The 72,089-nt window shown below is 33.5% G+C and overlaps 1 protein-coding gene and 1 long non-coding RNA gene across 3 annotated transcripts; both read left to right on the forward strand.

The window, feature by feature from the left end:
• Positions 1 to 8,384: 8,384 nt before the first annotated feature.
• Positions 8,385 to 25,362, forward strand: LOC145278116 (uncharacterized). The gene is made up of 2 exons (XM_080130402.1): positions 8,385 to 11,528; positions 16,840 to 25,362. Exon 2 carries the CDS (start codon positions 17,037 to 17,039, stop codon positions 18,255 to 18,257), a length of 1,221 nt encoding a protein of 406 aa, XP_079986528.1. The 5' UTR covers positions 8,385 to 11,528; positions 16,840 to 17,036; the 3' UTR covers positions 18,258 to 25,362.
• A 2,000-nt stretch (positions 25,363 to 27,362) lies between these two features.
• Positions 27,363 to 58,783, forward strand: LOC145278117 (uncharacterized). Of its 2 annotated transcripts, XR_013868343.1 has the most exons (4): positions 27,377 to 28,176; positions 35,442 to 35,543; positions 56,064 to 56,168; positions 58,602 to 58,783. It is a non-coding gene; the product is annotated as an uncharacterized LOC145278117 (long non-coding RNA). The 2 variants fall into 2 exon arrangements; XR_013868344.1 differs by lacking the exon at positions 35,442 to 35,543 and having other exon boundaries at positions 27,363 to 28,176.
• Positions 58,784 to 72,089: the final 13,306 nt, after the last annotated feature.

Below are 72,089 nucleotides of genomic sequence, written 5' to 3' on the forward strand. Positions count from 1 at the left end.
AGGATTCGAACCTGCAAAGCTAGGATTGGAATTGAGAATTCCGATCATAAGTTAAAATAAATAATACAGAATGTTATTGAAAATTGAATGTAGAATTACCATTGTTTAGTTCACATAAAATAGTTAGATTTATGTTTATTGAAAAAGGAATGTGATAATACAATTTTGTTTCTGTTAATGAAATGAAATTAAAATAAGGAATCTAGATCCGAACAATAAAAAATATTAAACATATTTGTAAAGTGGGTTAGAAAAATTAGGTTAGAGAAATCGGTTTGTAAAAACACGTGAGGAACAATGCATGCTTAAACACAGAGGCATGTCAGGCGACGAATCAGGTATGCACGTGTTTGGTCACGCAATGACGTCATGAGTTCTCAATATAGAGAACTTTAGGAGTAAGTAAGAGTCAGTCAGGAGACAGAGCTGACATCGAACCTTGGAAGCGAAGGTTAGAAGAAGAAAATCATGTAAAGACTTGAATTCCTTGATGCAAAGCCATTGACCGGTCGTATGGAATAAAGGAACATCACCATCTTTTTGTATCTGCGCCTTCGTGTTATGTTATTCAACAGAAAGGTATTGTCAATGTATATTATAAGAACTTTGTGAAAATCATCATCTCAAAAATAGGTAAAGAACTATATGTGTCAATGTTTATAGAAACACTCCCATTCACAGAACTGTGAACACTATAAATGTCAATCTCTCGGTCTATCTATCTGTATATCATAAATCTCCTCTCATTGAGTATTACATGTTCCCGTCAGCTCCTTTAAAATGTACACTATCTTTCCACAATATGAACACTCTAATACGCACAGTCAACAACAATGTATAATACATCGTCATTTCTTCTAAAATAACACCCAGTATGCAACAGGTTGTATTGAACTTTTTCTTTATTTGGTTGGGATTACTATACAAATATTAATATTTATATTTACTCCAAGTTTACAGAATCTTTTGGCTTCTAAGCTTAATCTTTACTGATTGCTTATATATATATATATATATATATATATATATATATATATATATATATATAATGAGAAGGAAAGTATTTCTTTCGAAATTCTGCAGATTAAGAACAATCCACTTAATTTGTGTTTCCTTTTTGAAAATTAAATGTTTTTGACTCTTCTTAAAGTGTTTTTAACATATTTTATTAATTATTTGTTCTTATATATATATATATATATATATATATATATATATATATATATATATATATATATATATATATATATATAAGCAATCAGTAAAGGTTAAGTTTAGAATCCAAAATATATATTTTATTTAGCATTTCTGAATCTTTGAGACAAGGATTGGTTATTCGTTATTCGTATTATTTGGATTCTTCAGACTACTGTTCTCATCTTAAGTGTCATCTTCACAACCTGTCGGTCGATGTAACTTCTGACCTTCTTCAGGTGTATCTTGTTGAACTTGAAAATATTTCTGTCAAACTCGGGAATTTGGATGGAATTTTGAACGGACCTCTTTATTTACTTCAAGAGGATAGAAGAGGATAGCTTGCTCTCATTCCATCAGCCATGACTAACTGGATAGAGGTCCTAAGTAGTTCGTAATTGTATTTTTCGATTGCCCACACTGAAAAAAACCTTCAAAATTCAGGAGAATATCATTTTTATGACTGACTTTTCCAAGTACTCTAGCCACTGCACCACGGACCCTCTAGCCCTCTGGTCAACAGCTTTAGTCCTGTCTCTTTCTGAGATATTACTAAATCTTTGACATGACTGTGAAAGCTTCTCATTGACTTTAGTTGTTAGACTATGGTTCATGTCCATGATGGAGATGACGTTTATTATTGATAGCTTTTGTGATCTCTTTTTTAGTTGGCAACATCCTGTCTCTCATCTGAAGTATTAATGCGATTTTCAGTTTGTATTCTAGACTACATGATATTTAGGGGTTGGTTGGTCTCTTGGTTTCTGTTATGAAATTAGCAAACTTGAGTTTTTCCAAAATTTGTGTGCAGGTCGTCGCTTGATAAGAGTCCAACTCTACGGCATACTAATTTTGAGCTACTAAAGGTTTATCTTTAGACCCTTTGAACTTGCAGATCAGACAAAGATCTTTCCAGCTGAAGAAAGGTGTCTTTTCTCTTCCCCCAGTCAACCTGATCTAAAGCAAATTTTAAAAAAATTGTCAGCATCCAATGCTTTCTTACTTTATTATTGCTTCTTTTGCCATTACACGCTTTCAGCTTTTGGTAACCTACACCCAATGACGTAGGTTACTTAAATAAAGACATACATTGTTTTGTTTTTTATAGAAGGGGCTAGTTTTAGTTGAGATTAAAACACGTTGAAGTCTGATTGGTCCTCGTGTGACCAAATCAGCTTACAGATACTGCTCTTTGCATTAACTCGAAAACTAAGATGACACTCACTGTTCAGTATCCTGTTTGTTATTCACTAAAACTCATGGGAACTAAGCTTCTGATCAGCTATTTAAGACTTGATGGACTGAGTGTATGACTCTCGCATTTTCTATAACCCTTTGGTAGTGATTGCTGACAGTCATACAGACAACTTTACTTTCAAAACATCTATTTTATTGAAAGCAATAAAAATAGCGATTTCTGTGCTTAATGGTGGTGGCACATTCTGGGATAAACATGGCTGACTGTTTGGTTTCTGTTAAAATTTCTCAGATGGAACTGTCTATACCGACGTGTAACTAGTCAGTTAAGTGTGATGCAATAGAGGACACATTCTTTTTAAACATGTAACGCGGATATGAATGTTTGAAAATTGTCCCAGTTAGCCGTAGAGTATTGATACACTGTACGATGAAGAGGTATATATGTTATATTATGAAGCTTTTTTCTAAAGTTCAAATACACAACAACACATTTGGTATAAGCAACAGTCCGTTTTTATTCCTCATTGTTTCTCTGTTACAGTGGATAGAGAGAGGAGTGGGAGAGCAACAGAGAGAAGTATATTGTTGCGTCCGCTTGGTTGACAATCAAATCCCAATCTTCCAATCTTTTTTGTGTCACTTTTTCCTGTCAACTTTTAAAAACATCAACATAACCAGATTCCTTTAACTGCTACATTCTTTCTCAAACAATAACACATTTTGTTTACATTCGTGAGAAATATTGAAACAATTCTGATTTAGCTGTCATGTTCCCCACATTCCATCTGCAGATGAGTGCCACATTTTTATCCATATAAATACATATGTATATACACCTATGCACATATATATACAAGCATATCAACCCAGCTTAGACCGGGCCCTTTGTGTAACATATATATATATATATATATATATATATATATATATATATAACCGATCAAAATTAGTGCTCTCTGAAGACTTTGCTTATCTTGTAACCACATGACCTCAATGTTTTAGACAGTGGTAAAGCAACTATTTCTGCCACCAGGTGAGAGGGGGTCATAAGATTTGCATCCCCTCCTTTTCATGGAATTACAATCAAGGATCTAAAATTCGTTTAAAAACAGTGTTACACACACACACACACACACACACACACACACACACACACACACAAAGACCCCCAAAAAACATATTTCAACCTTAAAAAATCATTTTGATATAAAATTTCAGATTTTTTGTTAGCTTTTTATTATTTTAATTTTTTCTGTTTTTATCCTCTCAAAATGCTGCACCCTAGCATGTGCCACCCGGAGAAGACCGTATCCTCTTTGCTACGCCACTGTTTTAAGACTGCTGCTGATATGCTCATGTCTGAGCGAACCCCAGTGCTAGTTAAAATCGTATACACATAATCATGTTGGCATACCATTTAAACAACACAAAATTAAATCATTTTGAGCCTGGTCAGTACCAGATGAGTGACCATTTGGGAATAGCAGGGGTTGTATGTAAGAGAATATCAACACATTTCTGTAAGAATTGCAATAACCTAATGTCGTCATATCTCACAACTTGTATATTCCTTAGAAACTTCCTCTATTTGAAGAAACAGGTTGAACCCACCTAACACATTTTTGGAGGGAAGGGTTATACTAAGATTTAACATAAAAAGAAAGATCAGGAGGTCATTTCTATGAAATTTCCAATTGAAAAATTAATGTTCTACAAATAAAAGGATTTGATGTAAACCACCTGAACAATTTGGGAGTAAAAAAGAAATTTAAATACCATCCATCATTTTTCACTTCCATCAATTTTAACATTAACCATAAGTCCAGGTAATAATCGACAAACTCCCAAAATGATCTTGTTACGTTTCTTGCATCTGCCTTTTCCTGTCTATCTGACATTACATTTTTCAACGCAATTCATTTCCACTGCTTTCTTTACCCTTGGTGACAATAAGAGGACTTCCTTTCATTTCTACTGCCACTTTAGAAGTGATTTAGCTAAAGTGTTGGGTTTTGGCGTGAGCCATGCTCCATCCATAAAACAAAAAGGGTTAATTTGATTGGCCAGATTTGATTGCCTGATTAAAGGTTTCCACAGACTCCATCTGCTTACATGACAAAGCAAAATAAGACAATAGTGACATCTGATCACAAGGTGATCTGGTGGCGCCCAGCATTAGAAACATCACACTTACTCCCTGGTTTACTTTGACCAAGAGGAGTGGTAGGACGTATCACATTCTAATGTATGGATTAAATAAAATCTATTCTGGCGATGATACTAAACTGTTTTGGGTATCCTTAGGCAAAATGTTCACTTTCTGCTACACCTGACTCCCCCGTAATTCACATTTCTCAATGTTATTTATGTTTTATCTGTATACCCTATTTCCAAACTCTGGAATGAAATTTGCTACCGGAACAGTAGCAGAAATTCATTATGAAGCCAATAGACAACAGAAGATATTGTGTTGTAAAAGAAACAGCTTATCTTTTAAACTTGTATATAACTATGTTTATCAGCTGTTTTCAAACTATTTGATTTCAGTTTCCAGTAATTGCTGGTTATCAGGAGGCACTATAGACTGTTTCAGGGTCATCCTCTTCTTAGTTATTTCACTGGTAGACTTGTATGTAATCGTGTTTATTGGGTGTTTCTACTTGTGGGATATTTGATTTGATGTCGGCTTCCAGATAATGTCAAGTAAGCAGGAGAGAATACACACCATTTGTATTAACTATTCAAGCACAGATTACAAAATAGATTGGCAATCTAATAAGAGATGGTCTCCACTATTTTGACATGGATACAGTCAGAAGAGGCCAGCAACATCTCTATCATATTATTTGGATTATTCCGAGTACTGTTCTCATCTTGTGTGTGATTTTTCCAAATATCTCGGAATTATTTTTTTTTTTACTCATATTGCCACTTGGACGTAAGAGGCTACTATTTGAAACCATGCTTAGGAAAGATTAACAAGATGTTGGCTCACGTGACTTTTAAACTTCTGCATATCAGTACGGTCAGGGAAGTAGGTAGTAGGAAGGGAATTTCAAAGTCTAGCTGTTCTAGGGAAAAAAATTATTAGAGTAGAAAGCTTTCTGGCATTTAGGGACTTCAACAGTGTACGGGTGTGATTTTGCTGCTAAGCGGGTTTGTCAGGGATATGTACATCGAGGGGACACAAGTGCAATGAGTTCATCAGAGCATATTCCATTAAAGTACTATTATAAAAGGCACAGCAATGCAACATTGTGACAGTGGGACAGGGGTTTGAGCCTAGTTGACAAAGTGGGACCGATTAGATTGGAGACCCAATTTTGGACCCTATCCAAGAGGGAGAGACTAGTGGTAGATGCAGCAACCCAGATGCATCTATCAGATGCATGCACGAATGATATAACTCCTGACCTTCTTTAGGTGTATCATGTTAGATCCGGGAATCTTTTAGTTAAACTTGACAATCTGCATGGAATTTAGAACTGAACTCTTTATTTAATCCACACTGGAGGTATTATTTGTTAAGTATAGCTACCCTAAGGATTGAACCTTTAATCTCCAGAGGAGTATCACTTACAACTGAATTTTACCAAGTTCTTTATCTATTACACCATGGATCTGCAAGGTAGAAGGTAACATTGACCGCAACATGTGTAAATATATCAAGATAAGAACTATAGTTTGAATAATCTAAATAATACGAATTATCAATCCCCATTAAAAAAATTTGGAAACATAATCTCTTTATTGTATTGTAATGTTTATGGTAGGTATTTGATAGAGCTCTAATTCCTCCGCCCCCTTAAAAGCATTCACATCCAGAAATTACCTAACTACAACCACAGGAATAAACTTATCTTTATCCCTTTCTGTACCAAAACCCATATGGAACTTCCATATACAAAGTTTCTTTCCTAGAACATCTTCTATGTTGAACAAAATACCACAAGTTATTCAAGTCTAATGTAAATAAATGAGCATTAAGCTACCATTTTAGATTATCAGTTTCTCTTATCTTATTCAACCGATTTGATTCCAATCCAAGTTGAAAAAAGTAGGGACTAATCCTTGCAATCTCGTAACTCTCGTTTTTTTTTTTTTTTTGTCCTTTAATCCTTACATTCTGTGAGGTGTGTTTCTGACAAAGAGGAAAAAAATTGCTGCTTTCTTGGTCAGAATCTATCCATCTAACAGTTAATAAACGATTTTTTGACCTTGAATCAATATGTTGTATTTCTTTTTAGTCTTATATCAAATGGCTCCATACTTTGTCTGGAGTGATATCCATTAAAAAAATCCTTTCATGGTGATGGTCTCGATCTAACAGTAAATCTCTTTAACTCTTATCCTCAAGTGATTTCAGGGCCTTGAAAAATAGTGACAAATTAGTAAAAAAAAAAAAAATTAGAACCTTAAGTATGACCCCAAACTGATGAGGCCCCAAAGTGGCATAGTCACCTCTTACTTATGACTGCCACATCGAATTGCTATAACCCTTAATAGGGAAATAGTCAAAGAGGTTGATGACTTCACATAGCTTAGTGCCACCTTCACAACTACAGGGCAGGAAAAAGATGAAATCTCAATTACAGTCAACAAGACTCACCCTGCTTTCTGTTGGCTTTATAACTGCCTTTGGTTATGAAAATGAAATCCAGCTAATGACCAAATGCTGCATCTATCAGGTCCTTGTTCGCAAAATCCTTCTTTATGAGTGAGAATCCTGGCCTCTGCAAGCACCTGACATTCCAAGGCAAGAAATCTTTGATCGATCGTGTCTTTGATGCATCACATCCCAAACGCCATAATCCATACACAATGTAAGCTTCCTAACTTTGAGGAAGTATTTCTTATTAGTAGATTCTGATGGTTTGAACATGCCGTTTGTTATCCACCAACTGACCTGATCTACAAGGCAATAGCATCAACATCACCACTGGGAAAAGTAGTACAAGAAAAGTAGTAGTCAATTGAGAACACAACTCGCAACAGTCAAAGCTGACTTGGAAGCAATGAGTGGCCTTGCGTCTTAATTGTGCAATGCCAAAATCAAAAATGGCTGAAGTATGCTGAGGAGTCAGCAGTGGGCAAACCTGGTTGGACTCCTTTGACTCATGATGTGGTGAATTCACTTGGGCCTGACTCAACCTACCGTGGGTGAGTATTGTCATAAATACAAGTAGAAGTAAAAATACTGATCACCACTCCCAGGTCCACTCTAAACGTGGAAGTACCTGTCAGAGTTCAAAAGTAAGTATCATTTGTTTAGAAAATATAAATTTCCAAAGGAAATTGATCAGTGATTTGTAGATTTTTATCTTTAGCTACTCCACCCACAAGAATAAAATTCTCCTCTTTTAAGTGATTGTCTGTGAGCATCCTTAAAATTTTGCAGACAGAAGAAACACATTCTACAAGCAATTAAGCTAGAATTTAGTAAAAGATCAGTTTATTACATAAATTACAGGTAAAACAATCTCCCATTTCTAGCCCATTATATATATTTTTAGAGCAGTTAACTAACTTTTTAACATAATTATAAAGCCACACATAATCGTCCAAAAAAAGAACATCTCTTCCTAACAAAAAAAAAAGCACAGAATTTATCTTCCATAGCATAAACCATTTTTTTTTTTTTTTTTGGCGAGAGGGGGGGGGGGGCGTTAGAATGGCTTGGAAATGAGGGATCACTTTATGTTAAATTTATATTTCAGTTTGTGTTCACATCATCGCCTAAAAAGTGGAATCGCCTTTTTGTGAGGAAGGAGGGGGTGATTTTACTAAGTATGTAACTCTATAAATTCACTGAAATGGACCGCCAAATAATATACAAAATATGAAATAATCCAAAGAGGGAGGATATGTTTTAAAAACTGCCAGTGTGTAGTATATTTATATATAAAGCCATACTTTTTGCCCAAGCATGAAGTAGTGTTGACACAACTGGACTAGTGCACAACTCTCCCTCTTAGACATGATCTAAAAACCTCTAATCTAATAGATCCAACACTGTCTATGCAGCTTAAACTCATGTTCCATTGCCTCAGTTTTGCATCCTTGTGTTGTTTTACAAGTAACTAGCAGAGAGATACGACGTTGCCCAGCATTGAATGGGGATCAACGAATGTTTCACACTCCCATATTTTAATTGTCATCAAAATCGGTGAAATCGACCATTTTTCAATCAAATTTGTGGTAAGTCTAGAGGTTCATACAAAACTACCTACCAGCATAAATAAATACTAAATGTAACACAAGTACAGTAGACAAATATTTATTTACAAACACAAACAAATGACAACACTGTAATACCGAACAACACAATAAAACATTACTCACTTCAATAGTGGGTTTACCGGCTGAGTGGGAGGAATCAACCTGTCTAGAGTTCTACTCTGTCTCTCCCGTGGGCGTAATGCCCACGGGGGTAAACATGTGTCCCCTTGTTGATGCTCAAACTCGTTCTTTTTTTGTCTCTGTCTCAAGGGAAATCACTCCTTACCCTACACCGTAACCCGCTGTTGTTCCTTTTATTCTCTTACAAATTGATTGATTGGCTAGTCTAGTTAGGGACCCATCATGGTGCACCGAAAGGAAACTTTACATGCCCCCCCCCCACAGTGACTTAGTCCACAATATATTGTATACATTGCACTGTAGAGAACCTAATGTTAATTTTATAAATTTTTTTATATATAATGACTTGAATTAACGTTTAAAATGCAAAAGTCAAATATCAAAATTCAATTGTGCTCTAAACAGAAACATTCATTTTGAATGCACCTGTCATATCAAAGAATTTACTGTTAATTTTAAAAGTTGGGTGTTTCTGCTTGTGTGGTAATAAAGCTTCTCAAATGCACTAGTGATGTTAAGCTGTATAAGGTGTTTATTTTAATCAAAACTGCCTGGTTCTTCTCTCATCAGATTTTTCAATATTTATCCAAAACGTGGTGAAACGACAACAACTACAGATGGCAGTGATTGCTGAGAATACAGTTAGGAGATTCAAAGTTCCTATCCATTGCGGTTACCACCTGATGAAGGCCAGAGGAATAGTTGGCTGAAATGTCGTGAAACAACAACTAATAAAGATGAGAATAATAGGCTGCAATAAATAAATTAATATAATACTCATCTCAATAATGAATTCCAATTAAAATCATATATAGACCATTATGTACGGACCCGACCATGGAAGATCAGATAATAAATAAATGTGAATTTATAAGATAAAAAAATCTAACGTTAATCGCCCTTTGGGGCTCGTGGTGCAGTTGATAGAGACGTTGAATCTCTACGGTTCCAGATGATGATTATCTGAAGATAGCGGTTTCAATCCTACCCAAAGCTGGCCAGAGGCTTACTTGGCCCAAAACATGATGAGACAACAACTATGGATGGCAGTGATTGCTGAGAATGCAGTTAGGAGATTCGAAGTTCCTATCCGTCGCAGTTACCACCTGACGAAGGCCAGAGTAATAGTTGGGTAAAACGTCATGAAACAACATCTAATAAAGATGAGAATAATAGTCCGCAATAAATGAATTAATATTTATCCAAAATATTTTGATACAAAACCTATCTAAGAATATTGCCAGATACATAAATTACCTTCGTGTGAAATTTCACAAATATCGGCCAGCTGTTTCGGAATACATAGGGAACGAACTCACACACAGGCACAGAGATACAAAGTTTCTTTTATATAATAGTAGATTCAATGAAATATTCTCCCCCGAATATGCTGCTCTTGTGTCACTTCATTTTAAATTGCCTTGACCAACCGAACAAGCGTAAACATCCCTTCACTGTCCACATCCACAGATTCCAGAAAGGTTTCTTCTCTTAATAGCGTTTTTCCTCAAACTGATAGACTTTGCAATCCCTTTCCTCCTTAACATGTAGAAAGTTAAATGTAATGTGAACAAACATAAGACTAGACAACTTCCCATTTAGGATGCTCCTAATTCACATCAGTCCTTTACGTTTCATTGGCAATGTGCCTGCTTTGTTTACCGTGAACATTAGTAAAAAAAAAAAAAAAAAAAGTGAAAAAGAGAGGGGAGAAAACAACCTAAAAACAAACCAGTGTAAGTCCGAAGGTCAAACTAATTAAAAAAAAAAAACAAATTAAAAAAAAAAAGGTAAATGTTTCGTTTAGGTCCACCTCCACTATTTTCTTTAAAATGACGACATTTATTGGTTTTCGACTATGCTGAATACGAAAATCGCATTGAAATGTTGCAGAGATAAGTAGTTATCAAGATAGAAAAAAATGCATTATGCACGTGCACGGTAATTTTGGCGGCCATTGTGCCTGCTTTGTTTACCGTGAACATTTGTTAAAAAAAAAAAAAAGTGAAAAAGAGGGGGGGGGGGAGAAAACAACCTAAAAACAAACCAGTGTAAGTCCGAAGGTCAAACTAATTAAAAAAAAAAAAAAATTAAAAAAAAAAAACTACCGCAAAAATCTTTACGTATTCGTCACTGAGCGAAAATGTCATATTCCAAAAGTCACATAAGTATTTTTTTAACTAAGAAAATAAAATTTTACGAGGAAGCGAGTCATTGTGTTTTGATCCGCCTTGTTGAAATAAATAAAGGTAGACAAGTCGATTTAAACTGCCGCGTTCAAAAGCAGTCTTGTAATGACTACGATTTACTATTAAAATCATTAAAAAATGATTTTCAACATTAAAAAAAACTACTTGATCAATTTATATGACTTTTGGAACAAAACAAATTTGTAACTTTTCGTTTTTTTTTTTCTCTCTTACTTACGTGAAGCAACAAACAAAACAACTAAACGTCAAAATCAATTTAAAATAATAATTTACAAAAACAGAAAAAAAAAAGAGTTCTGAAATAAACAGGAAAAAACAAACAAACAAAAAAAAAACACAGGAAAAAAGAGTTCTTTCTTTCTTTCGTTCGATTATCTCCCTTGACTTTTTTGTCTTTCAAAATATTTCCCATTGCAAATGTCAATAAAAACAGTAATTTTATTGACTCCCCCAAATCCTTAACTTCTAAAGATTTTATTGTTCTCTTTTTAATTAAAAAAATATTAATTCCATAATGTTGTATTGCCTCGAAAGAGAAAAGATAAAGCAGCATAAAAAGGATAAGTAAGTATTTTTCTTCTGTTTTTGTTTTCGTTTTGTCTTGTTTGAGATAATGTCGTCCAATTGTACAATAGTGTCCATTGGAATATCACGCTCATTTTACTTGACATTATTCACCTAACATGCTGCATAAAATAAAATGACCTGAAATTGTACTCTTGGTCGCGATCAGGCATATTAACCTAATCGAGCGTGGCCTACCTAAACAGAAGACCGTTCTACTAAAATCACGTGACCTGCTGACGTATGGGTATCAGAATTTTTGTAGGAATTTTTGACACCCCTAACACGAAACTGCGAATAAAATATAAAAAACTCGTAATTTCTCTTTTAAAAGTGGGTTGTTTATTTTCTTTATGGATTATCCTTTCAAAATAAACTATTAAAGTTGTATAAAAAGTAATAGAAATAGTATTCTTTTATTTTTAAAAAAACAGTAATGAAATTAATTTAATTTTACGAGTTCAGTATTTTTCAATTTTTAAAGTTTAACAATCTATCATAATTTTTCTATTAATTCTATTTTTACGATATTTTCAGGGTCAATGTGAAATGTTATGCTCTTTCCAATAAATCGAATATAATATTGTAGACAAACGATTTTTTTTTAATTCAGCCCCCACCATTTTGAAATGTCTATTAAAAAGTAAATAATTAATTTACTCACCAAAGTTTTATATATCAGAAATTGAAGATAAAAGATCAATAAATAATATATTCAAATTTAAAACAAAAAAAGTGTTTTTTTAGAAATTTACCTGTAAAATCCGAGGTTTAAAACCTTTTTTTTTTTTAACTACATTGTTTGTTTGTTTTTTTTCTTTTTTAATGAAACCTTGGTCCTTGCTCCTTTAATTGAAAAAAAAAAAATTAGGGGTTGAATTACATTTTTCGAGTGGTTATAAGCTTGGAAACACAGGGGAGGGGGTCGAATTATTCAATATTTTTCACAGTTTCTGACACACCTACGTCGCAGAATCAAGTACAACGGCCACGGTTAGGCGATAGATGACTATTACAAGTATGGTCAATTTTGGGAAGGAGCAAGATTGGCGACTGAGTGCAAAATACTCTCGATCACATGAAAGGAACCAATCACCATTATGTTACTATGCAATAGGTACGTGCAAAATGAATGCCGATGCTCAAAATGTATAAACATTTTGACCCCCCCCCTTACCAAAAATCAGAAAAGTAACCAATTTTATTTAAATTTTAAGAATCTATTAAATAATGATCACAAAATATAATAAACCCAGTTTTTTTTATTTAAATCTTAGTGGAAATGTATTATTTTGTTAAAACAAAAATAAAGTTATGGTTTTCAGTAGTATAAAAAAAATATGAATGAATTTATTTTTGCGTTTTTTATGAAAATAAAGCATTGTAAATTATAATGATAAAAACAAAAAGCAATTTTTACATGAATATTATGAAAAAAGCCCCTAAAGTCCATATTAATAAATTCGATATAACTCAAAGAAAAATTAATTTCTCGAACTACTGATATAATCATTGAATTAAGCATTGTTTATTTAATATTTTCACACAAAAAAATTATAATTGCAAAAAATATTTTTACTTTTTTTTTTTTTAAATTACAGGTTTCACATAATTTTTATATGTAAGATTCTAATATTTTCCTTGCTTGCATGAATGTGAAACTTTTTGCATAACATAATTTTTATATAATCTTGAAAAAAAAAATGTTATAATTTAAAAGCGAGATCATAGAATAATAACATTAAAAAATTGCAAAAATACAAACGTTTACCATAGGACTGTATGGATGCACAGCTGGGATAAAAAAAGAAAAACAGCACCCCTAACCTCCGTTTAACTACATGACGTTATTTTCAGTCAGCCTTTTGACTGCCTAAGATTTTGGGCTTCTGTATAAATCCATCTTTAGAGACTCCAGTTTTGTTAACATTCTGCCAAGCGAGAATTTCTCACTTTTGGGGGTTAATTAAGTTATTTTTTGTACAAAGAAGGTGTTCTTTTTAATTATTTAATTCAATATCTTAGGACTTTACTAATTATCATTGAAATAAACCCAGAAAACTGATATTTATCTTTTAAAGGATTTATACAATGAATTTATTTAACTTCCAAATTTAGCTGAATTGGCTAGCTCGCTATAGAAACATTTTTTATATTTTTTTTGCACGTGTACAAATATTTTTTTTCCTTTTGGAAATTAACTTTCAAATACAATCAAAAAGTACTCAGAAATCTACAAAAGAAATTATGATAAATCGGTTTTCAAAACTATGTTCCCCTATCTTTATGCCATCATTTTTGCCTATACCTACTATGTAAACAATAATATCGGTATTTCAAAAGCAGTTTTTAAATAAGCAGAACTTCTTTTCCAAAAATAAACAGTATAAACAGAACTGTAAAAAAAATAATAAACACTTTTTATCTATTTTAAACACTATGTACATAACTTTTAAAAAATTTTAAACAATATAAATAGAACTTTTTAAATTTGAAACCATATAAATAGAATTAAAAACAAAAGATAAATATTGTTTACAAATGCTTTTGAATATACGGGAAAAGACTTTCTCCTTTTCATTTCTTTGCCACATAAATTCCATCAAATACGTTCCAAAAGTTTCTGTTTCTTACTTTTCTCATTTTTTCTTTACCTAGTAACAAAATCAAAATAAATTGAACCATTATTGGTTGTATACGTTTTCTATTTTCAAAATACATAAGGTTATTAAAATTGTAGTTATAAAATTGCATTACAAGTGAAAAATATTAATAAAAATTTTATACAATATAAATAGAAGTCTTTATAATTGGAAAAAAATATAAACTTTTTAAATAATCATGCAATTAAATTTTAATCGGTGATTAGGGGAATTTGGTTCCATTTATGTGAGATAGGCATTGAGAGTATTTTGCCACTCAATCCCCAATCTTGCCAGATTTTGTTTAATTCTCAAAGAAATTGCTGAGGAATTTTTTTTTAAACTCGTCCAAAAGTGACTGTATTTTCTTTTCCGAAAGATAAAGAATTATTTCACGTTTGGGCACGTTCAAGTAAAAGGGAATATATTTTGCCGGTAAAATACTGTAGTAACGTTTTATTTTTAAAAAAAGTGTATTTAATTATTAATTTAAAAATGCACCCACTTTAAAATATTTGTAAATGAGATTCTTTTACAGCCCCCCCCCCCGCTTTCCACTTTTTTTTTTTTTTTGCTAATATAGATGACATCGTCTATTTCCTATGAAGTGTAATGATGTAGACACCAGGTAATAGCTCAAGTAGGTTAATATACATGATTGTCAAATAGTCACTTTTGGACCAGTTTTATACATTTTTCAGCAGTTTCATTTTTGTTCTAAACAGACTTGACACTACTTGTGTTTGAAAATAAATAAACGCTTTAAAATAAGTTAAAACACAAAAAATATCCAGGTAGGTAAAAAAGTAGCGTATATTTCATAAATTTGTTTTGTTGTATTTTTTCACTCCCTTTTTTGTTTTGTTCGCTATTGTAAAAGACGCTTCAAATATAAAAATTTGAATATTTAGCTGTTTTTGTTATTGTTACTTTTTCTTGTTTCTTTTTGTTGCATTTTCTCAAATTTTGAATATTCTTCGGTTTCATTGCTTTTTGTCAAATTTTGAATATTTTGCTGTTTTTTTTGTTTTTTATTAAATTTTGAATATTTTGCTTTTTTATTGATTTTTGTTAAATTTTAAATATTTTTAAAATTTTGTAATATTTTGCTGGCGTTTTTGTTGCTTTTTGTCAAATTTTAAATAAGTAAAATGACCAACTATTTTGAATTGCATTTCTTTGTAGTGATATCGACAAAAATAGTATAAAAGTTGAAGTTTTTTTGTAAGGAATGGGTCTTGAGAGCTTGCAGTATTTACTCAGTCAGTCCCAAGTATCGATGAATAATCTAGAATCAGTTCTGGAAATGATCAGAATAGTTTATGATTTGAAAGTTGCCAAAAATGTAAAATAAAAACAAAAACAGACACTTTGCATGTGAAAGTTAGAATATTTTTAGCCTATTAAAAAAAAGTACATAAAGTTGCAAAAATTTCCTTTGAAAGAAAACAAATGAACATAACATAATCAAATCTTAAAGAAGAGAAGAATCCAGGTTGTCCTTAAGGGGTGTATGTCTAAACAATATGATATAAAGGCAGGTATACCTCAGAATGCCAACATCAATATATTACAGATGAATCAGTTCCCTGTGAAATTTCCACAAGTCCTGCTAGTTATTATTATTATTATTATTATTATTATTATTATTGTTGTTGTTGTTGTGCTGACTAGGAATTTTCAGTGATAATAATCGGCTTTCTTCCCTGGAATCTCAGTGACAACAATTCTCCACAGATTTTCATTACTCTACACCATTTTCAATAATTATTGCAAACTATTTTGTGTAGTCACAACAGACATTTACGTATGACTTTTCAATGGCATCAACCATTGTTCTTCGCTAGGATTTGAATGTCAATAAATTCAATTCTAAGGTGTTAGCTTTCGCATTCTTTTAATGGAGTTATGGTCACTGTTCTCTCCCCTTGGTCCTTTTATTTATTTATTTTTGACCACTCATGATTATTTTCCCAGCTGAAGCTGCCACCACCATTTTCTGGAGGGGAAAGGGCGCAGTTAATTGAAATGTTCTGCTGTTTCTGTTCTCTTTAGTCTTATCTGGTTGCGGTCCTTCTGTTGTTTTTGTTTTACTTCTATCTTGAATTTATATATAAAGTCAGAGTTCTTATTTGTTAGCTTGTTTAAATGCTGTTTTTTCTTATAAGAAAAGACTAAGTCACAAGAGTTTAACATGTTTTTTTTCCATTTGGTTTGATTTCATTTTTCTCCCTGTCTTTTGCTATATTTCTCTTTGTTTTTTTTTTCTTTTATTCTATTAAAATGCAGGAACAAAATACCAGATTTGCAGGGATACTATTTATGCAGTTGGGCAACAAGATGTCTATTCACATTACACTTGAATTTCTGCATGTCAGTACAGTCAGGGAAGCAGGGGCCCAGGAGGAGATTTACAAGTGCAGCAGTCTAAGGGGAAAAAGCTATTTAAGTAGAAGGTATTATGACATCTAGGGATTTCTATAGCATGGTGTGCGATTTTGCTGCTTGTCAGGTTTGTTGAGGGTATTGTTGTTTCTTTGGAGATACATATTTTTTGTGCATAATTTTTTTGCTTGAGATGACTAAGAAATATTTTCAAATATTTTGTGTATGATTTTTTAATAAACAAAAAAGTTAAATTCTAATTTTTTCTCTGTTTTCTATTACAGATTTTAATAATCGTGAAAGCGTTTTTGATATTTATACATCATATCATATGCAGAGACTGGAATCGATTCAATATCTATGAAAATAAAGATTCAAGATTAATTATTTAATAATTATTTTTTGTAAAGTAAAAAACATCATATTCAGAGATACAGCAAGAAATATGTCCATTTAGTGTAATTCTTTTGAAAAGATAGACATGGAAATAAATACTGAAGAAGGTTTCCATTTATGTGATGTATGTGGACTAGATTTTTCAGAGATTTCCAGTTTAAACGAACACATGCAGACAATGCACAACATCATACAAATCCATACAAACAATACACATATACAAACACACATGAATGAGAAATCTGAAACAAATGAAACGTGGGATTCATCAACAAAACATGTTGAAACACAAGCTGGAGTGAAACTGTATTTGTGTGAATTATGTCAAATGTCATTTCCACATGAATCAGACTTAAGACAACACGTCAAAGTACATATTCAAAAAAATTATCTCTCGGTTGGAACATCCGAGATAGCAAGTGAATGTCTGGCATCCAGTAGGATGCCCCATCTCCAGCTAGAACAAAATGATAAGAAAATAGAAACATGTGATTCAGCAATTTTGCAGAGTCCTGATACAAAAGATTACGATGCTGTGGAGAAATCATTTTCATGTGACGTATGTGGGTTGAGATTTTCTCGTCGAATCAACCTGACAAAACATATTGAGACGCACACTGGCATCAAACTGCATTCATGTGAATTATGTGAAATGTCATTTCCACACGAATCTGACTTAAAGCGGCACATCAAGGTACATACTGGCGAAAAACCTTTCTCTTGTGATTTGTGTGATGCAGCATTTGCACAGCGGTCGCATTTGAAACGTCATTTCCGAATCCACTCTGGTGAAAAGCCTTATTCTTGTGAAGTTTGTCATTCAAAATTCTCATGGCGGTCGCGGTTAAAGATGCACATGCAGATGCATGCCGGTGTCAAGCCATTTGCATGTGAAGTGTGTGATACAACGTTCTATCAACAATCAGATCTGAAGCGCCACCATCAAACACACACAGGAGAGAAACCTTTTAGGTGTGAAATCTGTGCAGCATCCTTTGCACAACGGCCACATCTAAAGCGCCACATGCAAGCGCATTTTGGTGTGAAGCCGTTTGCGTGTGAAGTGTGCGCGGCTGCATTTTTGCAGAGATCAGATTTGAAACGCCACATTCAAACACATTCTGGATTGAAACCGCATTCGTGTGTTGAATGCGGGGCAGAATTCTCGCAGAAGTCACATTTGGAAGGTCATATCCGAACACATACTGGAGAGAAACCATATGCATGTGATTTATGCAACGCTTCGTTTTCACGGCGATCAAATTTGACGCGACATGTGCAAAAGCATTCGGCTGAGAAATCCTAAAAAATCGAAATCAAAAGAAATGCACAAGTGAAAAAAATACAAAGAATTGCTTAAGACTTTTACTGATCAAGACTGATGAAATGAGTATATGCTACCCCTATAAATCAAATAATGACGAAATTCTTGAGTACAGTCAGTTCCCAAGAGGCAGTCTTTTGAGGGTTGACAGCCTGTCCGCAGTATGAGCAATAATAAGAATATAATTACAAATTACTTAAGACTACTACCTGATCATGGCTGAAGGAACAAGCGCAAGCTACACCTGTGGACTAAAGTTTAAAATCTCTGTACAGATTTTTGTCGAACTTAGGATCTGAATGGAATTTTAAATGGAAACCTTTATTGAAAGAAATGCATAAGTGAAAAAGCCAACAAATTTCCTTTATAATATTGGATTATTTGTGCTACTCTTTTTTTTTTTATTACATTTTCACCCCAAACAAGGCACATTGCCACTTTGGTGTAGGAGGCTACTATCAGGGGCAACAACTACTGGGGTACTATGTTGGGATTTGGGCAGCAAGATGTCGGTTCACGTTACACTTGAACTTCTGCATGTCAGTACAGTTGGGGAAGCAGGGACCTGGAATGGAATTCCGAAGTCTAGCGGTTCTGGGGAAGAAACTGCTGGAGTAGAAAGATCTTTTACATCTAGGGATCTCTACTGTGTGGGAGTGGGATTTAGCTGCCTGTCGGGTTTGTCGAGGGTGTCTACGTCGTGAGGGCACAAGTGTCTTCAGTTCACTAGAGCATTCACCATTAAAATACTTGTAGAACAGGCAGAGGGATGCAACATTTCATCGATGGGACGGAGGCTGATGCTTAGATGCTAATTGAGGGCCTATCAGATTGGCTACTCTCTTTTGAACCTTGTCAAGGAGGAAGAGACTAATAGCAGATGCACCAGCCCAAATGTAACAGCAATACCCCATACATGGGCGAATGGTGGCCTTATAGAGGTACAGGATACTTTCGGGTGTTAGTAGTTTTCTAGCACGGTAGGGAGAGCCTACCTTCTTCGCAGCGGCCCTGGCAATGCTTTCAATGTAATTGTTCCAACTCATGTTTCCTGTGAACGTTAGGCCAAGCAGTTTGAAAGATGGACTCTCAGATAAAGAGTCACTGGCCATTGCTATTGGTGGCAGAGAAGGTTTCTTGTAATTATTGAAGGAAAACAGTTTAGCCTTGGCAGCATTGAATGTGACCATCCATTTTTGTCCCCATTCCACTACAGATTGGAGGTCGTCCTCTAGTGTTTTTGCCATTTCTTTAGATATGTGTTCATTTGTTTTCCTGTCATGCCTGTTATAGAGTGTGGTATCATCAGCATATATACCCATCTCAGAGGCAATTTTGTCGGGGAGGTCATTAATGAATATTAGGAATAATAGAGGTCCAAGGATAGACCCCTGAGGCACTCTCATGTTTATATCATATTGTCAACCTGGATTTTTCTCTTATCTAAGAAGGATCTAATTATGTTATGTATTCTTTCAGTGATACCGTATGATCTGATTTTCTTGAGAAGACCCTCATGCCATACCCCATCAAAAGCCTTAGATATATCTAGAGCTACCGCTGTACCCTCCCACGCTTTGTCCAGTGACTGGTATATATGTTCTAAGATTACAGTGAGGATGTCTGCTATGGAACGGGCTTGCCTAAATCCATATTGTTGGTCAGTCAGAAGTTTAGCATCTGTAAGATGATGGACTAGAGCTTGGTTAATTATGGTCTCAAATATTTTGGTGAAAAGTGGAAGGAGGCTAATGGGGCGATAATTTGATGGGTCAGTTCTTTCACTAGAATTCTTGAATACTGGTACTATAGAAGCAGTTTTCCAACAGCGCGGAAAGCAAAATTCATTAAGGCATTTGTTGTAGAGTTTGGAGAGAACTGGAGCTACTTCAGCTGAGCACTTTTTTAATAGCACAGCTGGAATGAGATCGGGTCCACATGCTTTTGAAATTTGATAGCATGCACGTCTGTCCACAAAGAAAAGTCAGGCAGGGGGTGGTTGGTAGGGTCCAGTGTGGAGTTTGAGGCAAACCGACTGGCAAGAATATTAGCCTTGTTGGTTGCTGAGCAAACAACCTTGTGATTGTTGGTTAGTGGGGAAATTGTTGATTGCCCATTATTTACTACACTGTTGTAGATTTCCAGAAGTCACGAGTTCCTAATTTTTGTGCTTCGATGTGTTTTTTAGTGGTTTCAGTAAATTCTCTTGTAGCTGTCGCTATTTCTTTCTTAACGTTACTTCTAGCTTCTATGTACTTCTGTCTGTTTGAACTGGACTTAAGTCAGTTAAATCTGCAGTATGCATGCTGCCTTTGAGCAATGACAGTTGCGCAAGTAAAAATAAACCATTGGGGAGAGTGGGGCTTGCTATAAAATTTCCGCATGGGAACATGTGCTTCAATTGCTGTTTTGAACCATTCAGTGGTTTCATTTGTGCACTGTTCAGCAGAAAGAGAAATATTTCCCCATGGGGCATCTCTGATAAGATCTTTGATGACTTCTCAGTCAGCCTTTTTATAATATCTCGTTGTTTTGAGCACTGGCTCTTCAGTTTTGGCTCTAGAGTTTAGGGTGTTTTCGACCATTATCACTGCATGATCAGCGTTCCCGTATGGGCTGTCAGCATTTGTTATACAATCCTCGGGAACTGTGGTCAGAAACAGATCTAGAAGTGATGCTTGTTGTTCTTGCTGGTCAGGGAAACGGGTTGGAAACGTAACCATTTGTGATAGGGAGTGAGATATAGCAAAGCTATGTGTTGTGCTGCCTGCTGCATCTGTGTAAGTAGAAAATCCAAGCCAGTTTTTGTGGTTGACATTAAAGTCACCAAATACATGTACTTGTGCGCTAGTGCCGAGAGAGAGTGCTGTGTCTATGCTGTCAGAGACTTTGTTTATTATGGTGCAGTCCTGGGTCGAGGGAGAGCGGTAGAGAAAATAAAAGTAGCTAATGTTATGTTGTATGTTTAGTCTAAAGCACATAAAGGCTTGATCGTCCGATTCTAGATTTGTTGCTCTAGTCAAGGGGAGAGTGTTACGAATGCAGACTCCCAGTCCGTGCATATGTCTGTCAGAGTCCTTATGGCAGAGTGGGAGATAGCTAGGCATGTTAAAGTAGTTAGAGGGGATGGAGGAGTGTGATGTTTCTGAAATTTTGAAATGTTAACAAGTACTTTATCCACTACACTGAGTTTTTGCAATACCTTATCTGTTAAACCACATGTCCTTGTGGGCTGCAAGGACCCGTGGCATCGCAGATATAGTACAGGGTAAAATTCAGTTGTAAAAAGCGTTCGTGTGAGAAATCTTAAAAAATCGAAATTTAAAGAAATGTTAAGTGAAAAGCCCCCAAAATTTCTTCTATATCAAACTTTTATCTTTATCTAATCTTAAAACTTTAATGTGGTCACATAGATCTTTGAAAAATGATATTAAATTTCTTTTGGTGGCAGAATCATCTACTAAACTATAATCGTTCAAAGCTCATTAGAATTGTTGCTACTTCATGTGTTATTGGTTCAGGAAACAAATTTCAGTGCTTAACTAAAAATGCCAGTTTTTAACAAGTAAAAAACCCTTAAAACTAATATCATCTTCACTATGTTTAGCCATTTTTGCACTCTTAACTCTAGGCTGCTTTGTGATAACTATATTCTTTACTGTAATGTTACAATCCCTATTCATAATATAAAGAAGTAATGTAATTTATTTGGGTTACTATTTTGACGTTTATGAAATTTTGAAATGTTCTTTATCCACTACAGCATGAGTTCTTGCAATCAGTACATGTCCTTGTGGTCTGCAAGGATTCGTGGCATAACAGATAAAGTACTAGGTAAAATTCAGTTGTAAGTGACACTCTTCTAGAGGTTGAAGATTCAATCCTCAATATGGATGATACAAAGAATTGCTTAAGACTTTTACCCAATCAAGATTGATGGAATGAGTTTGTGCTACCTTTGTAAATTAAATAAAGTGTTCCATTCAAAATTCGGTTCAGATGCTGAGTTTGACAGAAACATTCTTGACTTCAACAAGATATGCCTGAAGAAGGTTGGAGGTTACATCAGCTGAAACAAGATGAGAACAGTGGTACAAATATTACAAATAATATATAACTGTTTTTATAGATATTGTATAGAAATGGGTAGCAGGGCAGCACTACTGTCAAAAGAAAAATAAGATGCCTTCTTTCCTTCGCTAGTCTGTAATAGACCCTTCGACATGGTTGAGAACCCACTTAGCTCCTCTATCAGGGTAACATGGAAAGCAGATGACTGATGTAATACAGAAGCAAAGAAATATTTCTGTTCATGGTTCTGTATTCATTGTGCTAAACAGAAGATACCCCTGGGTACAATAGTCAGGATGATCACCCAGTATGGGCACTGCTCAGACAGAAAGAAACTGCAACCTACTCTGTACAACTGCAAAGAAATCTATCGCAATATATCAAAATCATTCAAGAAATAGCATGAATAAGGTTCTGAATCAGAACACCTTGCTCGTTAAGGATTACCATGATAGACAGGTGCCACCTGATCGTCATCAAACTACTCTCCGGCAACCAGCAAAGAATAACGAGAAAAATCATGGATAGAAGAAGCAGAAGATGACAGCGGTCTGAACACCTGGGCAACATTAAAAATGAGTAGCAATAAATTCATTAATGCATCAAGGTAGAGAGATGGATAAGCAGGTAACCATGTGAATGAATGAAAAGAAGTTGCCAAAATATTACTGTTTATATGAATAGATAAGAACGATTTTTTTAAATTAATTCAAGTATTTGAAATATCAAACAAGTAAAAGAATGGCAAAACCAAATTAGAAGATGAAAACAATGATGTAATAATTGCAGTGCTGTTACTCTTAGGTGACACTTAAGAACAGATCTTGGCATTTATTAGAATGAGTGTGTGAAATAAAGTGTTCCATTCAAAATTCCATTCAGATCCTGAGTTTGACAGAAAGATTTATTAGTTTGACAAGAAGGCTGGAGGTTACATCAGCTGAAACATTGTGTGATACTCAAGATGAAAAAAATGGTCCAAATAATTCATATTTTTATCTTAGAAGTTATTTTCACACCATTTTAGCTGATGTAATTTTTTCTGATCTTTTTGGGTATATCCTGTCAAACTCAGGAATCAGGTGTAGCTTGCTCTCATTCCTTCAGCCACAATCAGGGAGTAGTCTTAAGCAATTTGTAATTGTATTATTATTATTATTGCTTATGCTAAGGATAGACTATCAACCCTCAGAAAACTGTCACTTAGAACTGATTTTTCTTTGCAATTTTGTCTGTGGCACCATGGTTATGACTGATGAAGAACACAGAATACTTTAGATATACTGACATTTTAATCTTTCACCTTGAAAACACACACACACAGAAAATATTAAAAACAAATTAAACACAATTGAATGTGCCATAAAGTTTACCTATAAAACAGAACACTCAATACCTTTCCAAGATATACTTATAATAAAATCCAACAGTAATCTATCCTCCAAAGTTCATCACAACACTACAAAGAAAAATGATTATATACATTTCTACTCACACCAAAATAAGATAAAAACAGGCATGATAATTGGTTTCTTCCTATGTGTATTCAGAATTTGTAGTCTAGAATATCTGGACGAAGAATTCAAACACATCACAAAATCCTTGAAACATTGCAATATCTCACATATGATATATTAAATGCAATATATATATATATATATATATATATATATATATATATATATATATATATATATATCTTTTCCCATAATTTTTTAATTTTTTATCTTACCTTCTAAGCTTTTTATATTTTTAATTTTATTTGTTTTTCTTTATTTCTTTGGCCGGTTTCCCATCTGCTGTCTCCGTTTTATGGTATAAGTATACCTATTAATTAAATATATACATCAGCCTACTCATTTTTATTCTATGCATTTGTTTACTTATATTTTACTATATGCATTTACATACACATTTATTTGCCTTATTCCGGAGTTTGTAGATACCGGCCATTCCCTCCCCTTAAATTGTATGTAAGTATGTATGTATGTATGCATGTTTTTGTTTAAGTTGTATATGTTTTTGGATATGTGTATATATTTATGCATGCGTGTGTGTGTGTTTATATATATATGTATATATATGTGTGTGTGTGTGTTATTGTATATGTATATATATATGTATATATATGTATATGCGTGTGTGTATGTATGTACATGTATGTGTGCATTTGTGTGTCTGTATGTATGTATATGTATGTATATATATATATATGTATGTGTGTGCATATATGTATATATAGGTTTTTTAAAAAAATTTTAACTTATTAATTTGCAATTTTTAATTTATTTATTTTAATTTTTTTTTAATATAATAGACGCTCCATTTTATAAACTTAGCCATTTATTTGTTCCTCTGACTCGTGTTTCTTAATTTAATTCTGGGACTTTCACGTGCATATTTAAGTTGACCTAATTATTAACGCTAACTTTCACGCTTTTTGTCTGGGTCAGTTTGACCTTGCTTTTCAAATTTAAACTTTCACCGTTTTTCCGTTTTTTTTTTTAAACCTTAATTTACTTGATTCCTCCGGCCTTGGCAGACGTGTTTTAAATATTCTCTCCAGTGCTTTTTATGTGCACATTTGAACTTTTCTTTTAATGATTTGGAACTCATTCCATTTGTGATTTTTTCCAAGGAATTCTGCCTTTTGGATCATTTTGGACCATTTGGAACTTACCTGTTGGATTGGAAATTTTTAATTCGACCATGTTTGGATTTTACCATTCTTGGATTTTTTACCCTTCACCGGACTATCCATTCATGTGAAATCTTTTTATCATTTTTCTTTTACCTCCTATTCTCCTTACCTCACCCTTTTTTTAACCAAGTAAGATCTGTGACTTACTTGTAGTTTCATTAAATACTTTTACATGCAAAATCCAATCCCGCATTTTGCTAATTCCTGCCCTCTGATGAGAAGGAGAGTATTTCTTTGAAACTCCGCGGATTAAAGATTATCCACTTATCTTGTGCTTCCTTTTTAAAATTAAATATGTTTTTAACTCTTTTTCAAGATGTCTTTTAACATGTTTTATTAATCATTTGTTCATATATATATATATATATATATATATATATATATATATATATATATATATATATACAGGGTGTTTTTTAGAGGTGATGAACTTTAAATTTACAACTCTACTTACATTAATTGCATGATTTGACAACTATCAGTCATTTTCAGTTCAGCTTCGTTTGGCAATTTATCATAAAGAGACTGACATCATCATCACAGCGTTTCACTCCATCTCATGATTCATCGTCAGGTAGTGTTTGAGTCATCCCTCAGATCCACATCAAAGTATACCTCTCTTAAGGGATAGTCTGTGAGGATGTGTGCAATAGTCTGCACATTGGTTTTGTTGGGACACTGAGATTCCTGTACATAGCCTCACTTGTGCAAATTATTCTATGCTTTGGAAACCTTAGCTTGGGTACCAATTCAGTGTAACCCACTCCTTCTGGTCAAGTTCAAAGCCTTCTTGGGGTCTTTTTTGTTTGCAAATTGCAAATGATACAATCAATTTACTGAGAGAATCATTTGAACAAATAATTCCATGAAATAGACCTATTAACTAGCCATCTCGTTTATGTGATTTAACCATAGAATCTCATGTCTACACTGATAAATCAGACACAATAGACCACTTAGTAGGTAACATATGATGTGTTATTACTGCAATGCAACCCAATTTAATGTGTAGAATTTTTGAAAATTGGACTATATTATGCTATATATGCATGCGCTGTGGTGGCCATATGCCTAAAATTGTATTTAAATTATAAAATGTCAAAAATTAATCTTTGGAATAAACTACATATTTGTATGATAAAAATCTTTTTCTGTGATTTATTTTAAAAGAAATAACAGATGACAATTCAAAGTTAAAAAAAGCTTTATTACATATCAATAAGAAAGAAGAACATCTTTAGATTAGATGGTTTATAACATCTTTTATTTTAAAGGCTTGTGTTTAAATATATTCATCTCTCTCTTCATATATATATATATATATATATTATGGCTAAATACAAACCAATTAGCACGATTAAAAAATGAAAATAAAGGTTAGCTAACCAGGTTTCGTTTCTCGCTCAACAGAGCTAAATCGAGGAAAATACGATTTTAAAAAATAGTCATGAATATGGCGGAGGAGAAAAAAAAAAAAAAACGAAAAATAATCGGAGCAAAAAAATTACATACAAATTAAGTCCTAAAAGATTTTCTTTGTACTTGCAAAGAGGTCTCAAGGACTTGATAAAAATAGTTTCTGAATTTGTAGGTGACAATGTGAGTGTGACTTACTCAAGATCGTAAACATATCAGCACTGAAATTTGTGGCACACGCATGATTATTTATGAGGTGCTTACAAATCGAAGAACCATACGTATTACTCAGAACATCCGAAGGGGCAAAATTTGCAGAACGAATCTTTGATGGTATGTGTTGTTTTAAACGAAAATCCAATCTTTGTGAGGTCACTCAACATAGTGCGCACTGCAACTACAGTTGAATCAATAAATAATAGAATTATTATGGTGGGGGGAGGAGAACATCTTTGCAAATGGACAACATAGATCTTACGTTATTTTCGTTTTCAAATTCCTCCAAAAACTTATAAATGTCTTAATTTTCCAAGTTTTTTTCCTGTAGTGTGGAAAGTCGATTGTCTGCCCCTTGCCGTTGCCGATCTTATATTCCAAACACTCCCAATAGGTGTCGCTAGCAGTGTATCATTTAAAAGCAAGATAACGTTAAGTTTTTCTTCGATAAAATGTCTCATAATATTTGATTTTCTTAAATAAAAAAAAACCTACTTGATCGATTTACGTGATTTTTGGAATATGACATTTTCATGCAGTGACAAGTACGTACATTATAAAAAAAAATTTCAGATTTTTATAGTAAAAAAGATTACTTGTGGACCAACTGGACCATTTATAGACTTGCACCGATTTTTTAATGCAGGCGGTGAACTTCACCGCCTGCATTAAAAAATCGGTGCAAGTCTATAAATGGTCCAGTTGGTCCACAAGTAATCGGTGAAGTAAGTACTGTCAACAAATGGATGAAATACATCAGAAACTTTGACAAAAACACCAGCATTAGTCCCATTCCTTAATTAATATGTGTGCGGTTGTTTGCGCGTTTTTTTTTTTTATTATATGCATGTGTGTTAAAAACGGTGACATTTCATGGCAATCACCATTGTAGCGTAGCGGGCACTACACGATCTTAATATGGGAAGGTTGGGGGTGTTTATTTTGAAAGCCGTTCTTAACATGGGATGTTGGAGGGTGCTTATTTCGAAAGGCATTTTCTTATTTTTCAACATTCCCATGTTAAGAACGTCTTTCAGAATCAACACCCTTTACAGGTTAGATCATAACCAGTGCAAGTGCACATCGACCGAAATAGTAATTCGTTCTTACTAAAATAATAAGAGGGGAAATACATCTTTCTGGTAAATGCCTACCTCAACTAAAATAAAAAATAAATAAATAAATGCAGCAAAAAAAATAAATCATAAATAAATTTCGTTTTTGAGTTTCCGGCTCGGTCTTTAAATTGGATGAACGCGGACGATGATTTGGCCAGGGTATTCCGATAGTCATATTTAGCGGAAACATAGGATTTATTCACAAATATCTCGTAAAAGAATAAGAACAAAGATAAAATATTTGTGTTTTTTGCCAGTTTTGGTCATCCATAGACAGACGAAGGAAAACGTCAGCAGCTACTGAACAGGCATCGTGTAATGATTTTTTTTTTTTTTTTTTTGTCTGCGAACGAACAGCATTGAAGTTTCTTTCTTCCCAGTAAGTAGTTTTTTTTTTAATTATTGTTTTATTAAAACATATTTGCTGCTTCCTTAAATGACAATTTTCATCGATTTTATTTCAGTTTATTTCATGTGAAAGAGAATAATAATCGTTAATGTAAACATTTTTATTTACACAAGGTCAAATTGTCGACTTTTATTAAATCGAGTGAGAGTATAGACCCCCCCCCCTTCCTAAATGTGAATTTTCGACAAAAATCAAGTGTAATGTCTAATTAATACAATATCTTTCAAAATATTTATAACAATCGACAGTCGTAAAATTATATATTTGGTGATTGTTTAGTGATCGTTTAAACTAACGCATTTCCGGTGAAAACATTATTACGAACTTACGTGTCTTCGCGAAATTAGTATGAGTTCCAAAAATTACGAAAAATGATCCAGTAGAAAAATAATTACAAATAGAAAAAAAATAAAAAAAAGAATTGGTGGACCTTAGAGAGTGCCAGAAGTCACCACAGAATTACCCCCCCCCATGTAAAACGATGTAACTTTATTATAAATTAATATTACCAATATAACTTTTAAATTAATATTACCAATATAACTTTTGTGGTTAGCCTGTTTCCTCGGTTTGACTATAGGTGGCGTTACGGAAGCACAAAATGTATATAATGCCACCCTTGAAATAAAAATAAATGTTTTGGTTATATTTTAATTTTAAACGTTTTTTTGTTTTTGTTTTTTTTTTTTTGGGGGGGGGTTGCAAACATATTTAAGTTTTATTTTTTTTTTCAAACATGTTTACGTTTTTTTTGTTTGTTTTTGCAAACATATAAGTTTTATTTTTTCAAACATTTACGTTTTGATGCTTGTTTATTTTCAAACATTTACGTTTTTTTTTTGTTTTTACGTTTTTTTTTGTTTTTTTTTTGCAAGCATAAACTAAATGTTTTTGCTATATTTTTCTTTTAAACATATTTATGGGTACAACCGTTTTTCCGCGAGCATTTTTTACGCTCTTATGATAAAAAAAAAAAAAAAAAAAAAAATCAACGTTTTTTTTAAATCTTTTTTTGGACCCCTCCCTTTTTTTTTCTTAATTTTTCTGCACTTATTTTACCTTTTCCGCGAGTATTTATATATATATTTGAAAAAGGATATTGTAAAACCTGAACCTTACTTGAAAATACTATTAAAAAATAGCGCGGTACAATAAGTGCATAAGCAAACTTTTCAAAAAGAAAAATATTTCAAAAATATTTAGTTTATGCTTGCAAAAAAACAAAACAAAAACAAAACAAAAAAAAAATTAAATGTTTGAAAAAAAAAAAAAAAACAAGCAACAACACGTAAATGTTTGGAAAAATAAAACTTAAATATGTTTGCAAAATCAAAAAAAAAAAAACGTAAATATATTTGGGGAAAAAAACCCAAACTTAAATATGTTTACAAAAAAAAGAAAAAAAAATGTTTAAAATTAAAATATAAAAAGACATTTATTTTTATTTCACGGGTGGCATTACATTTTGTGCTTCCGTAACTGAGTGGACAGACAGTAACGCCACCTATAGTCAAACGGAGGAAACAGGCTCTCTTTCTTCACGATTACCACTTTTGTACCATTTAAAAGAAGGGAAAAATAAACCAGTAATAATTTTTTAAATTTTTTTTCATCGAACGAAAATAATAAAATTGCGAGACGAAAATTGTGTTTAAATAATCTGCGCTTTAAAATAACGTTCCCATGTAGTAAACATTTCGAACGTGAAAACATACCCGTGTTTAATAAATCTAGCGAAAATTAATTAATGGTTAGATTTTCTTGAAATTTTCGATACTTATCCATTTTAGAATAAAATTACATATAAAATGCAGTTTCCGTAAAATATATAAAAGGAAATAGTTTTTTTAGTGCGTGTCCCATCCCCCATTTATTTTTTCGAAATTCGAAGAAAATATGTTTAAATCTATCGAAATTTCTATTTATTATCAAACATAAAAGTTCAAATAAGTAAAAAATATTTATTTTTTTTTAAATTTAAATACACATATTGAACAAAAACTTACCTTGAAGTTGCAATTAAAAAAAATGATATAATTTAATATTATTTTTTAATAGGGCTTTTTCTAATTAATATATGCTATAATCAGTTGAATTGCCAAGAAAAAGTAACCGCTTAAAAATTAACTGATTTTTAAAAGATTAAAACGATTAAAATTCCATTATTTCAAAATGTCCGCTACAACATAGATTTTTTAATTAATTGTAGAAACATTTTTTGTTAAATATTAAGTTATAAAATTTACATGTTCTTGCCGGCTATTTTATGGCCAGATTAAAACCGATTCAAAATTAATATCGCGTAAAAATCCAGTTTTTGTACATGGACTGCAATATTCTTGCTTGCCCGTTTTTATGAAATAAAATACGGAAGCTGGCACAGATCTAAATAAACTGGTTGAAAACATTCCAAATCTTCACAGCTATTATTCTGTTAGTGTTTACTAAAATTGACCAAATTATTAAAAGTAAGTTGTTAAATTATTTTTATAAATTTTTTCTTGTTTTACGTTTAATTTTAAAGTTTATTAAACTTTTTTTTTTCTCCAATTTTAGATACTTTAAAAACTCAACTTTTTTTGTTAACGTTTGTTTTTAATTTTAGTAGTAATGAAGTGTTCAGGTTCTTTATTGAAAAAAAAAATGAATTCCTGTTTGTTGTATTTAATAATGTAACTCGTGTTTATTTGTATTTAATAATTTAATTGGGTTTGTTTTACTATACACAGACACGAAAAAGTTGTCAAAAAAACAAAACAAAAACAAAACAAACATATAACAAATAAATGTCCTCAAAAGTTACATTTCTACCGAACTGGTAAAAGGGGAAATTATTCCCAAGTAGCATTCGGGGCGGGGAGGGAATGCTCTTCCATGTAAATAATTTAAATCGTTCCAAAGTATTGAAAACTTAAATAAACAAATAACAGGTGTAGTGAACTTAACAAAGTATTTTATTGTCACTTTTGCTCTTCCGTAGATGTCAAAAAAGTCACATAACATTTTATTTTTGTGTTATGTTTTCTACCCCCACTGAAAAAAACAGATTTTATTTAATTATTTCTAACGATAATGATGAATCTTTTTTTAGATTTCGCTAATTTAATCTTTAAGTAAACTATTTGAATGTAAAATAAATCCATATTAAATTAAATTACAGTAGTAAATAATAGTTTTAAAAAAAATCGTTCGCCCTGGTTCGTATCAAGCACATCAATTGATGACGTCACCAGATCATGTGTACATTTTGGAAAAGTTCACATAAAAATGGTAGTCCCTAGTGAACCTAAACAAGCTTCTCCCTGCCATAAAATTAATTCCTCTTCACGTTTTCTTTTTTTTTTTTTCTTCTGCAGATTATCGTCGATAACAGACTTAACTTTCATATTAGCAGGAATTTTTTTTTTTTTAAGTTTATTTAATGACCTTCAACGTGGGGAATCACTTTTTCAATTATAGCGTTCTATTAAATTGATACCCCACTTTGCAGTTAATCAGTACAACTCTCCTTAAGGTGTCACGTGTCCGCTCGTGTGAAAAAATTATAAGGAAGAATGAAAAGAAATAATAATAATCCAGACTGAAATAATTTATTAAAGAAAAATTTATAAGGAAGAACGACTGCAAAGTGGGGTATCAATTTAATAGAACATTATAATTGAAAAGTGATGCCCCACTTTAAAAGTCATTAAATAAATTAAAAAAAAAAATTCCTGCTAATATGAAAGTTAAGTCTGTTATGCAGAATTCGAACTTTGGTCCTGTTACTTCAACTGCATCAACTTGTAGAACAGGATGATCGAAGATGGGTCTATTACCTCCCCTCTTTCCACCTTTGAAAAGGTCCAACGGTATCATTATTCCCCTAGTCTAGACACGATTAGACTGGCCCCTACTGTGATAAACACTGAAGTCAACACAAAGTGTAGGCTTCTTTCTCAAATTTCAAGTATATATGATCCTTTATCTTTACTGCTCCCAGTTACCATTCAAGGCAAAATCCTTGTTAGCCAACTGGGATCAGGAGATTCCTGAAAATTTTACAGCCTCTTCGCAAACTCTTGCTAAGGAATTAAACAAATTATGTGATTTTGAGTTCCCAGATGCGTGATGATGGAGGACACCCTGGTGGAATTTATATGTTTCTTTGATGCATCTAAACTTGCATACAGGTTTTCCCTTTATGTAAAACAAAGAACACAATGCTCCCTGTTGTTCGCTAAGGCAAAGTTGACTCCCATTAAGTGGAAGACCCTTTCTACCTTAGAACTTATGGCTATCTATCTGGCTCTTAAAGTTGTTCCTAATGTGTTGAAGGCTTTGGGTTTGAAATGGGAAAGGGACTAAGAAAAACATTTTTGTGGAGAAGCGTGTAGTAGACATTAAAAAAAATGCTGGATAATTTTAATCTAGAAATAAAAATTCTCCTTCTGTTCAAATATGTTCCTTTGTCTGAAAATCTTGCAGATCTTAACTAGAGGCCTTCCCACCTCTAAGTTTGAGCAATTATTTTTGAGTACACGGTCCTGATTGGTTAAATCGACATATCATAGGCTGGCCTGTGTCTCCTTCCCTTATCTTAATGATGCGAACAAGAAAATCATATTGTGTATGTTCTCCAATGGTTGCTGTACTGACGAGAATGGCTTACCTTATAAATATCACCGAATTATTGTCCTTGAGAAGGTGGCAAGGTTCTGTGATAAGTTGAAGCACCAAAACACAGACACCAATCATAGAGCTAAATTGTTGATCTTTTACTGTATGCAGAGGGAAGAATTTCCCTATGAGTTGGAATATTTGAACCAACTCTCAAATAAGGCTGTTCCTCCAAGGGTATCAGCTCTTGATGTTTTTTTTATCGATAAGGGTGGTCTGTTGTGAACTAAAGGAAGTATATAGAATTCCAACATCCACCCTTTGAAGTTAAATTTTCTATACTTTTAGGAAAACATCATCGTTTAACTGAATTGGGAATTAAAGAGGCACATTTTAATTGTTGCCATCTGGGAACCAATTCAATTCTTTCTAAGTTGAGCTTTTCTGGTTTTTGGATTCCACAAGGGAGGCAATCGGTAACGGAAATTCTCTGTAATTGGATCACTTGTAAAAAAATTAATTTGTTGCCATATAAAACACCCTTGTGGTTCTGAGCTGCCCATTCATTGGGCAAATTTTGTTCACCCATTTCAACAAGTGGGTATTGACTTTGCCGATCGCTTTTGGTAAAAAAAACAATGAAGACATGAAAATGTATGCCTTGTTGTTCATCTGCATGAGTCTACATGCCGTACATCTGGAGCTATTGATGGATATGAGCACTACATCCCTTATATTTGTGTTTATTAGGTTTACTAATCTGTTTGGTGTTTCTACACGTGTTTATTCAGACAATGCAAAGACCTCCTTAGCATCCGGCATCATGTTATCTGAAATGTTTGTTTCAGGCAAATTCAAAGAAAAATTTAGGTCAACTTCCATTAGTCATCTTACCATTTCTCTTTATTCGGCTTGGCATGGTGGTGCATGGGAGAAAATGATAAAAACAATCAATGTTTGAAAAACTTAATAGGTAGAAAGAACATCTGCTATTTTGACTTCTTAACTATCCTTTCCGATGTAGAGAAAGCAAACACTGTTACATATATTACGGCTTTTGAAGAGGATCTCAATATTTTAACTCCTTAATCATTTTTTACAAACAGGTTATAATCCACATTTGTTGATCAATAATTATGGATCAGACGATTTGTGTCCTGATCCTCCTAGTCCAGCAAAACTTTTGCAATTTCTGGAATTGTGACACAGATATATTGAAAATTTCAGAAAGATATGGCACAATGATTACTTGTTGTCCTTGAGAGAGCTAATATATTGGGTGATCACCCTCAGGTGTCGGTTGGAGAAATTGTGTTAAGTTAATCTCTAAATAAAACTTGAAACTTTTGGATTCTAGGCAAAGTACTTAGACTCATTGATGGGAATGATGCTAAAGTTCGCTCAGCCTCTGTATTAAGGGATAGTTGCAAAACGAGTCATTCCTTAAAATATTTATTTTCTCTGGATTTATGGAGAAAAGGTGGTCCTGTCAGTGTTGATACTATTTTTACTGTGTGGGGGTGAAACAACAAGATACTCTTGGAGAGTGGATTTGTCCAAATTGTTTGGAAAAAGTAAAACACTAAGCTTGTAATTCAGAATTTATTACTTTGTCATTTGACTTAAGTTAAAGTTATCATTGTTGTTATTATTGATATATTGGAAAACCATGATATCATTAAAAGTACTTGTCTGCCACAATTTTAAATGCAATAAGAGTTCAAAACAGACCCGAATACCCCTAAAAATCAACTTTGTAAAATTAAGTCTTTAGTTGATACTAAACAGCATTTTGTTTTTACTTGTAATTATTTTTTATAAGATTATTTTTTGTGATTTTTAAAATTTATATTGATTTTGACAAGACATGTAAAATGAGTTTCTTTCAAAGTTCACCATTCTGCACAAGCACTTAAAAATTATTAAAAGAAATCTGCAAAAAATCAGACAACAAATTCATCAGTGGATTAATTGATAGATTTTAGAAGTGTTCTGAAGAGAGATGAAATGGCACGATAACAATGGCACGATAAAAGTGGAATAAGTGGATTAACAGGAAGAAATGGCACAAGATGAAAATCTCACAAGTTTATTAAAATCTTGAAAAGAATTTGTTTTTTCTTTATTAAGCCATGGTCATAAAAACTGTTAGCAATAGACAAAGGCTGCCTAGCTAATTAAGGGATGCATAAAACTGAGGAACATTATAATGGTTAAACAATACAGAGCTCTGAAAATGTGACAGTGTGTTGTGGTGTTAGTTGTTGAATAATTGACGAGAAAGACACAGTAACAATGAAATAAATATGTCTTAACAAAAATACATGAAAGAAGTAATTGAGCAATATATTTGCTCACTGCTGGACAAGTGGTGATGATCATACTATCCACATGTCTATCTCTGACTCCTTTAGGTAAACTGGTTCTCGTTACCTGGAAGTGACATCATGGATTAGTTCATTATTCCAGGCAGTAGAGGTGTGTCCTAAACACAGTGATACATGTTTATTCACACAGATTTGAGGCAGCACATTCAGGATTACAGGACACAATGCAAAAGGAGATCGCTGGTACATCTCTGGGCAAACATCAGTTTGATTTTGCAGTGGATCTAATGTGAATGTATATCATTGCAGGTTTGGTCTGTTCAGCTGCAGCACAGGGCAATATTTAAACATTGCAACAGGGCAAGACCCATGAAATAATCTGTAGGCAACAGATGCAACAGACACATTCTGGTGAGTAGACAGCATTTCTAACCCAAGCAGATCATATACTCCAGAAGGAACAGGGGCATAGCAGGGAATATGTAGTATACTTAAGAGAATCAGAGAACATATGAGGATGAATCATTGCCTTCTAAAGCCTAGTCAGCAAATGCCTTTCATGAGGAATTTCGTAGCTCAGGATATGCAACATGTAAAGCTCTCTATTAACCCCCTTGGATATATAAGACAAGTGGTCGTCAGACCTAAGATTGCTAGTTATTATTACTCTTAGATAGTTATGACATTTCAATAATGGCACAAATGTGTCTTGAATCCAAATCCTATGGATAGGGACAGGAAAGAGGAATTAGAGGACAATAGCACAACTGTTTTTGCTGGATTGAACAGTATACCCCAGTACCTTGCTCACTCAGCTGCAAAAACAAGCAGCAACTTCAGGTATACCAACACCAGGTAAGGGTCTGGGTGTGACACAGAAATTTGTGTCATCGCACAAGGGCTTGAAAACTGTAGCAGAATTAGCAGTAACCAAAATAAGAAATAGAGAGCTTACCTCGGATATGTCTGTTTTGGGCTGAGCGAAAGAGAGAGTTCCAAGATGGCGTCCATGGGCTTTTATTAGCGTTTACCCAATGTAATTATCGTTGAATCACGTCTGTTCTCGCGCGATTATGCAAATATGTCGTTCCCGGCCGCTATAAAGGCAGGACACTGGAAAGGAGGGGGGGGGGCGTTCTGCAGATTGTGTGTAGGTGATTCTGGCGAGTAGATTGTGCTTGTTACGACCCACGTATATATATAGATATATATATATGAATATATAAGTAAAGATTATTTATTGTTTTCAGCATTAATTTTGTTTCGCATATACAGAATAACATCATATAGCCCCAAAAATCCCTTAACTTAAAAAATTTATTAATGAATGACTATCATTTTTAATTAAAATGTAACACAAATCTGAATTTTCACAAACAGTTTTCACCCTTTTTAACCCACTTTGTATGAAACGAAATTAAACTAAATATAGTTCATATCACTTAACATTATGCCTAGATGTTGTGTACAAAAATTTATAATGATCAGTTTATTTGTTTAGAAGTTTATTATGTGGTATATATATATATATATATATAGAGAGAGAGAGAGAGAAAGAAAGAAAACAAAGTATATTAGATTCACAAGAAGGTTCTTGCAGAAGTTTAAATTTTGATTTGAAATGATGTATTTTCAAATAAGTTTTCATTATAATACCTTTACATTATATATCCTTTTTTAAACCCATTTTTCGCTCTATCTAATTGTTAAAATTACAATCGTTTTCAAACAATTATGTCTTCTTTTCAGAATGTTAAATACAAGATGGAAAAAAAAGCAAATTCGCACAATTTTCTTGTTTCAATTTATTCAAAGTCAAAAAGCTGCTGAAACAGCTCGTGACATCAATGAAGCATTTGGACCAGGAACTATTACTGAATGCACAGCACGATGGTGGTTTAAGAAATTTTGTGGTAGCAATGAGAGTCTTGAAGATGTTGAGTGTAGTGGTTTGCTATAAGATGTTGACAACGATCAATTAAGAGCCTGAGTTGAAACCAATCCATGCACAACTGTTTGAGAATGTGCTTCTGAATTAGACATAACATATACGATCATTTCCAACCACTTGAAAGAGATTAGAAAGACAAAACTTGATAAATGAGTGCCTCATGACGTGAATGACAACTAAAAGAAATGTCATCTTCTCTTCTTTTACACAATAAAAATGACCTGTTTCTTGACCAGGTTGTGACTTACGATGAAAAGTGTATTCTTTACGACAACCAGCAACACTCAGCTCAGTGGTTAGATGCCAACAAAGTTCCACAGCATTTTCCAAAGCCACTTCCACCAAAAGAAGATCATGCTAACTGTTTTGGTGGTCATGTTTTATAAATGCATGCAAAACCATTATGACAGTGAAGTACTGTCAACAAATGGATGAAATGCATAAGAAACTTCAACAACAACACCCAGCATTACTCAACAGAAAAACCTCAAATCTCCTCCACGACAATGCCCGACTGCATGTTGCTAAACCCACACTACAGAAGTTGAATGAATTGGGCTACTAAACTCTGCTGCATCGACCATACTCTCCAAACTCTCACCTACCAATTACCTCTTTTTCAAACATCTTACCAACTCTCTGTGTGAAAAATGATGCTTCAAAAACCTAAGCAATATCAAATACGCCTTCAGCGACTTCATCACCAGAATGCAAGATTTTGACGTTACTGGCATAAATACACTTGTTTTCTGTTGGCAAAATTGTGACGAGACCCTAATCACTTCCAGTATCTTATTATGGCGTCAAGTGTACATAAAAAATGATTTATGAGAGTACATGATGCAGTATTCATTGGCTGCTTTGACATAATATGCAAGCATCATTGTCTGTATAATCCTACCGTTTGAGGTTGGTAAAAAGTCATACGTAGATTGCAGGAGGAATGATATGGGTAATCGCTCCATTGTTATCAAAGTATTCTATGATAGTTTCATAGCTTCTGTGTAATTCCCATTAGTCCACGCAGTTCAAAAATAGTTCAAAATATATAAATAATTATTATATTATTACTAATAACAGTGTTATGTTATACTGTAGTTCTTAAGTTTTTTAAACGTGTCGTCTATTTAATCTGTTCAATAGAGTTTCAAGTTCTTGACGAATGTATATAAGACAATTAGTTGTTTCACAAAAAAAAAACCCACTTGACGTAAGTTTATAAAAAAGAATGACAATTTATTTCATGTTCAATTCTTTCTTAATGTACTATGGAGAGAGAGAGAAAGAGAGAGAGAGAGAGATATGGGTGTGAGTGACACAAAATGACAACTCGTCGTCTTGATGCCCTTCTCTCTAACTGACGTTTTCCTTGGTTGGTATTTTTTATTTACAAAAAAGTTAGATAGGAATTTCATTTTTCCATGCCGCATTCCACTGGCCCTTATTAAATTCGTCCAAGGGCCAAATTTCAATATGACTGTTTTCAAAACTTGTCAATTGAAGAATTTAGATTTCAAAGTTTCTGCTCACTTCTTGCAATTGTTATGACTTTTGATGACATTTCTTGGTTTGAAGATTTCCATAATATTTGCGTGTGTGCATTCAGCTCCATATACGTGTTTACACAACCAGCAACCATTCCGGCATTGCCCAGGATACTATTCAACAACAGTAGTTGAGTTTTAAACAAAAAAAGAGAAACAATTGAAAGAATTGTTTTTAGCATCGGAAAATTGGCACAAAATTTTCTGATTCTGATACACCAAAAAGTTACGATTTTTTTATTTCCAATTCTGACTAATTGTCTCAACACTATAATCTATATATATATATATATATATATATATATATATAAGCAAACCTAACTTTATATACATGTACTCACTAAGCATAAAAGTTGAGGAACATGACAAATTTACAAAATGTAATGTGCTTAGGTCACTTGCCATGTTCCCATGAATATATATTTTAAAATTCATAATGATCTATTCATTAATTTAGGAGATAGAAATATATATATCGCACCTTGTAAATATAGAGATGCACATAATTCTATTTATATAATTTTTTATGGCTCAATTCGTCTAATTCTTTACCACATTTATAGAATATCATGTTTCGTATGCCTTCAAATGATTCAAATCATCACGACAAACTATCAATCTTTTTGTATCTCTGCAGAATAATATTACATTTTATTTCAATTATTGCAATGAAGATCAGTAACATAAATTGATGAATGTTAGTAACGTGGTGTCTTCTTGGTGGAGAGGGAGAGACAATGGGTAGAAAAATGGAGCAGGGGATGAAAAAGCTATGATAGATCAAGAAAAAGCTATGATATAATGTTTATAATTACTTTAGAAAATAACCATAAATATTTAAGTTATAAAATAAAACGGTATGCATGGTGGGCCAGATTGCTGAAACACTCTTTCACTTGGTGCTTGTATCACTAAGTGAAAGATTCTTATGGAATATTGAGATAACCTGCCCCACTTGCAACTTATCATGTCCCACTAAACATTCGTTTACATTTTCGGAAATTTCGTAGTTAACATATTTCAGAAACTTATATTTTTAAACTGATGAAAACTTATATTTTTAAACTGATGAAAACTTATATTTTTAAACTGATGAAAACTTATATTTTTAAACTGATGAAAACTTATATTTTTAAACTGATGAAAACTAGCCACGATTTTATGTGTAAAATTTCACTTAAGTATGGCTGTAAATATTTAAGTTACATAAAAAAACGAGATGTATTTAACCAGTTTGAATAATTAGAGGTTATTGACAAAACTGTTTTATACCATTTGTTTGTTTTGACATTGATATTATAAGTCTCCTTGTAATGCATATTATTAATACTTTTTTTAAAAAATGTTATTATTTTCTTTTAGCTGACGTTGTCAGACATCCATTTGCTATCTCATATATTCCGAGATCTTTTTAAGATTCTAACTTTCCATTTCAGTGCAATTATTTTAATCTCTTCTGCACTTGGTTTACCGGGTATATTTTCCATGTAGTTTTTGAAATTCTTTTTTATGAGTTTAGTTGCTCTTATAATTACTGGAATGATGGAAATCTCCCTAAGATTCCAGTTTTATTTTAAGTGCACACTTTGGTATTTTTTCCATCTCAGACCTTTTCAACCCAACATCATTAAGAACACCAGCTTCTACTAAGGTTGCTTCTTTCTCCTTATATCTTATCAATATATCAGGTTTAATAGCCTCATTTTCTATGTATGTAGCTGTAGGAATTACACAGTCATAGGGGATAGTATTTCTAGCTGAGCATGGTTTCAATGTGAAAATAAGAAATTAAGAATAGTTTGAATTTTCCAAAATGAGATATTTAAAAAATATAAAAATAAAATTGGAAAAAAAACGGTAGTTTCGAAATTACAAAAAGTTTAAACTTAAGTAATTGGCGATTTTATGGCATTTTGAAGAATTACCATATTTTCACAAAAAGAGAAGAAAAATTAAAACATTAGTAAGGAAACAATGATTCCGATTATTCTTGTCATGAATATTTAAACAGACATATTGCAATAGAACTTTGAAATTAATGGATAAAGAAATTTTTTTTTTTAATGTATTTAACTGTTTTAAACATCTGATTTCTCTTACAAATTATTCTGATGAAGCAATATAATTTATATATGAATTGTATTTTCAGGTTTCAACTGCCTGGATTTTCTCACTTATTTTCATTGTTTTGTGGTGGAAAAAGCTGGAATTTTTTTCAAGAAAATTCTTACAACAACCTTTTGTACTGTGATATACAATAGCATTTCTAACTGAGAATGGTTTCAAAGGAAACATGCAAAAGCGAGGTGTTTGATTCTGATTATTCTTGTAATGAAGATTTAAACAGACGAACTCACTCCATTGCGAAACGATATACATGTGAATTGTGTGCTTCGACATTTTCACGCAATCGTAATTTAAAAACTCACATGTTAACCCACACAGGCGAAAAACCTTTCTCTTGTGAAATTTGTGGTTCATCATTTTCACACAAAATCAGTTTAAAGCGACACATGCGAACACACACGGGTGAAAAGCCTTATTCATGTCAAGTGTGTGCGTCTGCATTTTCACAAAGATCACATTTAAAACGTCATGTTTTCACACACACCGGCGAAAAGCCTCATTCATGTGAAATTTGTGGTTTGGCATTTTCACAAAAAATACATTTAGAAAGTCATATGTTTATACACACAAACGAAAAACCTTATTCATGTGAAGTGTGTGGCTCAGCGTTTTCACAAAAAGCGCATTTAAAAACTCATATGTTTGTACACACAGGAGAAAAACCCCATGCATGTCATGTGTGTGGTTCACTGTTTTCCCACAAAAACAGTTTAAAAAGGCATATATTCACACACACTCAAGTAAAAAATGAAATGGCAAAACGCAACTCACAAACTAAAACAAATTAGCTATTATTAACCAACTTGCCATGTCAATGATATAGTTTTGGTATTATTGACTGGCCACTTTAACATGTTCAAGCACATTAACAAATTAGATGCTAAAAGAGAAATATGTTGACAGTAATGTACAGAAAATATCACGGTTGTTTCTGCCCAGAGAGAAAGAGGTCTGATCCTCTCAGAAAGTCACAACAAACATCTGTAAAGTTGTTGTTCTCTCAGACTGCCACATCAACAATACATGGCTGAATACACAGCTCCAGACACAGCTGGCTCTTAATACACGATACCAGACACAGCTGGCTTTCAATACACAGCACCAGACACAGTTGGCTCTCATTACATGCCACCAGACAGCTGGTTTTCAATACATTGTGCCAGACACAGCTGGCTCTCAATACACAGTGCCAAACACAGCTACTAGGCTGGCTGGCTTGCGTTCAAAGAATTAGGAGGGATTGACTTGTGTGCTTGTCGAGTGTAACTTCCAAATCGCTTTTTCTTTATCTTCTTTTAGCTTCTCCACCCCTTTCCTTCTGATCTTTATACCTGTATATGCATTCCATTCAATGACGTCATGCCACATAACACATTAAATTGCTGACTTGGCACAGGTCATTATTTTCTGGTAGAGCCAAACTACATTACATACCTCCTCATAGCAAATAAAAAAATTCTTTACTAGAATTTCTTAAAAATGTAAAGAGGTGATAAAAGAAGAGATGCAAAAAGTCCACAAGTTCAAACCAAAAAGAGAAAAAAAAACATGAATAAATATATAAAAATAAAATGCCTTGCTTAGTCTTTGGACCCACTTGCTTTTTAGTTGCTGAACCTGATTTCATAACTCCAACTTAATCGTATGTCAATAGATTATGAAACAATTATAGCAATTTTCCTGTTTTCTCATATTCCAATACCAGGCAGTGGTACTGGGGTTGGACCTTATCAGTTATCTTCGGCAGTCCTCTCATCCAACGTGTGCAGACTGATTGTTCATTTAAGAATCTATACAGTTGGAATTTATTTATTTCAGGAACAATTTGATTTTTTCACTGGTCACTTATGCAAACCTGTATCACGTAAGAGACACAGCTGTAATGTGTCATTTTGTCACAAATCAATGGGACTATATTTTTATCTCTTTGTGTATGAAGACAGAAAATGGGTTGGAATATTCTAGAAACTCGATATAAAAGACTTAGCACACCAAAATTGAAACAGTCCAGACAAAACAGCATTGCCAAGAAAACCAAAGTCTCAGCAACGATTCTGTAATCTTCAGACAGCTTTTTGAAGACTCAAAATTATCATCATGTGGACCTCAACATAAAAAACTGGTACCAGTAAAAGTGTTATAAAAAACTGTAAACAGATGAAATACTCGATCCCTTACTAAGGAAGCAACAATAGATGAATATTCTATGCTTACAAACTTTTTCTCCCTAGTATTTTTCATTCGTAAAGTTTTCTTCATAAAATTACGCTAACATTAATAATTTCCTCAGTTTCCAAAAACTACCAGCAATGTATTTATAATTATGCAATATTTTTTGCACTTGAATGATGTTCCCGAACTCTTGCTTCATAAAAAAATACACATCTCACTGCATTTTTAATGGACCCCAATCTTTTTAATTTCACCCACATAGGGAGACAGTGCACATTCTAGAAGGACTGACCGACCAACAATATGGATTTAGACAAGCCCGTTCCACAGCAGACATCCTCACTATAATCTCTGAACACATATACCATTCACTGGACAAAGCGGGAGAGGGCAGAGCAGTAGCTCTAGATATATCTAAGGCTTTTGACAGGGTATGGAATGAGGGTCTCCTCAGGAAGATTAGATCATATGGTATCACTGGTGGAATACTTAACATAATTAAATAATTAAATATATACTTAATGTGGAATACTTAACATAATTAAAATAATTAAATATATACTTAACATAATTAAATCCTTCTTAGATAAGAGAAAAATCCAGGTTGTCCTTGACGGTCGTACATCTAAACAATGTGATATAAATGCGGGAGTGCCCCAGGGATCTATCCTTGGACCTCTACGTTCCTGATATTCATAAATGACCTCCCTGACAAAATTGCCTCTGAGATGGGTATATATGCTGATGACACCACACTCTATAGCAGGCATGACAGGAAAACAAATGAACATATATCTAAAGTAATGGCAGAAACACTAGAGGATGACCTCTAATCAGTAGTGGAATGGGGACAAAAATGGATGGTCACATTCAATGCCGCCAAGACTAAACTGGTTTCATTCAATAGTTACAAGAAACCTTCTCTACCACCTATAGCAATGGCCAAAGACTCTTTATCTGAGAGTACGTCTTTCAAGCTCCTTGGCCTAACGTTCACAGGAAACATGAGTTGGAACAATTACATCAAGGGCATTGCCAGGGCCGCTGCAAAGAAGGTGGGCTCTCTCTACCGTACTAAAAAACTACTAACACCCAAAAGTATCCTGTATCTCTATAAGGCAACCATTCGCCCATGTATGGAGTATTGCTGTCATATTTGGGCTGGTGCATCGGCTACTAGTCTCTCACTCCTTGACAGGGTTCAAAAGAGAGTTGCAAATCTAATAGGCCCTAAACTGGCATCTAAGCTTCAGCCTCTGTCCCATCGACAAAACGTTGCATCCCTCTGCCTGTTCTACAAGTATTTTAATGGTGAATGCTCTGACGAACTGCAAGCACTTGTGCCCCCACGACATGAACACCCTCGACAGACCTGACAAGCTGCAAAATCCCACCCCCACACTGTAGAGATCCCTAGATGTAAAAGATCTTTCTACTCCGGTAGTTTCTTCCCCAGAACCGCTAGACTTTGGAATTCCATTCCAGGTCACTGCTTCCCCAACTGTACTGACATGCAGAAGTTCAAGTGCAACGTGAACCAACATCTTGCTGCCCAAATCCCTACATAGTACCTCAGTAGTTGTTTCCCCTGATAGTAGCCCCCTACACCAAAGTGGCAATGTGCCTTGTTTGGGGTGAAAATGTAATAAAAAAAAATTTAAAAAGTAGCGATTCATGCTGATAATCACTCAAAAATCGAAGATTAAACAAAGCATAGCCTCTCTACAAACTGGACTCTGACTTTAGTGGAATGGCAGCACACACAAACTCAGTCGTCCCTACAAACTGGCAGCCTTGATTTCAGCAAATTTGTGTCACACATAAATAAGGTTGTCCTATGGATGAAAGGTCCTGATGATCACACATGGAGACACCATATTTCTCACACCTGATGACCACAATTTCAGCAAATTGGCACCTTTTCACAAATTTTTTACACATTTACGTTCTATCAAGGAACAGCGTCAGATAAAAAATTTCAACATTTCAACATTATATGCCCTCTTCAGGTTAATCTTTTTTGCACAGAACAGAGTCTTACCTAATTCACTCCGCACACACCATACGTAGCTCCTGGACATTCAAAAACATCAGTGTTGAAGAAACGCACACGGACTCTATTTTTACTGCCATTTTCCTACATTTTAACAGCATGCGACCAAGAAAAGAAAAAAAATCTTCTGGAGAAGCAGTATAACGTTGAAAAATTTGATTTTAAACAAATAAATATTTATTTTATAAAAAATCTTTGCGTTGTAATTGGTTTATAAAGGTAAAACATATTTCAATTTAAATTTTAAACAATGTTTATATCACGAGAACATTATATATATATCGCTAGAGTTGAAACCGTTTGGGTGAATTCTTTAGTCGGGATTATTAAAATATATGAAGCTGAATACTTAAAGAAGAAGCATAATCAAACAATATATAAGAACGTAGCACAGCTTTGATCACTGAACTGAGTTCCAATTTCAATCACCGTCTTTATCACTACTAGACCTACATCATACAGCAGTCCAATTCATGAAGTGGAAATTTTCTTTGTGAATTATGGCCTTGCTATAACTATTGACCAGGAGAAGAAAACTTGACCTAAACTCAGGATCATATAACATATACTGTAAGCTTTAGCCCTCACTGTTCCAGGTCCATAAATTCTCTAACCACCCTAAATATGTCAATGCTATCATCCCATCGGTTTCAAATAGAATCTCCAATATATCAGCAAATGAAACCATATTTGATGTTAATTTGAATTTTTATATTGCTTTGACAAACTCTGCATACTCCGAGAAAAGATCCTTGCCAACAGAATAATAATAGAAAACCTTAAATAGTTACACATAATATGACAATAAAGCAAACTAAACGTAAAGGTAAAAATACCAACAGAAATAATCATTTAATAAAGAACTGCCAGCAAGTATAGAAAATAAAAGACTTAGAAGAAAGAATAATATATGATTTAACCCCACCCTCCCATAAATAATAGAATTAAAGTGAATGTTCCTAAAATATTTTTCAAAACCATTGAAAACGCTTTCAAACACCCACATTAGCATAATCTTAAACAAAAATTCTAGAAAAATCCCTTTTCCAACTGTGCCCAACATAACCCAAACCATAATAAATATTACTAATAATAAAATTTAAAAATGCCCACTTAAATAATATAGCTGCATGTAACAGCTCAAATTGTAACTGCCAATCCTCCCAGCATTTCCTCTTTAATAATGAATTGCATCCATAATGATGTAATTTATACGTCCACAGTCACTGTGCTCCCTTATAACTTAATCCAAATCTACCTATACAGTATAGATATATCAAACAACAATAACTCAGTTGAGACCTTGGATCCAAACCAAAACAACACCCCTTAGGAAACATACCATATCCTCTATAACTCCACAAAGCTCCTTACTTCCTCAAACCCATCAATGGAGAACATAACCCAGATGTCCCCCAACTACTAACCATACTAATCCACCTTTTTTTCTTATGTACTTTATACAATAAGCACTTATATTGGAGTGTCCACATACTCCATTAAAACCCACATCTCTAATCCTATCTTCTCTTTTGCTAGAAACTCTACTAACAGAAATACCTCACTAACCACCTTAATAAGAAACTTTAATACAAGTAACAGCAATTACTCTTTAAAATAGTCCATACTTCAAAAATTTAAGGATGAAAGTTTTGCAACCTATGCAGTGCTGAAGCCAGGACAATAGTCAAAACACATAGAAGACCTTATTTAAGTTCGGGCGCTTCCTGAACCTCACTTATAAACCACCCCTAATTAAGATTTAATCCTATCTGCTGTCTCTTGAAATTCGTATACACACTATTAACCCTTTCTCTTTTCTTTTTATCCTTATTATAATCTGAAGAGCCAACTAACCTTGTTGCATCAGATAATTTAAAATACCTCCATAACAGGTATCTCCATTGAAACACCCTTTAAACCTGCACTTACCCGTAATTTACCCCAAAACTATTTGGACATTATACTATCAATCTCTATTAATCTGGCAATAACTTTCTATTCATTAAGTGTAGTATACCTCAATAATATCTACTCCTACCTTACTTAGTAGCATTATACACTCAACCCACACTTCTCCAACCCTTATCACACTTTTAAATCTATGTATTGGGTTGGTTCAAAAATAATGTCGTTTTTGATGTTTAACTTTATTTTGGCACCAACCTAATCATAGAACTTTTCCACAGATAACCTTGATTTGATCATATCTCAATGTCTTAACGTCAATGAGATAACTTGATCAGATTCTATTTAACTTGGTTTGAAATTAATTTAACTGCAACTGATATCTTTATCATAATTTCATATTTGCATAACCACTATTACACTTGGCCCATTTTCTTTCCACACCCTGTAACACCCCATGAAAGTTTTGCGCCATATCCCCCCTGCTCCTCGCCACTACACTCCCCTTACGCGTAAGCTCCCCTTAAATTCAGTCAGTGCAGATTATCAGATCTCTAGGAATATTTCCTCCTTTTCACTTTTAGCCTCCACCGTTTTCTAATTGGTTGACCCCGTTGAGCCCATTCTTAACTTTTAACTTTTAATTCCATTAATATACTTGCTACCCTCAAACTACTTTTAACCCTCCTCCCCTCATCTTAATTGATTTCTATCTTCATAGCCTTTGCGCAGATCTATTGAATATGACTAATTTTCTTTTTGCTCTCCACTTTCCATTTAAGTTTAACTTTTTCCTTCCATATAATTCTACTCCAAACTCACACTTAAATTCCACTCGCAACACAAACCTTATGTGAAATTTAACTCATTTAAAAGCTGCCAATTCAAGTTTACCCCATCCCACTCCCAGTTATCTGAAAATACCCTTTCCACATTTATACCTAGTTACCTTCTTCCTCTCTTTCTCCCATTACATTTCTCTTTGGTTCCTCTCTATTTCTTCATCCAAAGTTTTTTATTTTTCTATTTTTATTTATCTACCTATATTATTTTTAGATAGCCTGGCAGTAAGACAGGTTTCTTACTCCTCTCCATTTTCTGTATTATAAAGTTTTCAACCTTCCATTCTACTGTATTATTATTATTATTATTATTATTATTATTATTTATTTAATTTTTTTTTTTTTTTTTTGCATTCTTAGTTTGATTGTCAACTTTCATCTAATTTTATACGACATTAAAGTCCCTCATTAATGGTGATACATTTTTAACTTTGAAGTGATTTCTATCTCTATACTTGAGGATTCCCTCAGTAAGAATCCATGGACTTCATCTCTCGAGATGCTTTAATTTCCTAGCGTCTTTATATGAATTCTGCTGACCTTATTTTAAGTGATCTTCTAGATGGATATTATTTTGTCATAGAATTTTGTATGAAGAATATATTTTCCTCCGCCAATGTGTGATACGCATATGCTCTTTTGGATATATATAATCTTATGCTATTTAATTTTTAGTTATTAAATATTTAGGGGGTTTCTTATCTTTCAGCCCTTTACCTTCTCATGCTGACCGATTGAAAGTCATTATAACTAAACATCTATACATTGCTACTGCTAAGGCATGCATTAGTTTATTCTTACCCAGATAGATACTTACTAGCCATAGTACTTAGATTTACAGCTATCTACATTACATAGCAATAGCTGTCTATTCCTTAGTTTTGCAATGATAAACACAAAAACTGAACCGATACTCTATAATGCAATATACAACTTCATGATTTTTAAATGAAAGCTGAAGATATCTCCGTTAGAAGTGGAAACATACTTAATACGTACAACTTCCATATATTCGCATCTGAAGGAAATCTGCCCATATATCTGTTTACTTTATTATACATATTGAACACGACATAGCTTATAATTTTACTTCCAATTATACCTGTACTGTATTGTACATCATATCAAAAATGACGTTACTTGTATCTACATTGAAGATACATCTTAACCCTCCTGCCATCTAAAATACCCAGAGCCTGGGCAATCACATTTTTGGTCAATTCTTAATATCAAGCCATTCTGTAATGCGTTATCCTATTCCTAAGGCAACATAAAAATAAGGAAAAAAATTTTTAAATTTAAAGGAAAAATATTAAAACATATACTAACTCCTTCCATCAAACCTGTTGCAAATATAGCTGCTTCCACTGCATGGACTTTTACTCACCCTCTCCTCCAGTAACAATGAAATAGCAATGCCCCTTAATCAATTTGAGGAGTGTAATTTTTCAGTAGATATATAACATTTACATACTAACTCAGTAACATTAACTACCTATGCCAGGCATAGAGGTCGAATCACAGGGATTCGACAGAAACACTCAGTGGTCGATCTCGTTTCCTGACTAGGGCAATGAACGTCATTTTTCCCTCTCCTGACACATCCCATCCCTCTAAACTGGGCACTTGGGAGTGCTTGAATGCCATAATGCCAGTACAGGTAGATTCGGTTGACCATCGTCTGATGGGTTGAGGGTACCAGATTGACAGTTCCTGGCTGCTGTTTCCGACTGGTAGTACTGGAGCCCTATCTCTTTGGTAGCGCTTAAAGCGGCTGCTCCATCAACAGTTGAATAATATTGGGATGTTTGCAGAGCAATGTCTTTTTTTTTTTTTTTTTTTTACACAGTGATCACCACTTATCAAGGCCCGGAAGCCACTCAGGGATAAGGGTTATTGCAAATACATTAAGTTAGTGAGGAGATTTGCTGAAGTGTTTACTTAAGGGGGCGGTTCGTTAGGAATTTGTTAACATTGGACTTGAAGACATCCAAGTTGTAGTCCGGAGGGAAGCAGGCAGACGGAACAGAGTTCCACAGGCGTGCAGTTCTAAGAAAGAAGCTTTGTTCATGGAATCCGCGTTTTGATTTAGGCACAGATATAGAGTGGAGGAAATTTTTCACAGTGGATTCAGCTAGACGGGTGTTTTTCGTGAAAGATTGGCGAGGGGGGACCAGAGATTGGAGTTCAGACGAGCATCTGCCATGGAAATAACGATAAAACAAGGACAGGCTCGCAACGTCTCTTCTGTGGGAGAGAGGTTGCAGGGTAGAGAAAAGGGCATCCCCCACTAAGCCACGAAGTCTATTTTGTACTCTGTCAAGGCAGGATAGGCTGTTTTTAGCAGCTCCTGCCCAGATATGGCAACAGTATTCCATCCTTGGACGTACTTGGCTTTTATATAGATAGAGAATGGAAAGGGACCCTGCACTCATCCCCGATGGGCTTTCCTGAGACCACAATCCTAGTAGATGGAGGGTCAGCTGATGGTCTACTTGTGTTGCATGTCTAGCATTCTGCATAACCACTTGTTCAGTACCCCTTACCTAAACTGAAACTCTAAAAAAAAAAAAAAAAAATAATGACAGTACAATCTAAAATTATGCTTCTTGAACCAGAGCAAAACTCAAACAAAACCAGATTGCCTCCTCCTTTGAGGCTTGCATTTACAAACATCCGTGGGTTTAGAACTAATTTAAATGATGTTGAAGCATTTCTCCTAAAAAATACCCCGGATATCTTAGCACTAAGTGAGACTAACCTACACTCCTCCATCCCCTCTAACTACTTTAATGTGCCCGGATATCTCCCCCTCTGCCGTAAGGACTCTGACAGACATATACACAAGCTTTGAGTCTACATTCAAAACACCCTCCCCTTGACTAGAGAAACAAAACTAGAATCATTTATGTGCTTTAGACTTAACATGCGACATAATATTAGTTACTTTTATTTTCTCTACCGCTCTCCCTCGACCCAGGACTGTACCCTAATAAACAAAGTCTCTGACAGCATAGATACAGCACTTTCCCTTGACACTAGCGCACAAGTGCATGTATTTGGTGACTTCAATGTCCACCACAGTAACTGGCTTGGATTTTCTACTTACACAGACGCAGCTGGTTGCACAACACATAGCTTCTCTCTCTCATTCCCTATCGCAGACGGTTACGTTTCCAACCCGTTTCTCTGACCAGCAAGAACAACACGCATCACTTTTAGATTTGTTTCTGACCACAGTTCCCAATGTTTGTGTTACGAATGCCCACAGCCCACTTGGGAATGCTGATCATGTAGTTGTAATAGTTAAAGTCGCCCTAAACTCTAGAGCCAAAACTGAAGAGCCATTGCTCAAAACGAGATATTATAAAAAGGACTGGGAAGCCATTAGGGATCTCATCAGAGACACACCATGGCAAAATATCTTTTCACTTCCTGCTGATCAGTGCGCACATGAGACCACTGAATGGTTCAAAACAGCAATTGAAACACATTTTCCCATGCAGAAGTTTTGTAGCAAGCCCCACTCTCCCCAATGGTTTACTTCTACTTGTGCAGCTGCCATTGCGCAAAGGCAGCATGCGTACCACAGATTTAACCAACATAAGTCCAGTTCAAACAGACAGAAGTATATAGAGTCCAGAAATAATTGTAAGAAAGAAATAATGACAGCTAAGAGAGAATTTACTGAAACCACCAAAAAATGCATCGAAGCACAGAAATTAGGAACCCGTGACTTCTGGAAAATCAACAACAGTGTAGTAAATAATGGGAAATCAACAATTCCCCCACTATCCAACAATCATGAGGTTGTTTGCTCAGTAACCAAGAAGGCTAACATGCTTGCCAATCGGTTTGCCTCCAACTCCACACTGGACTCTGCTAACCACACTCTCCCTGACTTTCCTTTGTGGACAGACGCCACACTAGACGATCTGGAAATCACCCCTTCTCAGGTGCATGCAATCATAAAAAATCTTGACACTTCAAAAGCATGTGAACCTGATCTCATCCTGGCTGTGCTATTAAAAAAGTGCTCCACCGAAGTAGCTCCGGTTCTATCCAAACTTTACAACAAATGCCTTAATGAATCTTGCTTTCCTGCCTGCTGGAAAACTGCTTCTGTGGTGCCAATTTTCAAGAATTCTGGCGAAAGAACCGATCCAGTAAATTACTGCCCCATTAGCCTCATCCCATTTTTCGGCAAAATATTTGAGTCTATAATTAACCAAGTTCTAGTCCATCACCGTACAGATGCTAAATTTCTGACCGACCAACAATATGGATTTAGGCAAGCCTGTTCCACAGCAGACATCCTAACTGTAACCTCTGAGCGTATATACCATTCACTCGACAAAGCAAGGGAAGGTAGAGTGGTAGCTCTAGATATATCTAAGGCTTTTGATGGGGTATGACATGAAGGTCTTCTCAGGAAAATCAGATCATACGGTATCACTGGAAGAATACTTAACATAATTAAATCCTTCTTAGATAAGAGAAAAATCCAGTTTGTCATCGATGGGCGTACATCTAAACAATATGATATAAATGCGAAAGTGCCCCAGGGGTCTATCCTTGGACCTCTATTATTCCTGATATTCATAAATGACCTCCCTGACAAAATTGTCTGTGAGATGGGTATATATGTTGATGACACCACACTCTATAACCGACATGACAGAAAAAAAAAATGAACACATATCTAAAGAAATGGCAGAAACACTAAAGGACGAACTCCAATCTGTAGTGGAATGGGGACAAAAATGGATGGTCACATTCAATGCTGCCAAGATAAAACTTGTTTCCTTCAATAAGTACAAGAAACCTTCTCTACCACCAATAGCAATGGCCAAAGACTCTTTATCTGAAAGTACATCTTTTCAACTCTTCAGCCTAACATTCTCAGGAAGCATGAGTTGGAAAAATTACATTGAGAGCATTGCCGGGATCGCTGCAAAAAAGTTAGGCTCTCTCTACCATGCTAGAAAGCTACTAACACCCGAAAATATCCTGTACTTCTATAAGGCCACCATTCGCCCATGTATGGAGTATTGTTGTCATGTTTGGGCTGGTGCATCTGCTATTAGTCTCTCGCTCCTAGACAAGGTTCAAAAGAGAGTCGCTAACCTAATAGGTCCTGAACTGTCATCTAAGCTCCAGCCTCTGTCCCATCGACGAAATATAGCATCCCTCTACATATTGTACAAGTAGTTTAACGGTGAATGCTCTGACGAACTGCAAGCACTTGTACCCCCTCGACGTAAATACCCCCCGACAAGCAGCAAAATCCCACCTCTTCACAATTGAGATCCCTAGATGTAAGAGAGCCTTCTACTCCAGTAGTTTCTTCACCAGAAACGCTAGACTTTGGGATTCCCTTCTGGGTTCCTGCTTCCCCAACTGTACTGACATGCAGAAGTTCAAATGTAATATGAACCGACATCTTGCTGCCCAACTCCCCACATAGTACCCCTGTAGTTTATGTCCCTGATAGTAACCCCCTACATCAAAGTGGCGATTTGCCTTGTTTGGGGTGAAAATGTAATAAAATTGAAAAAAAAAAATTTTGCAAAAAGGAGCGATGTAAATAAAGAAAGGGCAGGTAACTCCCTCAATGCGCACGTGAGCGTAACAATTAAATACCACAGAATCGCTAATAAAAAAAAAAATAAATAAACAATAGATCTTACATTTAAAAGGGATAAAAATCGTGCCTAAAATTTGATGAGGTATCATGGCTTGGTGAAAAAAAATCTGGCTGCCGATTGAGCAGTTACGAGTTTAATCCTTGTTAAAAGTTTAGCTATGCTGACGACGGGTAATACCAAGAAACTCCTGTTCATGGATAATTTTTGTGCACATAAAAATATTTAATAAATACTTGAATAAAAAGATTATTCAAATATTTAAATTCTGAATTAAATTTTGTAGAATTATAACAAAATTTCTTTATTGACAAAGGAGTACAAATAATTTTTAAAGTTTTTTCCTTAATGGATTTTCAATGAATGGCACATCTCATTAGAGGAAATGTTATCAGCAAAATAGATGTGAGTAATTATGAATTTTGCTAATTAGCATATTTTTTTTTATTTACATTTTTATTACATTTTAATCCCAAACAAGGCACAGTGCCACTTTGATGTTGGGGACTACTATCAGAGACGTAAGTTGCAGGGATACAATGTAGGGAGTTGAGCAGCAAGACGTCTGTTCACATACACTTGAAGTTCTGTATGTCAGTTCAGTTGGGGAAGCAGTAACCCAGAAGGGAATTCCAAAGTCTAGCAGTTCTGGGGAAGAAACTATTAGAGAACAAGGTTTTCTTATATCTGGGGATTTCTACTGTGATGGGGTGGGACTTTGCTGCTTGTTGGAGGTATTTATGTCAGGGGGTGGGTGATTACAAGTTGCTTGTAGTTCATCAGAGCATCCACCATTAAAATACTTGTAGAACAGGCAGAGGGATGCAACATTTCGTCGATGGGACAGAGATTGAAGCTTAGATGACAGTTCAGGACCTATCAGGTTGGCGACTCTCTTTTGAACCCTATCCAGGAGGGAGAGACTAGTAGCAGATGCACCAGGCCAAATGTGACAACAATTCTCCATACACGGGCGAATGGTGTATAACTTTCTAGCATTGTAGAGAGCCCATCTTCTTTGCAGCAGCCTTGGCAATGCTCTCGATGTATCTGTTCCAACTCATGTTTCCTGTGAAAGTTAAGCTGAGGAGTTTGAACAAAGTACTTTCAGGTAATGTATCTTTAGCTATAGCTATTGGTGGTTGAGAATTTGAAAATTAAATTTGAAAATATATATATATATATATATATATATATATATATATATATAATGTGATTGATAATTTAAAATTTAAAAATCAAATTATAATTAAATTAAAAATCCGTTTCATAAGAAGGAACAACAGCAAAATCAATTATCTGTACGATCGTTTCGGAAAACAATGCTTTTTATTGTGGTAGACATCAAGTTACGTACAATAATTACACATAGTTTTTTAATAAGCAAGGTCTCCTCATCAGCAAATTTTGAAGGGTTTTTATTAAATTTAAAAGACACCATAAATAAACCTAGCATTAAAAGTAAGGCAGATGTATCTGAAAAAAATTGAAATAAAAGGTCTGGATTTAAAATTTATAAGAAAATTAATATGGGTTAGAGATAGAAAAGAAATAGAGTAAAATATAGATTTGAATTTAAATTATAACTTGATGTCTACCACAATAAAAAGCATTGTTTTCCGAAACGATCGTACAGATAATTGATTTTGTTGTTGTTCCTTCTTATGAAACGGATTTTTAATTTAATTATAATTTGATTTTTAAATTTTAAATTATCAATCACATTACTTAATATTGAATTAGCTCTAGGATATTTACCTATCGAGCTTATTATATATCTAAATTACAACGAACACTTTCTCTTTCCTGCATTTTAATTAAACTAGTAATTTCACTGTTACATTGAAATGCACTCAGTTCTTTAGACTATTGTTCTAATCTCCTTTAAATTATATATATATATATATATATATATATATATATATATATATATATATATATATATAATTCCAGGTTCATATTTTCCAGAGGTAAAATAACAAAATTAACCATATTAATATTTTCCGAGGTTAATAAAAGAGTGCTCAATACCAAAGTAAGGCAAGATATATTTTTTATTTGTTTTACATAAGCATTAATATGTTGCTACACATTCATGAGCATGTTTCAATCAGCCAGTTACTAGTAACTAGAAACATCTTTAAGCGAGATTACTTAAGCTTTTGTATAAGCAATATGTCTGAAGAGGTTTCTAGTTACTAGTAACTGGCTGACCGAAACATGCTCATGAATATGTAGCGACATATTAATGCTTATGTAAAACAAATAAAGTCTGTTGTACTTTCTGCGATAGAAGCATTGATTGGATTTTAAAATAAAATGTGTACGAGATACATTTGAAAGCTGAATTACAACGCAATATTATGAAAATGAACAAATATTTGTTTGTTTAAAATTAAAATTTCGATGATATATGCAATCTTCAGAATTTTATACATTTTCTTCGCTATAATTTTAAATTGAAACGCACACACACATTATATATATATATATATATATATATATATATATATATATATATATATATATATATATATATATATATAAACATGAATTTAGATTATTATAGTTTCAAGATTATGGACCGAATGAAATTCAGGCTTAACACTAAGCAAGTTGTATGATTTATTCCCCAGTAACTCATAAAAGAAAAGAAACAAAAATAAAATGTGTTTTTTGTCACTTTTAGTCATCCATACACTCACTAAGGAAAACGTTATCAGCAGATGAAAAGGCATCGTTATAGCAATGGTCGTTCTGCGAACGACCAACATATAAGTTCCTTTCGTTCCGAGTAAGTAAATTTTTGTTGCTTTGTAAAATTATATTTTCATCTGTTGGAATTTATTTCAATTTCTTTTTTGTCAACGAACAGCATATTGAATTTCTAGTAATATTTTTATTTGTTTTATTCGATAATTTGTAAAATTAATTTTTCATTGATTTTATTTTAATTCATGCCAATGAAGTTATTATTATTTAATATATATATTAAATAATGATTATTATTTCGTCAAAACAATGTTAGTGATTTCAAAATGAGATCAAGGACATTTTTATTTTTCTATCCCCAGAAAAGAGACTGAATTTGGAATCAAGTGAAAAATAATGTCTTATTAATAACTTTTGTGTTTTTACGATCGACTGTTGTCAGATGATATTTTTGTACATTGAAATAATTGTATGAAGATGCATTTTATTATTGTTTGTTGCTTATCTTCAAGTATCCCCCCCCCGCTCTCATGTTAACAAAGGCTTTTGTGCGAAACTGTCGACTGTAAAATAAGGAGACGAACAACAAAAAAAAAAATGAAGAACCCAATTTTTTCTTTGTTTCATTTTAAAAAAAATACAATTTGACAAAAAAAAAAAAACAAAAAAAAATTGTTCGTTGTGCAGCCGACAAATTCGTACAAAAAGCCTTTGTTTATAGGAAGGAAAGAAGTTTACGACACGTAACTATTGTTTTTTTTTTCTTCGTGTTGGCTATCATTAAGATCGGCACTTCTTTGTTTACAAAGCCATTCGGCGGAAGTGACGTCTGGCAATATTTTAGGTACGGATGACCAACAGTGTAATGTAGCTTCTTCTTCTTTTTTTTTTTTTTTTTAAATAAGAAGTTTTATCCAGACACTCTTTATTTGAACTTTTATAAAAAAATTATGGTCAATTTTTACAAGCTGCCCCAGCGTCGTTTAACCCCTAAACAAAAAAATGAAGATTTAATTATTTTTTTAAATTTTTTTTTTTTTTTTTTTGCCTAATACGTTTAAAAGGCTTTTATGAATAATATGAAAGGAGAATTAAAAAAAAAAGAAAAGAAAAAAAAAACATAAATGAATAGCATTTTAGAGTGGGGGATCATTTTCCCGAATAAATTTAACGTAAAGTGATCAGTGATCACTGATCACCCACTGCTTGTGCTTCTTGGCCACTTAGCGTTCAACGAGACATGTCACCGTCATTATTTCAAGTGTGGCGAGGGCGGGGAGGGTGTGGAAGGGCGACAAACATGACAATTTGGGGGGAGGGATAGGATTACATTTGAAACATAAAATAACGATATATTTAATTACAATTTTAGTAGTGTTGGGGGAAGGGGGAGATTTAAAACATAAAATAGCACGATAAATTTAATTTTCGTGCAGGGGGGGGGAGGATACCAAATTTCTTTTTACATATTATTCATAAAGGCCGTTTAAGTAGACGTTCCTTTTTTTAGGGGTTAAACGATGCTGTTTTTTTTGGCGGGGAGGCAAAATTAAACGAAAACATGAATTAATGATTAATTAACACACAACCGATCTGTAAAAACTTCTCTGGTGGTTTTCGGGTGTGTGAAAACGAATATCGCATTCAAAATTGCGGCCGGCAACTAGTTTTCACAGTATTACAAGCATATTTATCCGCATGTTTCATATATAAATGTAACGTGGTGACCATGTTTGTTGTTTTGGACTCGCAGAAACATGGGGGGGGGGACAATGAAATAACAAGATAATGTGTAGCTAATTTTTATTATTATTATTATTATTATTATTATTATTATTATTATTGTTATTATAAATAACCAAAGAAAAGACAAATAAATAAAATAAAAACATAGATTTTTTTTTGTATGCACATATTTTTTCTCTTCATGCAATGTTTCAAGCAAACAACAGCATCCTCCTTATGAAGTTTTATAAAATCTCACCCTCTTCCCTATCTTTTACTCTTTGTATATATATATACATATATATGATGATGATGATGATTGAAACGTCTTGTCAGACGAGTGCCATTCCCTTAGACACTTAAAGTCCATGAGCCCCAAAATGACTTCTCTCGCCACAGGACCATTTTTATAGACAAATCCCTGAGGGAGTATCTATACACAGCTTTGTACGACAGCTAAGTTTCTCTCTCGGTTTCTCTCCACCCCAACACACACATACATACACACAATCACATACGGTGCTAGTTGGCCATTGACCCCGAAAAAGGGTTCATTCACCCTTATATATATATATATATATATATATATATATATATATATATATATATATAGTGTTTATAATTTGTTCAGTTTTCATTAACATGCTAAAGTTCCAACTAATACGTATATAATCGCATGAAAATTAAATTTATAATCTTTTTAGAAAAAACTAATTTTTCAGGTTGCCGCATGTAAGTACTTATGATTTTTGATGAAGCAATATAATTAAAACATAATTTTTATTTTCAGATTTCAACTGGTGGAAACTGAGGGATTCATTTTCATTGAAATTATTTTCCCGGATTTTCTCTTACTTTGTATCTTTTATTATAGAAAGGTTCAACTTAATTAAATAAAATATCTGTTAATAAATAGTTTAGTAACTTCTAAAAGTTCAAATATATCTTAATAAATTGATGATTTCTATGTGACGTATGAGTTGCATTCATAACAACATAATGAATATAAAAAGGCACTTTTCTAAAGTGTTTGGTTTACAATTCTAAAACATTTAAAAGTAAATTTGAATTCTAAAACTTGTTTTTGAAAATTTTTAAGTAAGAAAAGACATAGTATGTACACATTTTTAGTTCAAAACTTTTAAGTGCAAACATTTGAAAGAATGTTGAGTCCTTATTCTAATGAAAAAAGAAGTAAAAGAAGACAAGTAAATACTTCAAAGCACGTTTAAACAAGCACATAAAATACACTCAGATCAGAACTTAGATGCATACTAGACAATGCATTTGAGAGTGTGAGCTCTCTCCATACAGTGGTTTGTCGGGACAACTTTGCATGAGGTTACTCTACCTAATAAGTAAATCCTGACTGAGTACTATATTATTTTGAATATTCAAAGTCCAAATAAAACACTCTCAGTGTGGTTACCCTACACTGCCTTATACAAGGATTGATGCACCTTTTCTAAGTGATGCTGAATATAGTAGTAACACTAAACTTGATACTCCACCAGACTAGATGAATTCTTGTCCTGGAATCCAGTAACACAAAGAGATTAAAAGAAAGATATAACGTACTTAACTCTCAATAAGTGAGAGGCAAATTAATACTCCTAACTTCTTTACTAACGTTTAAGAGATAAACGAGAACTATAATAGAATATTTGAATATCAATGCATCTCATATATAGAGATCAAATTTAAGCCCCAAGAATAAGTTCCTCTTGATTTTTGAGAACTTTGACCAAAGTAAAATCAGAAATTGTATATAAAATATATAAATATATAAACTTAGTACATTATATAAAATATATAAATTATATATAAAATATATAAATTATATCTAAGGTTTGTGCTTCAACATTTCCATGTTCACAAAAATACTTCACAAATATACCCAGTAAACCAAATGCAAGGGAGATAAAAGCAATTGCACTTAAGGGAAGGGTTAAAAATTTTAAAAGATCTTTCAGTTTGAATGTCTAAAATAGCAAACAACTGTCTGACATCTAATAGGATGCATAATCCAGGTGGAATAAAATAATTTTTTTAAATTGAAAAAATATACATGTTAATTGTCTTGTTGGCCATTATATATATGTACAATATACGAGAACACATCCAGCCAAGAAAGCATACAGTAAAAAAAAAAATATACATGTGAATTGTCTTGTTGAACATTTCAAACAGTTTAACTTTGAAAGTATACGTAGTTAGAGAGCAGCAAAAATTCATACATATGTGCAGCATGCAACTCTGATTTGTCTTGGAAAGCACATTTAAACAGACCTACGGAAACAGATCCAAACAAGAAAGCATAAAACAGTAAAGATGAATAATGCAAAGGTGAAATCATACACGTGTGAAGTGTGTGGTTCAACATTTTCTCGCACAACAACTCTACAAAGTCATGTGTTAATACATACGGGTGAAAAACCTTTTTCATGTGAATTGTGTTCGTCAACGTTTTCGCACAAAATGAGTTTAAAACGTCACATGCTAACACACACGGGTGAAAAGCCATATTCGTGTGATGTGTGTGGAACAGCATTTTCCCACAAACCAAGTTTAAAAACTCATCAACTAATACACACTGGCGAACGACCTTTTTCTTGTGATTTATGTGGTTCAACATTTACACACAAAACCAATTTAAAAACTCATAAATTAATACACACGGGTGAAAAGCCATATTCGTGTGGAGTTTGTGGTTCAGCATTTTCACACAAAACAAGTTTAAAACATCACATGTTCAAACACACGGGAGAAAAACCTTATTCGTGTGACGTGTGTGATTGTAGATTTACACAGAAATCAAATTTAAAAACTCATATGCTAAAACACAGAGATCCATGCTAAGTGTGTGATTCAGTTTCCTAAAATCCAATTTTAAAAAAGTCATTTATCAACAAACATTGATAAAACAAACCTTATTCATCGTAAATGATTGATTTAACATTTTCCACAAAATAACTTCAGAAAGTTATTTGCTGGTAGATTGATAATTTATGGAAAGAAACCCTTTTGTTTAACATTTCCTAAGTATATGGTTCAACATATTCCATTTTATAACATAGTGTTGACAGTGTTCTATGGCAAAGAAATATAGGCAGGCATTAAACCAGACATTGCAATATGGAATGCCTGAAAGAACTGTCCCCATTATCGATGTCACTGTTCCAAATGATTATGAATTTAATAGAGCTGAACAGGAAAACATAACAAAATAGCAGGACCTAAAGAATGATTTAAAAACGACATGGTCTCTTAAAACAATCAACATTATACCAATTGTGATGGGAGCAACTGGCCTAACAAAAAAAACATCTTAAGAAATACTTGGAAAACAATCCCTGGAAAACCAAGCTGGCACAAAATACAGATAGCAGCCATAAAGGGAACAGCGTCTATTTTTAAAATAACCCTCAGATATAAAATCAAATAAAAATAGAAACAAGTGTTAGCCCCAGGACGGAGCCCCTTCATCTCTTAACACTAACCAAAATAAAATAATAAAAAATGAAAAACCTTATCCATGCAAAGTGTATGATTCAACATTTCTTAAAATCAAATAAAAAAAAGTCATATATCAACACATATTGAGAAAAAAACTTAATTCATAGTAAGTATTTGATTCTACATTTTCTGCAAAATAACTTAAAAAGTTATATGTTGGTAGATTGAAAATTTATAGAAAGAAACCTTGTTCATGGAAGTTTCATTTGGTTTGGGTACACTGAGAAGAAACGTAAATTTTTTTCAGTGATAATAGCTAAATGAGAAAGATATTACAGTGTGGAACCAAATACTGAAGCTCAAATGAAAATAATAGTACAGAACCTTTAGCAAAATTGATTCTGTATATGACTCTCATACAAGTTGCACTCAATCGGGCACTTTATGGAACAATAGAATGATCTATCAATTTTTTCAACAATCTTCGAAAAAGATTTGATATATATCTTTTATTTTATACCTGGAGTGAAAGTCCAGAACTTATCAAAACCAGGAACTTCTTGAACTTGAAAGCCATACTGCTGAAGATTTGAAAAATGCGGAACAACAAAAACGGTATTCAAAACTTGGCAAAATGAATAGCATAAATGTCACCCATTAGAAATCAAGTGTTTGCCTCATAGGAATGATTTTACTTCTGAGAACTAATTAAACAAAAAATTATAAAAGACTCACATAAACGTAAGGTGTAAGATTCAGATATGTCACGTAGAACATATTTAAAAGAACTTATGCATGTAAACAATGACCTTGCCTGAAATAGCACCAAATGTCTGGCATTCGGTAGGATGCACCATTCCCAGCAAAATTATATATGAAAATTGAAAAAAGTGAAAGCGATTTATCTGTTGTATGTATGTCAGTGTTTTGTGAAAAATCAAATTTACAAACTCATGCAAACAGAAACGAAATTTCTAAGAAATGTGAAATTAAATTATAGAAATATAAATTTTAAAAATTAAAATAGAAAAGTAGTTATTTAATGAACCAACAATCAAATTCACATAATTATTATTTTTTGATTTAGTTTTAAAAACTTCAGTGAATTCTTTTGTTGTTGATGTATTTTGGCTTTGCAGTATATTAGTATACGTGAATGATATTATCATCATAATTGAAAATAAATAAAAATACACAAGTAAAACTTATTTTCAAAGGTTTTGACTAACATTTAATCTGTATAAACGCCAACAAAAGACGAACTATATTCATTTGTATGCGAATCAAGTTTTTCTGTGATCAGCTTTTGAATGAGTTACACAGATATTGAGGAAATGTCTTTAGTGTCTAATACTTTTATATTTTAACAGACGTTATGTTTCAAAAAAGATCCTGCTTAGAAAATACAAAAATTGATGCGAATAAATAAACTTCCAATTTTTATATCCTACTACTAGGGGCGCTCGGCGTTATCTGGTGATAAAATATGATTATATATGATATTTAAATTTACACAGATTTTGTATTTATTATTAGAGTCAATTCTTTATTGATTATTTCATCTTATATTGGTACAGAATCTTGTCTACGCAAAACATGATAATATATATATATATATACGAGAAAACAGTTAATAAAACATATTAAAAACACTTTGAAATGAGTTAAAAACATATTTAATCTGAAAAGGAAACACTAGATAAGTGGATAGTCCTTAATCTGCGGAGTTTCAAAGAAATACTTCCTTCTCATCAGAGGGTAGGAATTAGCAAAATGCGGGATCAGATTTTGCATGCAAAAGTATTTGATAAATCAACAAGTAAGTCAAAGATCTTACTTGATAAGAAAAAAAGTGGAGCAGAGGGAATATGGTGAAGAAAAAGGTGATTACACATGAATGGATAGTCTGGTGGAAGATAAATAATCCAGTGACGGTAAAATCCAAATATATTACTATATATAACTTCAAGAAAGTTAATTGAATTTCCAAATTATTATATATATATATATATATATATATATATATATAGTAATTTATAAAATATATATGGCGATTAAGCTACACTGAATATTCCGCGTTTCATCCACTCTAGGATTCTTCAGGCTTATGCGCATAAGCCTGAAGAATCCTAGAGTGGATGAAATATTGAATATTTTGTGTAGATTAATCGCCATATATATTTTATAAATTACTAACTAGCTCTACCTACGTATTGAGCACTTTTGAAGTAAATACTTAAAGTTTACGCATAAATTTATACTTTCGTATATTAATTTTATGTGAGTAAATGAAGTAGTTATATATATATATATAATTCCAGGTTAATATTTTCCAGAGGTAAAATAACCAATGAAATTTTAATGAGGTTAATACAAGAGGGCTCAATACCAAAGGGGATATGGGAAGGAGTGGGAGGAGGACTAGATGAGGCTGCTATTACTGATACTACAACATTCCCTTCTCTATTGGGCTGTAATGGGCGGGAAACAGTTTGTGGGGAAGAGGAGTGATAGTTCATTTGTTCTATATCACAGGTCAAGCCTCTGTATATGTTTGCTCGCCCTGCTTGATCTATACAGTTTAGCAAGCATCGATAGATGCTTGGAATGGTTGATAGGTAACCATCTGATGGCACTGGGCTTTGTACTGTGAAGGTAAGGAACTTGGTGTGTGTTGTAACAAGTTTTCAGTTGGTGCTGGCACTTCGTTTTGTCTGGCTTTTCCTTTGTTGGCTTTAATTACTGCTGGTTTCTATGATGGATTACATCGATGGCAAGTTTTACCAAGTATGACCTTGGCTTATCAGCAATCTGCACAATCTTTCTAAGTTCCCAGAGTGTGTTTTTTTTTTGTCCTGAACATAAACCTATGTCGATGGCTATTCTTTCAGTCCTACCACTTTTTTGTTTCTTCTTTGTCCAGCTCTACCTTTGTTTGTTCCCTAGTTGTTTTGATACCAGTGAGGTCCTCATCGGGTTTTCATTCAGTAACTCTGCTGGGGATTTGATTTCAGTTGATAGTGGTGTGGCTCTGTAAGCCATCATTGCTAGATGGCTATCTGTGTTTGTCTCTCCTCTTTCAACAACAGCTTTTTACAGATACCCACCATCCTCTCTGCGGATCCATTTCACTGGGGGTGATGCAGTGATGACTAGGTAGTGTGCCTGAAGTTGTAAGATTTGGCAAAATCTGCTAACTCTGTACTGGAGTACTGTAGCCCATTGTCACTGTATACTACCTCTGGAATGCCTCGTTCTTTGAACAAGAGTTGCATTTGTTGAATTACTACAGCTGATGTGGTGGAGTGGAGATGCCATATGAAGGAGCTGCAGCTGTAATGGTCTTCCACTAGTAAGAATTCTTTATCTTCCATAGTGAAGATGTCTGTACGAACATACTGTCATGGGTAGGAAGGGGTCTCATGCTTGTGTAGTATTTCTGATGTGATACCAGGTTTGTACTTCTGGCATGTGGAACAGTCTCTATATAATTCCTCTGTGTTCTTGTTGATACTGTTGTCCTTTTAATTCCAGAAAGCTTGTACATGAGAGTGGCAGTTGAAACGATTTGCTACGCATGCAGACAACCGTGTTGGTGAGAACCATTTTGCTCCAGGAAGTCTGAAGATGATTTCCTCAAATGTTGGTGCAACAAAGTGTGGTTGTAACATTGCCGTGTTTAAATCCTTAGGATCCAGGCATAGTCTGACAAATATGTTGGCTTTTGTGATGCATACAAAAGAGTTGACCCAGAATATCAGTTTTGTTACGGGAGTTATTATATTCTGGGATCCAAGGGAGTTTAGCTCTGATTTGAATTTCTCTTTTAAGGCTATTGCTACCTGATGGGATGGAGGTACTGACGAATCAATCCTAATGCTGTACTCTCCTGGTAGGCACCTGATGCCTTTGAACATATAAGCAAATTCCTTGAGTATGCACTTTCTTTCACGTCTCATTCTGTTTTTGATTGCATTGCTGCAGTTGGACTGGTGTGATCTTGCTCAGATATATTGGTCTCTATTGTAAAATTAAGGGTCTCAGTTTCCTAGAGATCTGGAGACCAAGTAGGCTGGGTCCATTGCTTTTTACCACATGGAAGTTGGTGCTTGTAAATTTATCATCATATCTGACTCTTAGGTGATATACACTCACCTTGTCGATTGAGACACCACTCTCGCTCCTAGACAAGGTTCAAAAGAGAATCGCCAACCTGAACTGTCATCTAAGCTTCAGCCTCTGTCCCATCGACGAAATGTAGCATCCCTCTGCCTGTTCTACAAGTACTTTAACTGTGAATGCTCCAACGAACTGCAAGCACTTGTACCCCCTCGACGTAAATACCCTCAACAAGCAGCTAAATCCCACCCCTTCACAGTAGAGATCCCTAGAAAGAGAGAGCCTTCTACTCCAGTAGTTTCTTCCCCAGAACCGTTAGACTTTGGAATTCCCTTCTGGGTTCCTGCTTCCCCAACTGTACTGACATACAGAAGTACAAATGTAACATGAACCGACATCTTGCTGCCCAACTCCCCACATAGTACTCCTGTAACTTATGTCCCTGATAGTAGCTCCCTACATCAAAGTGGCAATGTGCCTTGTTTGGGGTGAAAATGTACGAGGCGAATAGTCGGATTGGAGTGTCTTGAAGATGTACATGCTTGTACATGCCATGGAATGAGGTTGCTCATGGTGTCTGTGTCCACCTTCGCATTCATTTTTATTTGTGATCTTTTGTTCTCTACTCTCAATTCTGCATATGCCTCTCTAGCATCTTTTGGAGCATGGGATTTTGCTATTTTGAGTCCTTGTATGGTATGGAAGTATGCCTCTGTTGGTGAGTGGTCGTCTTCCTCATCGTTGTGCATTGTTATATTATGAGTATTTCTTTCTTGGGGTTTTTATTGATCTTGGAGGCCTATCTTGTTTATGAGTGGAGTCTTTTGCGTCTCTAGTGCAGCAAGCGACTGAAAAATGCCTTGTCCTTCAGCACTTCCCACAGGTTTTTCCTTTTGATGGGCATTTGCCTCTGTAATGGGCTTTTCCACAAAAGTAACAGCTGTTATAATGCTCTCTCCCAGCCTTTATTGCATCTTGTTTTTTTTCTTGGGAATCTGTGGTGCACTCTGTGTGTTTTGTATTGCCTCCATCTGCTTCAATGTTGCGTCTTCTGTCTCTGCAATGTGTAGTGCCTCTGTAATGAATTTCTTTCCGTGAGTAAAGATTTTTGTGTGGACTTAATGTTTCGTCCAAAAATGAAAAGGTTGACCAGAATGGTTTTCTTGACGGGTGATCATACTTGCACTGATTCATTATTTGCCTTAATCTCTTTGAAAGTGCGTGCGCTGGTTTGTCAGGTTGTTGTTGGCAGTGTAGGAGCTGGTATCTCGAGATGCGAAAGTTTGACTTTGGCTTTATGTATGCACAAAATTTCTTGTAGCTTTCTACATTACACGCTTAACTTGCCTCAAATTCAAATATGTCTCTGAAATCTTGGCTTCCAATCCCTGATCACAGCAACAGATAATTCACTTTTATTTCCCCACTACGTACTTGAGAGGTCCATTAAAATGCAACATAACCCGTTGAACGAATCTGTCAAAATCTTTTGGTTAATTGGTACTCTGTCAATCCATAGAGGAGGGCGTATTTGACAAGCCATTGTTGATAAAGAGAATTAGCACACTTCAAGAATTTTTTTTATTTTTTTTTTTATTGATTCACAAAATTGACTGATTGGCTTACGGTATTTGTTTACAATGAGTGGCAAAGCAATAGTTTGTGTTGTTTGCTTCTGTAAAAATAGTAATAACAATAACAGATCGCTTACCTTACCAAGTGTCTTGTCTTGACGTTCTTTGACAGTGTTTCCCTAGCAGTGTCAGAAATCGCCATTAAAAATTTGTGATAAAACCTTGAATAATTAGACTTACTATCTTTCAAAGTTTATAACTACTTGAAAAATGTAATTTAACCCCTAAATTCTTTTCAATAAAATGAGCAAAGACCAAATTTTAAAATAATAACAGGTTTTATAGCGAAATATGCAATATTTGTTTTTTAAATCGGGTTTCTTTAACAAACATTTCAAGAAAATCAACAAATTTTACTTGCTTCGAATATAATAAACATATATAAATTCCAAGAAATCACTTACCTATAAAAAATACTAATCAACGAGTACTTTCATTCTTCATTGTAAAGAATTTATCCATATTTACATTTTATATTCAATGTACTTTTTAAATAAAATAATTTTTTAAGCAATGATTAAAAAATACTGTGACTTCAGCTTGTCACAAATGGAAAAAAGGGGAGAAAACTGTCTCCCTTTCTTAGAGTTGAGAACTATGGTGGCCTGTAAGCGCCAGAATAAATCTCATTTTCTATTTTTGGCATGTGTTTGCTTTAAATAAAATTGGGCCATCGTACTTGAAAAATGATCTAATTTCACTTATCTGTTTTCGCCGTTAAAAAAAACCACTTGACCAATTTTCCATTATTTTTTATTCTCTTAAAGAAATATGTGAGTTTTTGATTTAATACATTTTATTTCTTTATGGAGTGATTTTTTTTATCTAAAAAAATGCATTGAATGAAGTAGAAAAAATTGTTGTAATATTCAATCTTTTCAGGACAAAATTTAAAAAATATGAGGTTTCACTTAAAAAAAATCAATGTGGGTTTTGAAAAAGAGGTTTAAAACTTTTGATTTTACAGGTAAATTTGCATAAAACTATTTTTTGGGGCTTCAAATTAGATTATTTTATTTATTGATCTTTTATCTTCAATTTGTGATATATAAATCTGAGGTGAAAAAATTAATTATTTTCATTTTAATAGACATTTCAAAATGGTGGGGTGAATTAATAAAAGAAGGTTTTTCTAGAATATGATATTCCATTTATTGAAAAGAGCTAAACATTTCACATTGAACCTGCAAATATTGTACAAATTGAACTAACAGCAAAATTTTGATAGTTTTTTAAATTGAAAAAATTTAACTCATAAAATTCTATTAATTTTTTACGTAGAAAAAATGGCTGCATGAGCACGTGCAGGCATTTTATAAATATTGTTTTTTTTTTTAATTAAAAAAAATAATATTATTCTTAATGTATTTTTCTATGATAAATAGGTGGATTTCTTTGTACCGAGAGGCCATTTTTTTATTTAGGGAAATTATTTATTACCGCTTCCTGTCACGTGACCAGTGTTACAATTTAGCGGTTTTCCTGCTAGATCTGGAGATTTCGTTTACAATCTAGCGGGAAATTCTAGAAAATCTGGAGGTATTTGGCACCCACACACCCGCATTAAATTATTAAAAAATAAAGAAAAGCGCTTACATAGTGAGAAAACACGGAACATTATGGAGTTCTCTTTTTTTTTTGGGGGGGGGGAATTAGCGATTTTTGAAAATTTCAGACGATAAGTTAAAAATGTAGCGATTTCCTGGACATTTCTTTCTCCTGATCTCGCGGGTTTTTTTAAAAATCTCAGTTGACAACATTGCATCACTAAAAAAACACTACAGGCTTAATGTAAACATGTTTACATTAAGCCTGTAGTGTTTTTTTAGTGATACATACATACAGTGTTTACCGATGTATTGGAACATTCAAGATGGCGTCTGATTCTCTCTTTAACACCGTAAGTGTGGGAAAAGATGTTATAAATAAAAAAACGGATAAAATACTGTTAAAAACTCCCTCAATATATGTTACCGTGACATAGGTTTACATATATTCGGCGGGTTTTTAATAGTATTTTGTATAGTTTTTATTTATAACACCTTTTTCCATACTTACGGTGTCAAAGAGGGTGTGAGACGCCATCTTGAATTTTCGAATACATCGGTAAACACTGTATGTTTTTCGAGCTGAATAAATATGTTACATTGAATAAAAACACAAAAAATATATCCAGTTTGGCAGAAAAGTAACTTATATTGCCTTTGATAACATTTATTTGTTATATATTTGTTTTTTGACAACTTTTTCGAATCTATGTGTACAGTAATACAAACACCCATTTTGTGTTTATATACATAAAGTACAATTGTTGAATGTTACTGTTTTGATTATATTCGTTTGGGGGGGGGGGACAATTAAAAAAATTAAGAAAGATTAAAATGAAGCAAAATTAAAGTTTCTGTTCCATTTTTACAACAACCGTAAAACAATGCATACTCAGCAAGTTTTATCGTAATTTATAAGCATATTGAAACACTAAATCCACATTTTATTTATTTTTTTGCATAATTAATGATGGAAGTATTTTTCTGTTTATTTTCTTAACATCTGTTAAAAAAATTATTTGTACATTCTCTTGAAAAAAAGAATCAAACTTTTCTCTACTTTCACATGTGTTCCATTTTAATTAAATGAGCCACAGCAACGCGTGGCCGGGTACAGCTGGTATATACATATATATACATATATATATATACATATATATATATATATATATATGTATGTATATATATATATATATATATATATATATATATATATATATACGTATATATATACATATGTATAAAGCTCCCCTCTTTGGTAGAGCACTCTCGAAAATTATCTTACTCGCTACTTAATTTAGCTGAAATAATGCGAAGCTCGCAATTTGTTTACAAACAAACGTTTGAGCCCTCTACGAGTAGCGGACCGATGTTTATTTAAATAATCGTTCGGACAGGTTAATTTCGGCCACCGATTCCGTAGTCAAGGGGTAGGACTGCCGACTGTCATCACGACGGTTCTAGGTTCGATCCTCGGCTTGGGAGAGGTGTTAGTCTAGCGGCACTGATGAGTTGTGAAACAACGAAACAGGTCTCTATGTAAATGACTAAAATATATTTTATAAATATATATATACATATGTATATATATACATATGTATATAAATATATATATATACATATGAATATATATACAGAAATATATATATACACATATATATATATACATATAATTTATATAATCGGAAAAACAACACCTTTTATTTATTAGTACACAATTTTTGTTTTTATTATTTTTTAAGACATGTTATTATATTTTTTTTTTTTCTCCTTTTTTTTCTCACATCCATTAAAGAAATATGTGAAGAAATAGGCATTAGCAATAAAATAGAGGTATTTACCCCATTAACCCCAAGATTTACTTTTAAAGACCACAAAGAAACCTTTAATATAAACCCTAGCATTAGGCTTATATCCCCATGTATATCTGACATAGGAAATATAAGTAAAAAAATTCTTGATAGAATTATACCTAACATTAAACAGAAAATAACAAACCACCTATGGATATCCTCAGATGAAGTAATAGATTGGTTCAAAAATATAAGTATTAGAAGTAACAGTATGTTAATTAGCTTCGATATAGACGCATATTATCCCTCCATAACACCACAACTCTTTAAAGATGCAATATCATTTGCAAAAACTCTCACTAGCATAACCAAAATAGAAACAGATATAGTTAACTTAGCGAGACGATCAATAATAAAATATGATAATAAACTTTGGACTAGGAATAACAGGGACCTAAACTTCGACATCACGATGGGATCGGCTGACTCAAGTCAGGCAACTGATGTAGTAGGCCTATACATATTGCAGAAACTAAGTGAAGAGATTCCAGAGCTAAAAGGTGGGCTATATCGTGATGATGCTCTGTTTTACATAAATGGTAGTATAAGAATAGTTAAGAACACCAAAACTAAGATAAAGAAAATATTTAATGATTTAGGGCTAACAATAACCTTCAATGAAAACTACAAAACCGTTAACTTTCTGGACCTTACCCTAGATATAATAAATAAAACATATGAACCTTACCACAAACCTAACCAGGCATTGTACTACATTGATAATAGATCTAATCACCCACCATCCATGAAAGCTGCAATAATACCAAACATATCTAAAAGACTATCTAAAATATCAATTAATGAAGACAAATTTAACAAAAATAGGGAGTATTATAACGAAGCAATAAAAAAATCAGGTTACAATAAAAAAATACAGTACATAAAGAACCATAATATTGAACACACTAACTTTAGGACAAATGTAAATATAATATCATATAATAGAGTAATGAATAGAAATAGAAATAAAATAGAAACAAATAACAGAACTGATAACAACATAAGTACCAGCACTCGTGAAAAAACAATAAGAATGGAGAACAACACTAACACAAATAGAAAGAATAGGAGGAAGCAACAAACATGGTTCAACATCCCATACTCTATACATATTAAAAATAATATTCCAAAAGAATTCTATGAAATAATAGATAATAACTTTCCACCAAGCAATAAATTAAGTAAAATCATAAACAAAAACACTGTAAAAATTTCTTACTCAACCTCACCAAATTTAATTAGAAATATAATAGGAACGAACAGAGCCAAAATAGAAAAAGCAAATAATAATAACTTAGAAAATAATAGGAATGAAAACCGTGGATGCAACTGCCGTGTAGCTATAGAATGCCCGTTAGAAGGAAATTGCCTCGTATCAGATGTTGTATATAAATGTGAAGTTAAAACTAATAGAGGTATAAAAGCATACATTGGTAGTACGAGCACTCAGTTTAAAACCCGGCTAAACAATCATATTTCATCATTTAACAAAAACAATAATAGTAGCAAAAATATAATAAATAACACAGCAAATACTAATAATACTAATAATAACCATAGTGGGAGGGAAACAAATAGAAAGAAAAATAATAATGACACTGCACTTGGGGAATGGATACGTGAGTTAAAAAGCAAAAACATAGAGTACACTTTGAAATGGTCCGTGATA

The sequence above is a fragment of the Euprymna scolopes genome, chromosome 6, assembly GCF_053919585.1.
Source record: "Euprymna scolopes isolate OS-2025 chromosome 6, ASM5391958v1, whole genome shotgun sequence".
NCBI classification, from domain to species: Eukaryota; Metazoa; Mollusca; class Cephalopoda; order Sepiida; family Sepiolidae; genus Euprymna; species Euprymna scolopes.

Excerpts from the sequence above, each read along its gene's own strand:
- LOC145278116 (XM_080130402.1), top strand. The coding sequence starts at position 17,037 with ATGGAAATAAATACTGAAGAAGGTTTCCATTTATGTGATGTATGTGGA.